The sequence below is a fragment of the Camelus ferus genome, chromosome 2 (genome assembly GCF_009834535.1).
Source record: "Camelus ferus isolate YT-003-E chromosome 2, BCGSAC_Cfer_1.0, whole genome shotgun sequence".
Lineage (NCBI taxonomy): Eukaryota > Metazoa > Chordata > Mammalia > Artiodactyla > Camelidae > Camelus > Camelus ferus.
The window spans coordinates 98,969,294-99,041,382 of record NC_045697.1 but is presented as its reverse complement, the minus strand read 5'-3'; the positions used below and the strand labels follow the sequence as shown (position 1 = coordinate 99,041,382).

Sequence of the window (72,089 nt, the reverse complement as noted above, 5' to 3'; positions counted from 1 at the left end):
TTTTTATATGCAGTGGCTAACATACTCCTCCACTGTCTCTGCATCCCCTCCTTTCCCAGATTAGCAACTGTTTGAATCTGCCCTTTGGAACTCAGGGAGAGTCAAGGAGGCTGAATGAAGCCTATAAGCTACTAACAAGAAACAGGGAACACAGAATGATTTGTACCAGGGAGGACCCCACAGGATCTTGCTTAGTATCAAAGGGTCTCAGCGTATCCCTTGAGGGAAACAGTCAAGACTTTCACAGCTGTTCTCAGTCTATTACTTGTTGAATCAGTTTATAAGGGAGGCCTTTGGTTTTGTCCATCTTAGAGATAAAAAGGCTGGGACAGAGCATCCTGTCCCAGTGAACGGATCACAATTAGGGAAGGGATTCAAAGCTTAAAACGAAGTCCACCCAGCCAGGTGAGCCTGGGTGGAATTCTAAGATGCAGAAGACTGTCCGGTCTTTGCCGGCTCCCCTTCCTCTGCTCCTACTTTCTTTGTAGACGTTGCCTCCTCAACCTCATGCCTGCCCGACACCCCAGTATCTGAGTCTTACCCTCTCTGGTCTGGCACCAGGTCCTCTCCAGAGCCAACTCCACCTTTCTACTCTAGGCCTCCCCCTTGACCTCCCCTCCCAAACATACCTTTCTTCTCCTGCACTAACTCATGTTTGCAAAGTAAAAGGTTGCTAGTTCAGAGCCACCAGTGGTAGACCAGAAAGGGGGACAGGCGGCCGAGACAGCACCTCCCTCCTCTGATAGCAAAGTGGGGCCACATTCATGCGATACCACACGCTCTGCTGAAGTGGGGCACAGGCCCACTGTCTACCTTGGGAAGATATCAGCAGAAGGCTTCAAACAGATGACAGAAGGCCCCCACAAGTCCCTGAAACAATTCTTCCATGATAATAGCACCACCACTGTGCACTCCAAGCCTCACCCCCACCCTATGAGGTTACTACCCCCATGTTACAGGTGTGAAAACCGAGGCTCAGAGACATTAGTAAGTGGCTCACTGGTGAGAGAGCTTGAATCTGAACCCAGGTCTGATGGACTTCAACATGAGGGCTCCTAACTTCTACTTTCTTCCACATTCAGCTTAACTGAGACGGCTGACTCATTCCAAGCTGCACTGATAGCCAGACAGTGTCTTAACGTGCAGAGCGGGATCATGGTCCTTGCCCTCCTCCTCTTGCACCCCAAACTCTCGTCTCTGTGGGAAACTGACTTCCTGCAGCCTTTCTCTCTGCTCTGGCCCCACTCCCTACAACCTCTCTACCTTTCATGGGTGGTTTCTGATGGAAAGGTGTTTATGGCTCTTTATAACTATCCTTTCAGTTCTCCTTTAAAAAAAAAAGTTTATGTTTTAAAAGTGGAAGCATGGTTCAGCGATGTAAAAACTTATGTCAGAACAAAGAACATAAAAGACAGAACCCTTAGAAGGAGACATACCCACCTGCACAACCCGTTGCAAAGCTATTTCACACGCTGAAGAAATCACAAACACCTCCGGCACCTGCTGTGCCCTTGAAAGGCTCTCTGGAACAAGCCTCAGTGAGAGAGTTTTGCGCTCCCCTTGCAAACATCACCAGGATTAAAGCCCTGGCACCGCCGGAGAAGAAAGCTGGAGCAGTGGAACCAGCCCTTAACGGGGAGTCAGTCAGCTACTTAACACTGACCAAGCAAGAGCAGTGAGTCAGCCTCTCTGAGCCTCAGCTCCTCACCTACCAGGGACTTCCGATGCTGGTGCTACAATGACCGTAACCAAATTATGGGGAGAGCTTTTTAAAAGTCCAGATCTACCTTGCCACTCTGCTTGAGTCTCTCAGATAAAGCCTAGGAATCACTATGTTTAAAAGTTCCCTGAGTGATCCCACCCACATCCAGATTTGGGAATCACTGAACGAGATGATATCTAAGAGACTTTCCAACTCTAAGAACCTATGATATTTTCCCTTAGTCCATCAAGGGTAACTTGACAGCATCCCCACATTCCTAGCATTGCCAAGTACATCCCAAATACTACATAAAACACAGACACTGGTCTTTACTACAGACTAGAGACCACAAGGATGGGTTTGGATGACCATTTGAAATCAAGACCCAGGGAGGAGGTTGGCCGCCACCCAAGAGAAAATGGGGTTTGGCTCTTGCTTGTCTGGATGAAAGGCAGTGAATAGGGTCCCGTAAAGCATACTTGACAGAATCTTGCTGGAAAGAATGCCTCCCACTTTAAACAGAGTGCATTCCTTGCTTTCAAAATTATTGACAAACAGAACAAACTTGAGTTTATGTTTTTATATCCAAACATCCTTGATGAGCAAAATCTCAGTGATAATAACATCTTGTAGGGAAGAGATTTTATTTTCATTTTGAGGGGGGAGAGGTAATTGGGTTTATTCATTTATTTATTTATTTTTAATGGCGGTACGGAGGATTGAACCCAGGACCTGGTGCATGCTAAGCACGTGCTCTACCACAGAGCTACAACCCTCCCCACCAGGGAAGAGATTTTAGATTGCAAAATGTGAGACGCTAGTTCTTACTTTGGAGAATTTTTGAAAGAACTTCTATTACTGTCATAGGTCGAACTGTATCTCCCCTGCCAAAAAAAGATATGTTGAAGTGCAAATTCCAGGACATAAGAATGTGACGCTAGAAACAGGATGTTTGCAGAAGTCAGGTTAAAATAAGGTCATGAGTGGGGGCCCTAATCTAGTATTGACTGGGTCCTTATAAGAGGGGAAATTTACACATGGAGACAGACATGCACACAGGAAAGACCATGGGAAGACACAGGTGGAGAAAATGCCATGTGGCTGGAGGGGTATACCTACAAGCGAAGGATTGCTGGCAAACACTGGAAGCTAGGAAGGGACAAAGAGGGATTCCCCTACACGTTTCAGAGGGAGCGTGGGCCCTGTTGACACCTGATTTGGGACTTCTAGTTTCTAGACCAGCGAGACAATATATTCATGTTACTTTAAGCCGCTCATTTTATGGTACTTTGTTACGGCGACTCTAGGAAACTAATGCAATTACCAAGCTAGATTTTAAAATAATCACAACAATAATAACGGCCACGATCTGCTGCTGGATTTTAAATGCATGATCATTTTTAATCCTCTCAATAACCAATGAAGTGGGTTTATCATCCCCACATTTATTTTATTGTCATCCCCATTTTAGAAAAGAGACAGGTGTGACCAAGTACGATTAAGAAATTTGCAAAGATCAGACAGCTGAAAACGAGTGGAACTTGGACTGGATCTGGGGCTATCTGACCCCACAGCCTCCCACGTCCCATACTATAGCCTCCATGGCAGAACTAAACCTAGAAAAGGAAACCGAAGCAATTCCTCAACTATTGATGCCAATATTAATGGCCTAGTCTCATTATGTTGTTTAAAGTAAAATTGTATGCCGGATACCTACACTTCGGTAAATATCAAAATACATTAAGTAAAATGCAAAGTGGTTTTAAAATTGCCATCTGAGATTTAAATCAAGTAAGCAGGGATAAGCCCCTGCTTCTATTAGTATAAATTCATCAATAATTGAGTCTATATATTCATAACAGAGGTGATAAAAACAGTGATGTAAGAAGTGTGACTATTTTCACTTCACAGCTGATGAACTGGAGCCACTTCAGAGCGAGAAGGTTTGGTCTTGGAGATGCTCCCTAACAAACTTCCAGAATCAGTGTTGACTGGAGTTGTTTCAGGTTAATGGGCCTTCCCCAAATGGAACACCTTCTTTTTTCTTTAAACTTTTTTGGGGGGAGGTGGGGGCAGAGAGATAATTAGATTTATTTATTTATTTTAAATAGAGGTACTGGGGATTGAACCCAGGACCTTGTGCATGCTAAGCATGCACTCTACCACTGACCTATACCCACCCCTCACCAAATGGAACCCTTTCTTATATAAAGTAACACAAGAAATTTTAGAAGAACGCCCATCAGCGCTCCCCCTGCTTTCAGAGGTCTAACTTTAAGGCAGTGAAAGCTTTGGCCTCAAGGAGGCAGTACGAAGATCAGATACAGAGAGGACATGCCTGAAATTGCCTTGTGGTAATTTCAATGATAAAATGAAGATTTTCAATGACGAACCTATTTCAAAACTGAACCTATTATTTTTTTAAGCTGTATTGTCATGTTTATACTTAGATAACTCAAATGGAAATTTCCTAAGAAAGCTCATAAGCCACCAGTATTACACCTGGATCTTGGTTTTATGAAAGAATTCTCACATGTTGATTCTAGCCTCTAGAGTTCAGCAGGTAGAAGAGTTGGTGACAGCCCCACCCGCGCTGTTGCATGCAGACCTGCAAGAATGCTTCCTCAGACAGACTCAGACCTGCTGGTGCCTAGGAGACCTGGCTTTTGTCGAAGGCCTTGACCTATCAGACACAGTGGGCCAGGCCATGACAGCTGGGCTTCCCCCCTGCTCTCCGAATCCTCCACAGCCCTGACCCTACTGCCTCCTCCTCCTCCTTCGTCTGAAACTGCTATTCCTCAAGCACTAGTATTCAAGATAAATGTTTACATTGTATTTCTTTGCAAATCAAACTGTATCAGTCAGAATGGCCATCATCAAAAAGCTTACAAATAAATGCTGGAGAGGGTGTGGAGAAAAGGAAAAGCTCCTTCACTGTTGGTGGAGATGCAAATTGGTGCAACCACTATGGAAAACAGTATGGAGATTCCTTAAAAAACTAACAATAGACTTACCATATGAACCAGAAATTATACTCCTGGGCACATATCTGGAAAAGACAAAAACTCTAATTGGAAAACATACATGCTCCCCAGTGTTCATAGCAGCTCTATTTATGATAGTCAAGACATGAAAGCAACCTAAAGGTCTATTAGCAGATGAATGGATGAAGAAGATGTGGGGTGTGTGTGTGTGTGTGTGTGTGTGCGTGCGTGTGTGTATGTATAATCTCCAATCTATGGAATATTACTCAGCCATAGAATAGAATGAAAAAATGCCATTTGCAGCCACAGGGATGGACCTAGAGATTATCATACTAAGTGAAGTAAATCAGAGAAAGACAAATGTATAATATCACTTATATGTGGAATCTTAAAAAATAATACAAATGAATTTATTTACAAAACAGAAACAGACTCACAGACATAGAAAATAAGCTTGCAGTTACCAAAGGGGAGGGGAAAGGGGAGGCGTATAAATTAGGAGTCTGGGACTAACGGATACACACTGTTTGTTATATATGAAATAAATAAACAAAGTTTAACTGTAGAACTACATTCAATATCTTGTAATAACGTATAATGGAAAAGAATCTGAAAAAGAATATATATATATATATTGAATCACTTTGCTGTATACCTGAAACTAACACAATACTTCAATAAAAAGAAGAAAAAAAATTGTATCTCTTGTACCTTTTCCCTGTTTTGTTTCCTAGATTTTCAACACATTTTTTTTTCCTACTGAGAATGGTAGGTTAAATAGGCTTTTGTGGGCTAGTCTGGGAACATTGTTCCCAGTGAAAAATGCATTCTGTGTTGGAAACAAACAACATACACAGAGAAAACTTGGGGACACGACCTCTTTGTAGAGTAGGGGACTGCTTGTCCAGCCTCCTGTATCAGAGTTAAATCTTTGCAAATCTGGACAGCCCCCCCCCCCTTTTTTAATGTCTCAGTCTAGATTGGAAAGCTATGACTCTGGCCACATGTCGAAATTCCTAAGAAATAAGTGGCTTTTCTAACTGGGAGAAGGGGTTGGAAATAAAGTGATGTGACTACCTTCTTCCTCTTTAGGAAAACACCAGCCCTCTGAGGAGAACGTGGTGGGAGGTGATTAAACTGTTCCTTCACTTGACAGAGATAATTGACCTGATTAATTAAATCATCTGACAACTATATATTGAGCATTTATGATGTGCTGGACACCATTCTTGGTGTTCCAGGGGAAACTCTGACAAAACAAACAAGGTCTATGGGAGACTGACGCTAGGTAACAGAATAATACAAATAAACAAGAACATGTAGCGGCAAATGCTATGATGAAAACAGAACAGAGGAAGTATTAAACAGGAGAGGTGTGCCCAGGCAGCTCCTTTTGGTTGGATGGCTGGGAAGGCCTCCCTGAGGAAGGACTTTTATACTAAGACCAAAACCCAGCTATGTGAAGATTTAGGGGAGAGAATTCCTGGTAAAGGAAACAGGGAATGCAAAGGCCCTGTGGTAGGACAGACCTTGATTTTATTCCAGGAACAAAAGGGTCAGTGTGGCTGGAGCGTAGCAACGAATGTGACAGTTGCTTGCAGAGCTGGTGAGGGACCAGATCCTGCATGGCCTTGCAACCAGGGTGAGCTGTTTCAATCTGATCTTAAGTACACAGACAACACTGGGAGGCTCTAAGCAGGGCAATGGCTTATGTGAACTGACTTGAAAGGCCACTCTCTTACTCCATGAGAAAGCAAGAGCAGAAGTCGTTGGGATGGTGGCAGCCAATAGGTGCTGTGCACTCACCATGTGCCTGGGATTCTTTAAAGTGTTTTACCTGCATTACTTTGATGAATCCTCATGACCACTCTATGGAGTGGAAATTACTAGATTTTCCATATGACACATAAAGAAAATAAAGCTTAGAAAAGTAAAGAAACTTGCCCCCAGTTGGTAGGGTTTCTTTTTAAATAACTGCATTTTATAAGTATGTAAGTTAAGAATAGCCGTAAGAAAACTTTTTTAAATGAGCAAAAAGAAAATATTAAATACTTGAGATCACATCACCTCAAGATACCTACTGTTAACATTTTAGTTTATGTTTTTCCAGCTGTTTTGATAGGCAAATACATTATCTACTGCTCTCAGAAAGCAGAGGACTGCTTACTTCTATACATGAAAAATTCCCAGATTACAGATTTTTTTATATTTTTATTATTAATTTTAAGAATACTGCCCACAGATCCATTTTGAATGACAGTATAAAAAATGTTAAATCATAATACACAGAACAGAGAATACTATTGGTTAGTTAACTAACATGAAATACTGCTTAAGAATAGAGTTAACTGAAAAAAACACAGAATATTATGTATCCTATAAGCCCATTTTGTCTGTGCTTATCTATTTTTAGAAAGTGTCTGAAAGGATATATACCATATTGTTTACAGAGGTTACTATTGGTTATTAGGGTTTCAAGTCAGTTTTACTTTCTTCTTTTTGATATTCTACCTTTCTAATATCTCTAAAATGAGTGTTTTTCTTCTAAAAGTAATAACGAAAATGGTTATTTAAAATTACAGATTAAGACTGGATTGTTTTTAATTTAATGAAGTTCTCCAAAAAGCATTTTTCTGTCCTCTTCTATGTCCACAGCTCAAAAGTCATCTGTCAGACGTAAATTGCTCCCAAGATGGCCGTTCTCAGCAACCTGCTCTGGGTAGGCTTGGTTGGATTGGTCCCTCAATGGCAGAGAACACTCCCTGGCAACAAGCCCGCACACATCTCCTGGACACCTACGTGTCCAGACTGTACCAGGCACCATGAAGCCTAGTGCAGCAGCAGCAGACATAATTTCTGCCCTCCTCTTCAGCCACCATCACCAGAAAAACAAACTGAGCAACTTGAACCCAAGCAGCACGTCACCTCAAATAAGGGAAGGTCACCTGGGACACCTCTAAAAAGCATACCTCCAGAGGTGGTCGAAAGGTACAAACTTCCAGTTATAAGGTATACAAGTACTAGGGGTGCCTGTGTACAATGGGATGACTATAGTTAACACTGCTGTGTAATATACAGGAACATTGTTAAGAGAGTTAATCCTAAGGGTTCTCATCACAAGAAAAAAAAATTTTTTTGCTTTTTCTTTTTGTTGTATCTGTATGAGATGATGTGTGCTAACTAACCACATTTTGGTAATCATTTCACATCTATGTAAGTCAAACTGCTAATGCTGTACACCTTAAACTTATACAGTGATGTGTGTTAATTATACCTCAACAAAACTTGGCAGTGGGGAGCATACCTTCAGAGATAAAGTCAAAGCTCTCCTCTGCCATCCAGGGCCAGCCTTGTGTATGCTCTTGTGTTCCATCCTCCATGGTTCCATCTTGCATGGAAGGCTTCCTCAATACTTTTTCTTTTCTCAGCCAACTTCTAGAATTGCTTTTCCACCACTTTCCTGTCATTTTCCTTTCCTCTGCATGTGGTTCTTCATAGTTTGAACAGCTATGGCTCCAATCCCAATATCACTGCTGATGTGACCTCAGACAAGTCATTTAAACATAGACTCTCAGGCTGCCTCACCTATAAATGGAGATAATACTCCATAAGGTCATTTTCAGGATTAAATGAAATCACATAGGTCAAGGTAGACAGTAGACCATCTCTAAGCACCATTCTCTTCTCACTGATCTCCTGCCCTCCTATGGCCACCCTCTAAAGGATCTCATCCCTCTGCATGAGTTGTGTGGTATGGTCAAAGGCCCAATGAGCCTTGATTTGAGCCCCATTTGGCCACGTTTTTGTTGTGGGATCCTGGGCAAGTCTTTAAACCATGGTCTAGAGGATTACTTTAAGATACTAATGAGGTCATAGATACCAAATTGCTTTCTATTCAAGACAGAAACTCTCCAAATGCTAGAAGAGTATGGTAATGAGAGAAATAGGCCCTTGGAGAAAAATTAATCTATAAACTAGATAAATTCACTGTATAACCCCAAATTTTTCAATAAGCATTTTCAGAGGGATGATTTGGAAACAGGAACGTTATTGCAAAATACCCAAATCTTACACAGGATTGGTGAGAGGGAAAAGGAAATTGACTTGCCCTCTCTCTTATCCCATATATAACTGAGAAATGACCCTAGTCTGCTTCAAATCACAATCTTTTGCCTGCACCTGAATGGGCAGAGAATCACAGGGGAGGTCAGAGAGAGGGAGCACAGCCAAGGTGGAGGAGGCGCCCTGCCTTCCCAGCTGAGCAATTCCTAGGCTGCCCACTTCAATGGGGAACCCATGCTCAGCCAAGGCTTGAGACGCTGCCCAGGTGCCAGTTTGGGGAAAGATGCTCAGGGATCATAGAAGACCTGCCCCCATAACAGAGCTGCTCAACTAGCATGGTTCTCCAAGGAGACAGTGCAGAGCCTGCCACAGGGCTGCTGCTTTGTGTTCCTCTATCTAGAGGAGAGCACAGGAGCATTTGAGTTGGGCTCTTTAAATTGAGCTGAAATATATTCCAAAAGTTGGCCACAGCATCTTTTCCTGGGAATTGATCTCTGGACTCAGCAAAGAGGAATAGGACCTTAAATGACCTGAAAGGACATTCTGCATTCAAAAAGACTGCAAGGCAAGTCCCCAACAAAGGCCATCTCAAGAAGGGATGGCTTAGCATCAAGCCCCTCTGGGTGGAGGCTGTCTATGGGTCAAGGGTGTCATTTCAATGCCAGGGGTTCCAGAAATACTGTCAACCTCTCCTTGTTTATAACTTAACAGGGTCATGTCAGTATTTTCTTTTCTGGATATTGAATTCAAAATCAGAGTCCTGTTTGCTTTCCATCTATGTTAGAGTTAATGGTACCTGCCCCCTTAAGGTAAATTTTCATAGCCTAAGTCATCATAGCAAAAGGCCAGCTTCACTACTCCTGCAAAGAAGAGGAAAATATCCTTGAGCTGGGTGTCCAGGAAAAGATGGACAACACGGTCACATTACAGGACCTGTGTACCTTTATAAACCTGATCTTTTTATTCAAAATGCAAGGTGGCCTAAGGAAGATTATGTCACTGTTAGAAGCCCAGAAAGCAAAAAAGAAGTTCTTCTCCAAGAACCTGGAAACCAAGACACCCTCAGAAAGTTAGACTAGCAAAATCCTCACATGCAATGGATTTGACTAGAATTCAGTGGGAGTAAACCAAGACAGTGACTGAATTTGTAATTGAAGAATTTGGAAATACCCCAAATTCCCATCAAAGTGACTTGACTGTAATATCAGGAAGGTTGCAATGGAATGCGATTAGGACTTTAAAAGTGTAAATCTGCCTGATTGGCTGTATAGGATGCTATGTGCAGAAATGGGTTTGAAGAGACTAGAGCGTACAGAAAAGAAGCTCAAACTCCCAGAAGCTGGCATAGGTGGGGTGGATGGACTGCTTCATTCTTTCGGGGCATTGTGTCAGGACTATTTCTCTTTCAGACCACACAACTAACTTCATTTATTTTAACTCTAGGCTAAGCAAACATCTGGATGGAATTTGCCTTCTCAGGTACATTTATCTACAAAAAGAGACTGTACTTGCCATGAGTATTCTGGTCTGTTGGTCATAAATCAGGTATGTACATCAGTCTCTAGGGTCCGGTTAATGTAAGTTTATTTGAGGAAGGTCAGGGTCTGAGCCTTGATGCATGTTGTGACATTTGTGGTAAATAAGTCAGCTGGAAATGCCGTTCCATTCACTCTGCATACAGTAATGTCAAAAGATATACAATGTACCCTCCCCCTCACAATGTTAGCATTGGCACGTGACTGATTACAGGACCTAATAACCTGAATTACAGCCCAGTTAAAAAAATCTTTTTTAAGCAATAAAATAAAATGATACTTAAGAAAACAGTTTCGTTTTGATGGTCGTTGTATTTTTCAAATTTCTGCAAACTATTGATTTTTCTGAAGTACTTTCTAAAGTAGTCATTTCTTGGACATTGTTTCCAATTTTTTCTTTTTTTCTTTCTTCCCAAATTATGTCACTCAGCAGCTTCACCAGACCCAAGCCTGAAAAGAATTTTCATATCCCACAATGCAAAGACCAAAAGAACCAGGCACACTGCGGAGGAAGAATATTTGCCCAGAGTAGACCCAAACAGGGAAGACCTGGGCTGCGTCTTCACTTCCTCCATGCCCCAAAAAGGTCTAAATTTAGTTTACCAGATATACTGCAATGACATTAACATGTTGCAAGAACAAGAATCAAGCAAGAGAGAGAAAAACCAAGCTTAATGTGGTGCAAGATACTTAAATGCCATGGCAACTATGATGTCTTCTCTATTATTTAATTCACTTCCTCAGGTCAGGTTATTCTGCCCTCTCTCTCCTGCACTTCCTGTTGCTGTAATCAAATCAGGTCACCCTGAATTCATGAGTTCTCTTCACGACTGCAGTCGTGTCTTTTTCCAGCAGAATGAATTTTCTCCATCTCTTCCTTTGCTCCCGGACCTTTATTTGGTGCCCTTGATGTTCCCAGTTGCTCTCTGCAGTGCTCCACATGCTGTAAATGCTTCCCTTTCATCCACATCTCCTCCCCCACACCCTGCTCCTTCTCGGTGCTCCTGTCCCTGCCCCTCCCTCCGGCTTCTGCAGTTGTCACTAACACAGTTAGCCACTTGATTAGCATCTCAGTGATTCAAGAATCCAAGAAACTTGGTTCTCCTGAAAGGCTCCTGCTTCTCTTCCTAGAGTAAGATAAAGTCCCTCCCTCAGTGCCGTCAAGCTGAGATGACTTGGGGCGTGAATACTCCCGTTCACTGGGGTAGCCCCTGCTTCTTCCCCTTTCTTTTTCTGTGTGTGTCCCTGGAGCTCTTCATCGTCTAGTTAGCTTTTTCCCAGGAAAGGTGGACAGAGAAGGTTTAAGCTTAGAATTTTGGTAGCCCAAGCTCCTAGTTCACAGATGGGAAAACTAAGGTCCAGAGAGCTTAACTGACAAGTTGCATGGCTAGTCGCTGGAGGAACCAAAACAAATAGGGTGAAAACTCAATCAGATTGGCAGATAATGGTGGGAAAAAATCTTTTCAAGGGTTGAGCTGGGCCAAAATGAGACTTGATGATTATTTAAGAGTTCCTTCACTCATTCTGCCCCATCTCCCTGCCAGCAGTGTAAACAAAAGATCAAAGCAGAGCCGGCAAACCAGCCATAGATCCACTGGGACCCCTGGAAAGGCTCTGCCTCCCAGGATCATGGAAACCCTACAACTCCTCCAGCCCCTACCAGCTTGGACCCCTCCAGCCCCCTACCAGCAGGACAGGATGAGGCCTCAGCGACAGTCAGACGAGTAAATTCCACACAAGTTCCACATCCACTAGACTTTTCGCTATTTGCCAGCATGTGCAGTGGTGAATTGACAGAATTCTTTCTTCTAAATGTAGGAAGATGCATAAAATACAAGCAGCCTATGAAAATATATTTACTGCAAAAGTTATATCAGTCTTGTGTAAGTAAGCACCAGCCTTCTCTGGGGAAAGACATGGGTGGTAAAATGAATAAAATAACTCAGTATTTTGACTGCTTGCTGCAGTGTAAGAGGGACTTCTGTTCCCCAAGCTGAGTGTGAAGAGAGGGATTTATCTTTGGATGCAAAGGAAGCAAAGCAAAGCAGCCTAGAAGAGCCACTCCTTGGTGTGAGTGAGCATGGAAACAAGTCCCACCCTAGGGCCCGGCTGCTGGATGTCCCCAGCCATCCCTGTCCTCCCTGGGAGGGCTTGTGCTGGTGCACTGGGATCTGCTGAGTTAGAAGCTGAGCCCTGCTGCTGCCACGGCGGCACACTGTGATTAAGAGCTCGACTGATTTTCTAGCCCATGACCACACTGGTGGGGACAGAGTACGACAGAGGAGAATGGCCGGAAGCCAAGTGGAAAGAGGGTTTATGAGATGAGCTCTCAATGAAGAAAACTGTGGGAAAGAATGCAATGGAAGCAGATTCGGGGCCAATAGATGTGGGAAAGCAGCACAACTCAAAAACGCTCTTCAGCCGCGAACTAAAACAAAGCGTTTTGCCAAACACAGGAAGAGGATTCAGTCTGAGAAAGGCTCAGCACTGTTTATACAAAACAGAATATTTCTCTCTGCACAATCATCACTGACAAGGCTTAACCTTCCTCCTTCTGTACCAGGCCCTTGTGCTGGGTTCTGGGGCTCTAAAGAAGCAGCAGTCCATCAGTCTAGAGGAGACTGAAAACACACACAAAATGACTTGTAAAATGCAAATGGATCTTAAGGGAATCATCAAAACATTCTGCCTAAACTTTGGGCCAAGAGCCAGCAGGCATGAGTGATGGGGAAAAGGCCCTGGGACTGTATCCCAGCTGCTGCCTGCCTCATGTGCAAATCTGAACAAAGTTCTGGCAAGAAGACCCTGGCTACTTCTCACCCCAGCCCTTACAGGTCCAGAGGAGGCCTGCTGCAGTGACCGGGGCTGCGTGCATGGTTCCAGGTATTCCTAAGGCAGCAGGTGGAAAATGAGCACTTGACCGTTTTGGTGTGCAGTTAAGGCTGGAAAACATCCCAGCACCAAAGAGAGAGTTGGACATCCTCCTCTGAACCTAAAGTTAGGGCAGGACAGGACACTTGTGACTTGATTCCTCCCTTTCCTCCTCCCCCTCCACAACCATCTACCATGAACCTGTGTCTCTGTGACTCCACCTGAGTGTTTTGAGGGGAGATTTCATCCAACCTACCCTTGCCCTGCCTCAGCCCTCTTTGAGTAAAGAAATAATTTGTTTCCTTTAGCTTTTAGCCTTTTTTTTTTTTTTTGCCCCAGAAGATAAGCTGGAAACTGGAGATGATGATGATTATCTGGTGTGTTTTTGTGCATTAGCGTAACATGTAAGAGGGGAGATGGTATGTTTAAAAAGGGGGAAAGAATCATATAATTCAAAACCAGTGAGTGACTAAGGTCAGTACATGATGAGGTTTTTTTAAAATCAGAAATAAAATCCTGTTTCTGTGGTTCATGTTTGAAAATGATGTAACCTGAAGTGGCCCTTTCATCTTCCACTGTAGGAATCCCTGCTCTGTGTAGCTTTGGAGCCCAGGTCTCTGTGCTGGAGGACTTTAAGGAGGTTAAATTTAAGCCAGAAGGCTTTAGAAACGTATAGACTAAGCTGGACGACCTCTGAGGGCTCTAGACTAAGCCAGAGGGTCTTTATGTCAGTATAATCTAAGCCTCTTATCTCCTAGGGGAGGAATTCAGGCTGGCAGGGGTGGCCTCCCAGAGCCCCTCTGCAGGTGAGTAGCACCAGTACCCAAGTTTCCTAATTCCTGATCCAGGGCCCTTCCTTCTCTTTCAAAAGGGGATGAAATTCCTGGCAGTGTATGGGACAAATAACCCTGACATTGTTCTGTTTTTCACAGAGGAAAAACTGAATTTAAGAAGAAACTCACAATAGTCGATTTTTTTTTTTTAATCTGGCATTTAAGCACAAAGTCAAAAGCAAGGCGTGGTCTCCCGGGTACTGGAAGTACTTTGAAATCCCCAGTCTCACTCGTCGTTCAGAAAACAAAATGGAACAACTTTCTCTGCTGCCTCCTATTTCCCCCGCCCGCTCCGTGCAGTAGCTGTTCTTGGCAGATGCCCAGAGCGGCACCCGGTAATTCCACGGTACATTGTGTACATTTGCATCCATTTAACCAGCTATTTACAGCCGCCCTTTACCACCACCTGTAAGAGGCAACGCCATAATGACACTAAGTGGCTGGGCCGGGAAGCGGGTGCCCCGTGATGTTCTCCACTTGAAAAGCCCAAATCAGTGGAGGGTTGACACTCGGAGAATCAGGGAGACGGCTGGGGACATCACACGTACAGGGCGGGAGGCGCGAGAAGGAGGCGCGCCAGACGGAGGGTCTTTCCTCGGTAGCTCCACTCGGTGGCTCCTTTTCCGTTACCACAACCGCGAGGAGGGACCTGCCGGGCCTTCCGCGCGGCTTGTTTCCTGCCTGAGATAGAGCCTGCTGCCATTTGGATTTGGGGAATTTCTGAATCACCCAAGACGCCTGACGGTCCCGAGGAGGGTGGGGACGGCGCGCTAGGGTGGAAGCCGCAGTCCGGACTGGATGTCACCACCCTGAGTCTGGAAAACCTGCTCACGGATGTGATGCGGCAACGCGGGGACACCTGCGCTCCCGTGCGTGCCGCACTCGTGCAGCTCCGGGTGGCAAATGGGGTGAAGTAGGGGGCGAGGATGAGAGGAAGTTGAGGCGCTGGAGCGTCAGAAACGCTGCCTTAGCTTCCCCTGCTCTTTGGAGGCTATCCCGGGGCGGGGGGTGGGGCGCGCTGGCGGGCATTGCACGCGGACTTCCAAGTGGCCCCTGGCACAGCTGGAAGTCAGGAGTTCTGAGCCCCCAGAGAGCTGGTACCCGGGGGTCCCAAGTGCCCGTGAGGAGCCCGCGGCGCCCAGGACCGCGTGGCGCGTTGGACCGCACCAAGCGGCGCAGAAGCAAAAGATAAACCCTGATGGGCCTGGGAGCTGGTGGGCTGGGGTGCAGAGTCAGCGCGGACCCGGAGCGCCTTTCGTTTTAAGGAGCCTTACTTCTGGGAAGGGACAGGGAACTGTCAATCAGCGAGGGAGGGAGCGCACCGGCGCTGGGTGATGTCAGCGGATCAGCTGCTCGATAACAAAGACGGGGTATTACAGTAGAAAGTTGCAGCGGCGGCGGCGGCCACGGCGGCACCCCGGAGCCTCGGAGGCGAGGGGCAAGTGGGCGAAGGGAGGAGGGACGGCTGCTGCCGGAGCAGCTTAAGACCAAGGAATTGAAAGGGCTGTAGGGGGAGGCAGTGCGAGCCAGGCCCAACTGCTCCTCCTCTTCCTCCTCCTCCAAACTCGCAGGGTTCAGCCCCAGCGCTCGCTCAGCCGCCTGGAGCACCCGGAGGGACAGGAGGCAGCCGCGCGGCCCCGAGCTGGGCAGGGTCCCCAGCCGCCATGGATAGCGACGACGAAATGGTGGAGGAGGCGGTAGAAGGTACAAGCATTTCTCTGGGGCCGGGGGAGGAGTCGCGGAGGGCAGGGAACGCGGGAGGAGTGGCGGGCTGCGACCCGCGCGGCGCCGGGCCCCGCGGCCGCCACTGTCCCCTACGCGAGTGGCCCGCTGCCGGGCTCGGACAGGGGCCGGACAGCCACGGCCATGCCGCCGGGAGCTCGCACTGCGCGGCGGGGCGCAGGCCGGGAATCGGGCTCCACTGGGCCGAAGCCCCCAGGAGGACACGGCTGCTCCATTCCGCCGGGCCACCGCCTGCATCCGCCCTCGGAGTTGCGAAACCTGCCCCGCACTCCGGCCTTCCCCGTTTCGGGGGTGGAAGGTAGGGATGCGCAGGAGGATAGCCCCCTGCGGCCGACGGTCTCCGTGGAGCAATACCCCCGCCCGGTTTTGGCAAGCTCGACCCCCTCTCGGGCTGCCAGCCCTTTCCTTCCCCACGCCGCTGCGACCCGCGGTGACCGCGGCCGTGTCCCGGTCCGTCCCCCAGCGCAGCGCACGGGGTCGGACCAGGCACGTGGCAGCGGCGGCCAGGGCGGTCGCTCCTCCGAAACGATGAAATCATTGCAGGGCTGTGGACAACGCTCCCGACCCGGGGCTTGAACACACGCCCACCCGGAGGCGGTGGCCCCAGGCCTCTGCTGCCCCCAGGCGAACTCAGTCAAACCGCCCCTCCCCCTTCTGCCTCCGATCCCGATGCCGCCGCCGCCACGCTGTGCAGGCGCGCCGCAAGCCGGGACCGAAATTGCTGGGTGACACTTAACTTTCTGAATTCCATGCAGTTGGCTGTGGGTGATATCACCGCTTTGGTGTCGTGTTTCTCCGCCCCTTCGCTTCTAGCGCCCCTCCCCCGACTTTTCTCGCCACTTTGTTTTGCTGAGTTTCTCCACCTCTTTTTTATTTTTTTTTTAAATCCCTGCTAGTTCTAAAAAGCGAGGTGGGGACGTTATACAATCTAGTTGTTTGTATCATGAGATGTTATGTTTTTGTAACAGTGAATACTGGAAATTACTCTTTAGCGTATCTATTTATTTGATTCTACCCAAGACAGTACTTCGTGATGTTTTGCAACGTTGTGTGGTTATTATTCCGGAATATTTTAAACCAAGCATCTAAGTAAACATTTTTTAGCTTTTGGTTGAATCTGGTTTCTGTCTAATTTGTATAAACAAGTTCTCATAAGTGGTAAAGAGAAACAAAGTGGCAACGCTTACAGATGCATAAGGATGCATAGTTATTGCTACTTTGGAAGAAGAAACTGAATTTTTATGTCAGCATAACTGTGCTCCCGAGGTCTCAGGGAGAGATTAAGTAGAATAATATTCCTGAATTCTCTAAAAGGTAACTATCCTACTGTAACTATTAAACTTCCTATTTCTTTATCCAGCTTCAAGGAGTGTTGGTGTTGTTTTAATTTAACAATGTCCTGAACTCACAAACTCTTTATCTCTAATAAGTAAAGCCAACATTGGGACTTACTGGAGCCCAAAGACATTGATTGAGTCGATCCATTGGATGTCTTCTTTAAATTTAAATTATTGACTTCTTGTGCCTTATATTATGAAAGATAATTGGAAAATGCTTGTCTCAAATTGTTAGGGCTTGCTCTCATTCTTCAAAGTTTACTTTTACCCATAAAAACATAATGCACACTTTTGATCACAGGCAGTGCTCCCCAGCTTAAACCTCCCCTCCCTTTTGAAGCTGTTTAGAAACACAAGGCCCAGTTAGCCATAATCCCCAGCTCCTTGCTGAAGGTGAACAAGCAGTTTCAGAAATGTACTAATGCTGTTTTTGAGACTGTCCAATGGACAGAAGCAGAGAAATGTCTTTATATAAGCAAGAAAGTTTCTGTTAAGTACGGTGTTATGTACGGTGACCACATACATCGTCTGAGATCTGAATACGCTTGAGAAGGGTCACTTAAGTTGGGACAACTGGCTCAATGGCTTGAATGTCTGAAGCAATCTGGGACACATGGTTACTCAGTTGTACCTAACAGTTAGCGATCAGAGTAACCTGGACTCTTTAAAAGTCTTTAAATGCATCCCTGGCTCAAACTCACACAGTGTCCAGAGCATGCATATGTAAAAATGGGCTTTTCTGCAGGCTTTCCTGGGCTTTTAGGTCCTGTCTATAATCATCTTTACTTAATATCTAGCACATGCGTGGGGGACTGGTAAAAGGCTAGTCTGAATATCTTGGTGTTGAAGTACCAGCTAACCCACTTCTCTCCATAAACAGAGCCTGGGTTCTCTGCAGTTCCATTGTCTTCGCTGTACTTATCGCTGTCATTGTTTAGTTCTCACTACGTGGAGGCTCTGTGCTAAGTGTTTCACATACACATTCTCCATTCAGTCTTACGAGGTGGGCACCAATATTATTCCAATTTTATGGAGGAGGCAACTGAGGCTTAGAGAAGTTAAGAACAAATCCAAGGACACTCAGCAAGGTAGGAAAAAGGCTTGGACTTCCAGAACCCCACTCTCCCATACCAAACTGTCTTCCAACATTTTTCTTATTTATTTTTTTAATTTTTAACGAGTCAGTCAAATATATGAAATACTTAGGGACTGAGTTTGGAAGCAACAGTTAAATGTTCTGTCAGTGTCACTCTTTATCAGTGTCACTCTTAAGAGGTTGGTTCTGAGAGTTCAGTGACTTTCTGAAAAATGTATGTGGGAAAAGAGAATTTAATTTGTAGCCTCTGCAAGAGATACTCTTTTTCTTCCTCCTTAGAAATTTACCTTGGGGAAGAAATTGGTCTCTTCAGGTCTTGAGTGTAAACATCTTTTGTCACATCATATGCACTTTGGTTCTCTGTCGGGGTGGAACTGTAGCTTGGGTGAAGTTCTGAGCTCAGAGTAGATGACTCCCCAAGGACAGGTGGGTGGTAGAGGGGTTGTCTGTGTACAGGTGATGGCTCTGCTCCTTTGGGAAGGCAGCCCTGGGCCTCAGCGGGCCTGCAAACTCCACCTGAGCTCCTGCTGTGGCCTTTTAAAAACTTTGAGGCTCCTTGGTTCAGTGGGGAATGATGTTTAGCTTTGCAACAGAAATCTTTATTATAATATCTTATTTTTCGGTCTACCCATAGATACCAAGAGTGGTCCCTCATATAATTAGAAATAAATACATCATATCTAAGCAGACGAATGATGGTGGAGAGGAAGTAAAAATGGTGGCCAGTTTGGGGCAGTAGCTGGATTTTCTGGAAGAGGTGGGGTGGAGTTGAGTCCAGTAGAGAAGGGACATTAGGGAGTCAAGACAGAAGTGTGGAACTCTGCAGGCACGGGCAGAGAGGAATTGCTCTGCTGTAACAGGGCTCCTAGAAGGAGAAAAGTGGAGAGGAAGACAGGGAAAGGAGGCTTGTCAAGGGCCAAGAATGCGGACTGCGCGCCAGGAGCCACGGGGGCTTTGGAGCTGGGATGGAGGAATGGGAGCTCTGCTGGGGAGGATGAGCGGCCTGTGGGGAGCAGGTGAGGTGATCACCCTGAAGGCTCTTTGCCGCAGTCCAGATAGGCGGTTATGAGGGCAGGAGAAAACGGAAAGGCTGGGACCTAGCAAGGAGACACTGAGGAGGAATACTAAAAGGAGGGGAAATAGCAGAATCTCCACAACCAAGGAGCCGGAATGAAAACAAGTGTCTCCATGTTTCACTGCCCCAACACCCTCCAAATATTAAGAATATTTTTAACAGTCCCCCTCATATCTTATCCTGTCTCTAAGGCTGTTCATGCTCTGTTCTGAGGAAAAAATGCCTCCTAAGTATACTGGTAGCACCCTCTCTGTGTGGGCCTCATTAAAATTAGGACCCTCACAACTAATAATTGAGCTCTTGCAAAGAGTTACTCTCAAAAATCAAATTCTGTTTTTAACAACCAGCATTAAGTGCATCATCTTGAGGGTACATTCTTTGCACCAAAAAGAAAAAGTTGGCCTTTTATTATTACTCCTTTTTTTTTTAAGTAGTTTTAAACTACAAAACCAACCATGCATGTCAGGGTCTCTTGTTCTGAGGGAAACACACACATGCACATGAACAAACACACACACACATGCTCAGATCTCCTGTGAGCACGCCTGAGGCAGTAAGCAGCCGCTGTCTGATCCAGAGGGAGTTTCCTTTGCTGAGATGTACCCTCACTTCACAGGAGGCAGGCCTGGCTCTCATCAGGTTATGAAAAAGCTCAGAGGGAACTCGAGGGGAAAAAATCAAACTTTCTATCTTGTCAGTAGATAATGATCTTTAGAACAAAGTGAAAAAGGAGACTTGTGTGGCTGTTACATTTTCCCCTTTTTCCAACTTGTGTAAATATTTAAAGCCGTGCGGCAGACAGACAGACTGCACACGAGCTGGGACAGCATTCCCCACACAGAGAAGTCAGTCAAGTGGATTTTCCTTGCTGTTCGGGGCTTGCGTTCAACTTCTGTTTAGTGGGAACTGGCCTGGAGGGCTGTTGGCTGACTTGGTGCGTTTTACACATCGACCTCAATCACAGCAAGGAGGACTCGAGTTTCTCTGAGTTGGGTAACACTTGGGAGGGACAGGAATTTGCAGCCAGGATGTGCTGTTGACTGTCCTGGTGGTTCTGTGAGAACTGTCTTAACTACAAAGCCTTCTTCCACTTCTCTGCCTGGGGCCTGAGAGCACTGACCTCTTTAGAGGTCCCTCCTTCCACCATCCGTGGGAAAGAGGGGTGTTCTGCTAGTTTACTCTTATCTAGAGAGAAAAGAGATGGAAAGAGTGGGGGAAAGGGCTGTTGGCATCCGTTAGCACATTCAGAGTGGTGGTTAATGTCTTTCTTGGGCACACAGCAGTGGCTTCCTCATCTGTAAGATTAGAGTTGGGATTATTGTGAGGCTTAATTTAGATAACAGGAAAGTGCATAACCTGGTTTCAGGTGCCTAGTAGGGACACAGACTTTTTCCTTCTCTGTATGTCAATATCCCCCTCCATTAAATTGACTATTACTGGCAAGACAAATATTCCGTGATCTTACTGACCCAGTGGCGTTCGAGCAGGCGTGGTACCAGAAGCTCCTCTAGCTCTGCTGTCAGTGGGAGATGTGAGTCCACAGCAACCCAGTCTCCACTCCTCCCTGCATTTCTTTCTTTGGAAAGCCTCTTCGTTGCTGTTATTGTTTTGGATGGGGCTGTCGTTCTGGAGATAAAGTTCTGCTGCTTCTAGGAAGACCACTCCAGGCTATTAAATATTCCGGGTAGAAGTCTTGAATGATCACAACCCTTCATTTTTTAGCTCCTTTTAATTGCTCCCGGTAACTGATCACAACCTGTTAATGGATCACACCGCCCTCCTTGTGGAAGGAGGAGAAGAAAACAAAACAGACAAGCCAACAAGCGGGCTCTACTGTGATCTCACGGGGCGCCTGCAGAACTTTCTCACAACAAGCTGCCGAAACCTGCCTTTTGAAGGTCAGGGGAGCGTTGCGCATCCAAGACCTTCTTTCTAAAGACATGATGTCACCAGAGTAACAGCCATCATTCACCAGCTTTTTTCTTCCTCTCTCTCAAGACTCAGAAGATGTTGGGACTCCTCTTTGCTGGCCCGCGGAAGGAGGCGTGGGCACACGTGTCCCTCACGGAGCGTGTTGACGTTTTTGCTTTCATCCCAGTTGGATTCGGCTCTGTCCCTCAAGTGCTTTCAGTGTGTTACAGGATGCTTCCAGCTTTCTTAAAGATCTCGATTTCACTGCTGACGGTGCACCTGCAGTGTTTTATTCAGAAATAGGACAGGACGGTTGCGACTGAGGGAAGGTGGAAATGAATTTACGTTGGATTTTTTTCCCCTCAGTGTTCAAGTTTATCTTAATATTTCTCTTTATCTAAAGGATAATCAGGAATTTTATCAAACATTAACTTTTTAAAGTCTGGAATATGTGAACCGTTTTCTGGGGGAGCGAAGCATTTTCAACAAATTAGTAAATACCTCACTATAAGGCTAAAATTATTATTCTGATAGTTATAGCTAAACCAAAAGTAGAACGCTAAATTGGTAGGAATGTTAATAGCTGAATTTAATTTGATCCAAGCAACATTTCATTAAGGAAAGCTTTTAGCTATACACTGAGTGGGTTTTTTTTTTTTTTTTTTGAATGAAAAGAAAAAAGGTAGATTTAATTTATTTCAATGAGAGAAATGTCATCCGTCGATATTTAGAAAATAATTGTCCAAATTATTTCATATGACTCATATGTCATTGAATTATGTCATGTATAGTTTTTGGTTTTTGAGCAAGAAGATAGCAATTGTGGCCTAGTTCCCTCCTAACCATTAATTTCCTGCCCTTGGTGGAAAAAATTTGTGTTAAAAGGAAGGGGAACTCATTGATTGTGATTTACTTAACTAGCCATGTTTTATTATATTTCAGGTAATTCATTCTATACAGAGTCAGATGTAGCAATAAAGCTGTACATTGGTTCATTGTTACTTGGCATTTATGTAATCAGTAATGCAAATAAAGAGCTTTCCTGTTCTTTTTGAGAGTGCTTGCTTACTATCTCTTCTAAAGGATGATATTCTTTTATCACTTTAGAAGAAATTATTTTAGGAGACTAAAGCATTCATTGTGGTGTTATGGTTTGTGTTTTCTTTTATGTCTGTGAGCCATCTGGAAGCCACATTTAAGTGTTTAATGTACCTGCACTGTACGCAGTATTTAATGCTTTTATACCTTTTTCATCCATGACTCAGGTCATTAACCCAGGAAAAAGCCAGTAGATTAACTGCTGCCTTCATTTCTACCCACCTCTGCAAAATTAGCTCACCAGAATGCCTGGGGAGACACGAGTGAGTGACTCCTGGGTTTTTTGAAATATGTAGGTAATAATAAAAACCTAAACATTGACTATAAACATAAATATTAGAATATACCAATCTGGGACCCAAGAAAAACCAGCAATTTAAAGATCACAGTATAATAACTGCGGTTGATATTCAGAATCACTGCTTAAATGGCCGTGTGGATACTTCTAGCTACACTGAAAGCACAAACCCTCTGACCACAGTTGTAGAGGCTCTATGACAGGTTATTACTGAACATTCAAAAGCTGAAAGATTTTGTAAAGTTAAGCAATAAGTTCAAGGTGAAGCTTAAGTTCAAGCTTAGAAGGACTCTGAGTTGATGTGTTAGTAAAATGAGGTGTACAAATATTAGGGCAGTTTTAGAGACTTGGCTACCTACATCCCTTGTTGTCTGAGTATAACAAAGAGCAGTGGGGTTTTAGAGGGCACCTGGCTAGCAGTGCTCCACCGCATACTATATAATGATACATAAAATCGGATTGTGTACTTAGTTCTAGAACCACATAACTTACTGCCAAGACAGGGTGCTACCTCAACCACGTTTTGGTGAAGCATGAAAGTTCAGGTGCATGAATTCCAAACAGGAGTACTGTGTGAGGAAGTAGTGGGTGCGTGGCACCATGCACTGCAGATGTTATCATTAACAATAACTGCCAGTCCCCGGTAAAACGCAAGCTTGTTTTTGGTTCATGTTCTCACATATGTCCGTTCACAAAGTGGACCTCCCAGTCGAGTTGGCAGTGCTGATGCAGGCAGAGAAACCTTGATGTTCACTATCCAGCAAGTGCCCTGAGCAGCCAGGCCCAGGAGCCCTTCCCTGCTGGCAGCGTCTGAGTGCGGACGTGATGGTGGGGGAGCTGGGGAGCGTTGAAGATGTGAAGGTTTGCCTTGTGGTCCCCTTTCTCCAGGGCACCTGGATGATGACGGATTACCACACGGCTTCTGCACCGTCACCTACTCCTCCACTGACAGATTTGAGGGCAACTTTGTTCATGGAGAAAAGAATGGACGGGGGAAGTTCTTCTTCTTCGATGGCAGGTACCCCTCACAGTTTTGTTTTGGTTTTTTTTGGGGAGGGGGTAGGTACCAAATTACTTTCTTTGGAGGAATGATACAAATGAGAGAATTTAAGTGGATGTTTTAGTACAACTTAGAGAAAAGGTCCAAGTATCCTCAACATACATGTACTGCTTTGGGGGCCAGGAAAGTCACTCCCAGTTACCAAACCAAATTTGGGTCCACTCACCCCCACAGTAAAGCCAATATACTGACACCGGGTTGTGGTAAAGGAAAGTACAATGTTTATTGCAGGGCGCCAGACAAGGAGTCTGGGACAGCTAATGCTCAAAACACCCGAACTCCCCAATGGGTTTCAAGGAAGCATTTTTAAAGGCCAGGTGAGGGAGGGGAGTCACAGGGAGTGTGATCAGCTGGTGCACAATTTTCTGATTGGCTGACGGTGAGGTAACAGGGCGGAGTCTCGGGTTAACACTATCAATCCTTAGGTGCCAGAAGGTCTGGGGGCTACATGCTCATGGTCATCAGGTAGTTAATTTCTTCCATCAGTAAAACAACTCAGGAAATCTGCACCAGATACTATTATCTGGGTCCTTCAGAGAGGAGCTACAGCAGAGGATATGGGGGAGGGGTCTGTCCCAGGATGGCCCCAAAGGGTCCTGCTCGGTTCCACCCCCATGGCTGTGGCCTGAGACTCAGCTCTGCCGTCACTGCCTCTTGTCAGAGAGAGCCCCCACCGTGCCAGATTCAGGGGCCCCCACCTGGCACAAGTTGGTTAGGTGGTCATCCAGCTCTTTGATGGATTTCACCTGCTCGTTCAGATAGTAAGTCTCACAAAGTCACCCAAGCGGGGATCTTTTTTGTCAGCGTCAGTTTGTAGAGTCCCAGTAATGACAGATGAATGCTTTGTTTCCAAGCACAACGCACACTCACTCCATTGCGTTCAGCCGCTCTCAGACATCGTGGTCTGGTTTCTTGATCTCCTGAAAGAAGATTCAGCCCCTTCTGAATGAATTGGTTCTGCAGCTTCGTAATTTTCTCAGAATATTCTCTCTCCTCATGAGATTGGTCAAGAGAATATTTAGCAAAGTCCTTCAAAGCCACATCATCACAGTCCAAGCAGGAAGACACGGAGAGGTAGACCTAGATGGTGAACAGCTCCAGACTCACAGGGTTTTAAGTGCTTGTCGTGGGGGTGACTGGACGTCATGTGTGATACCTTACTGCCGACGTCATAACTGGTATTTCCTGTGTGCTACCTCTAGTTAGAATATTTTTCACAGCAGGGTTCTTTTTACCTTGCTTTCACCTCCTGTATGAGAATGTTGGAGGCAGAAGCTCCTCACCGCCTTGGGATAGGTGGGAAGATCTAGGACTTTCCTCTTTCGAGAAGAGATGTGGTTGCCCAGCTTTCCAACAGTGACTTTGAAACCGTGTCAGCTTCGGAGATGAAGAGTGGCCGTATGAATTTCTCTAGCACTTAGAGGAATTCAGAGCCGCGGAAGGACCAGCTCTTTTCATACCACTTGATTGGGTAATACAAATGGATTTAGCCACGGCAGGCTCTCGGATTCTGTGGGACACAGCAGGACTTACTAAATCCCTGACGTTGGTGATGAGCTGAAGCTTCCTAAACCTTGGGATTCCTTCAGGAAAGGACATGTCTAAGCTGATGGTTGAAGGGTGAGCTCAGGGATTGGCTTGTGACCTGGAATCCCTTTTCTGTAGGTGGAGTGAGCTGCTTTAAAAAATATTAACAGATCCTCAGGCTCTCAATTATCTGAATTATCTGATATAAGGAGGCATGAGGAGGGCAATAAAAACCTATCAGAGAGCTTCTATACATTTTTATTTTAATTCTCTTTCCCATTGTCCCCAACTCCACGTCCTACCTCTTTTTAGCAGAACTTGACTTATAAACTGTACATTTTATTTTATTTTAAAAAGTTTTTTAATGGAGGTTTTAGGGGATTAATTATATTTTTATTTATTTTATTTAAAAAAAATTTTTTAACAGAGGTGCTGGGGATTAAACCCAGGGTCTCGTGCATGCTGAGCACACACTTTACCACTGAGCTATACCCTCCCTGCTTCCCAAACTGTACAATTTAAATGGTCAAATACTCTATTTCCTTTCTTCTGCCCTGGTGGATGCCTGAGTCCCGTAGAGCCTTCTTACTGGATGGGTATCAGTGCTTGCTTTTCTCACGATCCCCATAACCTGTCCAGAGGGAAACTTTTCCTGCCTCATTTCCACAGAAGTTTATTTATAGCTCGTTTTTCTAGAAAGTGTCACTATTTACCTCATGCTGCAGTTATTCCTTTATTCACTCAACAAGTATATATTTATATAAAAGTCTTATTTCCCCTACAGGGGAGAGGTTTCCTTGGGGGTAGAATCTGTGTCTGTTTCATCTTCTACGCTTCACAGCACTTTCCCTTAATTTGGTACTAAAAAAAAAAGTCTTGCTGAATGAGTATGGGGGTGAAAAAGAGGGTAGAATTCACACACACGCGGGCACATGCACACACACACAGGCTCATGCTTTAAGTCTGGTAGTTTGATGAGGAATGAGCCCTTAGGTGGCAGAGTGGGGTCCTGAGATTTTCCAAGCACCTCCCTCCCTCTGTCAAGCCAGTCACTCTGGCCCCGACCAGTTTCATCCAGTCCCCTCAGTGTGCCATGCAGATGCAGGGATTTGCATGTGGGTCATGACCAGGGAAAGCACTAGGTCAGGCTGAAGCACTAGGCCAGTAGCTACCTATGGAACAGAAAGAAATTCATTGACTCTCTTTTCTTTCTGAGGCACTAATTCGCTAATTTTTAAACCTACCCCTCTAACACCATGGCTTAGGTCCAATGACAGACTCAGAGAGTAATGGTATCAGCAAGGACCTGAAAAGGTCACTCTTGTTAGCTTCTCCAGATGGATGAGGGCTGATATCTTGAGGGGAGAAGGTCAGCATCACTGCTTTTATGACACGTGATGAAGCCATTTGGTGACAGATTCTCAAAGGTCATCGTCACCTTCTTCCTTAAGCCCAGGAATGATCATGTTATGAAACATATGCTGAAAGGATTTGCGGAAAAATTAGTGAAAGTCTCATGACTGAAATAAAAGCTGGGGTATCTATTAGGTCTTTCTAAGAGGGGTGCGGGACTTGGCCATGGAGAAGTCACTGTCTCTCCTTGACGCGGCAGCTTAGTTTACATTGCTGTGTTAATTTTTCTCCCTATTACTCTCCCCGTTTTTAGTGTCTGATGTATTGGGTAAAATAAAGTGGGCACTCAGTGCTTTTACTGCCAGACCGAAGGCTTTAGTCTGGAAAACTTCCTCCAAAAAGACCGAAATCAAGGTTTTGAAATAATAATTGAGGAAACAAAATTTCTGTTAGAGGGTTGTGTTTTTTTGGTTTTTGGTTTTTTTTTTTTTTTTTTTTGGTGTGGGGAGGTAGTTAGGTTTATTTATATATTTATTTCTTAAGTGGTTGTACTGGGGATTGAACCCAGCACCTTGTGCATGCTAAGCATGCATTGTACCACTGAGCTATACCCTCCACCTCGAGTTTTTTAAAAGTTGTTCGAGCCTGTAGTACTGACTTACATGCTGATCAGGGGGTTTGTTTGCAAAATCAAAAAGTGTAAGTGACACTTTTTGTCACTTAGAAGACCTGAGGCCTGAGGCATTCTAATCTTATATAAAACCTGAACCTGGATGTGTGATTTTTTTTTTTAACCCACTTTATGGAGGCCTCATGATTCACATCTAAAAAAGCTGTATATATTTAACAACTTGATGTATTTGGAGTTAAGTACATGTTCATGAAACTATCACCACAATCTGGTGCCATAAACTGGGTGTGTGATTTATGAGATTTTAAAACAAATACCAATTTAGGTTAAGAAAACTCTCGAATCAACTTTCCCCCTTACATAGAACATGATAAATCTGAATAAGAATTTTAATTATTCAGATGACCAGGAAAAATGGGCTGGCAAAACAGAAGTAGAATATTTCATTTTCTTTTTAAATTATATGTATAGCAAATACTTGGTAGAATAAAGAACTTTAAGAAATACAGAAATGTAAAAAGTGAACCTGCTCCCTTATTTTTTGACCCCACCCTCATGTCACAGAGGTGAACCGCTGTTGGCAGAGAATTCAAGCATCTTAATTAAATACATTCAAGGTAAAATAAAGAACTATCTAATTTCTAAATCAGTTCAAATAGCCAAAATGTAAATTTTTACCTTTTACTCCCATCTCAGCTTCAGAAGCTTCAGAATGTTTGCTAGTTTTGAGATCTTAACCAATAGTTGGCTCGTCTTCCCTTAAGTTACAACCAGCTTATTATGTTGGAAACCTCAAGTCAGACCACTCATCTTTTACCATATAGTTTATCCCACAAATGAGGAATGAATGAGAAAATTGACCTGATTTTTAAAAAATTATCTTTTCAAGCAGTTACTGTCTCCCACCCCCTTTTTTTTAAAGAAAGAAGATTGCCCCAAGATTAGGTAATTGAGACTTACTCACATCTACTCTGGTCCTGAGATAAAAGCATTTGTGCCATGAGGAGAAAACTTTGGAGACTTGGCTGGTGTGGCTCTGCAGCCTCTCTGGCACCAGTGGTGGAGTACTGTGGGGTATGACAGCATGTTTAGTGTGCAGAATACTTCAGTATACACATCTCTAATTTTTACACTCATCCCAGGTTCTGGATTTTCATGTTAATGTATTTTTTTCCCTTAATTGTTCTTATTTCAACCAAAATTTGTGGATGTAAAGACAATTTAGCAGGACTTCTTGAAATCTTAGAATGGTAAGGAGAGGTATTTCATTGCTGATTTCTTTGGGCTGTGTAATATTAGGGCGTCGTGTGGTTTTTAGCCTGATTATGAGATAGAGATAAGTGAATTCATTTTTTTCTTTAATATTATTGATACTTCCTCTTACCATGCCAGTTAAATTTCAAAGTATTATTTGCTACCCCACAACTCCATTCTCCTCTGCCCACGTCATTTCTGACATTGATTTGTTACACTAATGAGTCTGGCTAAGAGGGCTGCTTGTAGTGGATGGTTGACCAGATAACCTTAGTGAAGCTGCCCATCTGATGAGCTACTGGGAGGGCTGATTTTTTTTCAGGTGATGGGTCTGTGCAGGAGTCCTTGTGTTTGGTTTTTAGAAAGTGCTTGCTCTCATTTCAGAGAAGTTGAAGTTGGAATGGATTTCTGAAGTCATGTATTCCAACCTCCCACACAAGGCAAAAGTGCCTTCTAGGTTGCTGATAGTCATTCAGCTTTTGTTGGAAGCAGGTTCAACACGTATATTCAACTGTATTCTAAGGAACAGTTCTGAGTGAGGCAAACATTTTTGTGATGTGTGAGAAGAAAAGGAGTAGGGACGAGATGGATAGCTTTGAATACCTACCATTTGCTCTACACTGGACACGAAGCCTTCATAACCATCTGTGAAGTAGGTTTTATAATCCTTTCTTTACTAATGAAGAAACTAAGGCACAAGGAGATTAAATAACTTGCCCCGGGTCACCTCGCTGGTAAGAGCCGGAGCTGCGAGTCACGCCCAGGTAAGTTCAGTTCCAGAGCCACCTGACTTCTCACCACATCTGCCACCTTCCTCTAATAGGTAGCAAGGAGATCGCTCTGATCCTGACTGCCTTTCTTCCATGCTTTCATTTCACCTGAGGTCACTCATTAGCTATAATTGCAAAAAGTTGAAAGGAGTCCTGGGCTGAAGTCAGTTACTCTCCTGTGGGAGTGTGAACAACTTGGTGGAAGCTTGGCAGATTGATGGGAGGTTTTTCCTGAGGAATCAGCTCAGAAGAGCCCTAATCTAGCAGGCCTCCCTGAACTTATTTCCTCATTTGAAAATTGAGGATAATTGTATCTACTTCTCCAAGTTGATGTGAAGATTGAATGAGAAAACCTGTTAAGGCCTCGAAGTGGAGGATACCTCACAGGAAAGCCTACTTTTTTTTTCTATTACTCTGTATCTGCATTTTTTACAGCTTTATTAAGATATCATCGACATATAACATATGTAGGTTTAAGGTGTACAGCGTGATTTGATACAGGTATATATTGTGAAATGATTACCACAATTACACCTTCATTCCCTCACGTCATTGCCTTTGTGTGTGCAGTGATGAGATTTAAGATCTCCTGTCTTAACAACTTTCAAATATAAAAAGTATTGTTATTTATACTCACTATGCTATACATTCTCAGAACTTACTCATCTTATAACTGGAAGTTTGTACCTGTGACCAACATCTCGTTTCCCCCACCCTCCAGCCCCTGGCAACCACCACTCTACTCTCTGATTCCAGGAATTAGACGTTTTTAGATTCCACATGTAAGTGGGCACATACAGTATTTATCTTTGTTTGACTTCTTTCACTTAGCGTAATGCCCTCAAAGTCAAGGATGGAATATTATTATTATCACTATTATATTTTATTACTGCTGTTTCTAGTATTACCAGTTGGTAACAGTGGCCATCAGGGTTTTCTCAGGGTTTACTTTTAGAGGGCAAAACTGAATTTCACTAATTGCTCTTCAAATATTTTACTATTATCCTGGGCCTTTATAACAATCAGATCCTACAGACTCATACATCTTTTATTAAAGGATAAACTGCTGTGACGACACTGCACTATATGACACGGAAGCATGACAGTGCTCCAGTCAGTGTGCACATCACACCTTGGAAGAAGTCAAAGTTTCTGGTTGCAGGGAGCCCTAGCAGGTAGTTTGGGTTTGTTATCGATGTCCTTCTTCAGTTAGTTTTCCCTATTTTAAGAGATAATGTATAATGTTCTATATAATATATAATGTTCTATGTTAATTATATCTCAATTTTTTTTTAAAAAGAGATATATTGTCATACAAGTAGTTCCTAAAACAATGTTTTAATGCTAAGAGTCACAATTTAATTTGGTTAGAGATGGAAATTTAAAGTAGAATTATCTTTCATTTAAAATTTCCCTTCTGAGTCTACATCTGACAAAAGGAAGGGAACACAGTGAGGGGAAGGAGTAGAGTTTATGCTTCATGAGGCAGAAAGCTCAAAACCTTCTAGAGCCTAAAATATAAAGGAAAGCAGGGGCTGTTTCATTTCCTAAGAACACTTTTGTGTATTCAGGTATTAAAGGGAATTTTTAAATGAAAATATTTGCATAGAATGCAGATGTTATCAGTCTAGGTAAACAATTATAAAATTTTTTCATTTCTTTGTCAGTCAGATTTTCTAATTAAATTTAATACTGGAAATTTAAGTACAAGAGCTTTGGTAGAACAGATGAAAATGGTCTGTGTGTATATGGGAAGAAAGAACTTTAATTAAAATTGATCTTTAAATTTTCTCCATGTTTTTGAGTTACTTGATTCAGATGCTGGTACTGGAAAAATCAAACCATTTTTGTAGCTTCTTAACATACTAAAGAATCTGCCAAGATGTTGAAAGGGACTTTAAGAAAATACAAATCAAGAACATTGTGTATAGCATGATCCCATTTTTGTTAAAATAACCACCATAAGAGGTGGGAAGAATGCCTGATACACAAATAAGAACAAGTCTTAAATGGTATATGCCAAGTTGGGCAAGAGTACTGGGAATTTCCACTTTCTACATCTTTGTAGTGTTTGACTTGTGTTTTGTGTTTTTGTTTGTTCCTTTTACATATTACTTTTTTTTTTACTTAAAAAAGCATTTAGTCCATCCTTCACCCAGACAGAGAGAATTGTTCCTGCTTGTTTTATTTTTTTAAGCAGATGTAGAGCAGTGTTGTAAATTTCTGTCTATTCCAGTGTCTCATAACTATTTCCCTGATGCTGCTGTTTGAAGCCCAGTTTCTCAGTAGAAAACTCACCACCATATACATGAATGTACATGCTTAATATTAATAGCTGTTGTTTATTCGAGCAATCACCATGTCCCAGATCATCTTCTAAGCCCCTGATATATATTAACCCATGTAATCCTTAATAACTGTATTAGTAGCTGCAGTTTACAAATGGAGAAATACAGCATCGAGTTTATGACACTTCCCCAACTTGCAGGCTGCATGCGCACATACTTCATATAGAGAATCCTCCCTGCACTTGAGGAAATTGTTAAATCTTTGTGTTCCCTCTAAATCTTCTCTTAAAGCAAGATTATCCCAGTTCCCAGTTCCACTCTTTCATTTAGGAAATGCCACTTGCAGATATGCTATGTTTATTACGTGTTAGGGGAGGAATACAGAATGCCTGATTTGTTCCTATGAAAGGGCTTAACAATTGAGTTAGAGAAAAAGGACGTGTAAGCTCACCGTGGATAAAGACATGGCACATACTCGCCCATGACTAGGCTCCAGTGATGCTAGTTGCAGAAGTCAAGGGAGACTCTGGGAAGTCGGGCTCCGTGCAGGGGATGGGTAGGCTCTGAGGAGGCCTGCCATGAACCCACTTCCTCCAGAACACAAGTCCCCACCCAATATCAGCAAGAAAGATCAGAAACCTATTTTCTACATAGTTATTTCTCAGATATGACCAGATAGTAACAGTTGAGTGGCTACAAAATAGTGCCATTTTCTCATAGTTGATTTCTTTTTTGAATAGAAAAAGGCCAGAGGTTGGAGAATATTCATTGTTTTCCAAAAGTTGTTTTGTTTTATATGAAAAAAAAAAGGAAAAAAGAAAATGTGATCCGTAACTTTTTTTTCTCCTGAGTGTGTCCTCAGGAGCTTAAGTTTGGTCAAATATGTTTTAAGAGAAGAGGCAGGGAGACCGTGGTTTGGAAGCTACGATTCGTAGAGGTGTGCTCTGAGCCAGTGAGTAAACCAGTGTGAACAGAGGGTTCCAGAGCAGGAGTCAGCAAACTTTCTGCAGAGGGTGAGGCAGTAAATATTTTAGGCTTTGGGGGCCACATACGGCCTCTGTTGCAACTCTTCAACTCTGCTGTTGTCATGTGAAAGCCGCCACAGAGGATACGGAAAGGAATGTTCGTGGCTGTGTTCCAGTAAAACTGTATTTACAAAAACAGGCAGCAGGCCCTGGTTTGCCAACCTCCTTTGGAGGAAAAAGAAAGGTAGTGCCTTTAACACCCGGCTAAGAAGCTTTTAATTTCCTCAGTGACAAAAAGATTTTAAAGCCTTGTCATTGGTATTGCTCAGGAGACCTCAGTTCATGTGCTAGCATGACCCTTTGCTGTCATCAGATTCCATCCAAGCTCCCAAAAAAATTTTCCAAGGAAGTTAAGCTGTTTCCCCAGGCAGGTGCTGGACAATAATGCAGGAAGTTTTGCTCTCCAAACCCCAAGAATTTGCATTTGTGTACCTTATGTCAGTTGAGCTAAGAGGGGAATAGCAGTTTGTTCTCTGGATTGTGATACTAACAAGGTGGGCTCTGCTGTAGGGGAGGGTGGGACAAGCTACTGGGTACGGTTGCAGGGAAATGTGTGCAAATCCATACGATCGTTTAACTGATTCGCCAGACTCATGCCTTGTAGATTTGATCATAAACCTGAGAAATATTGGCAGACCAGTCTGTTAGGGGATAATTCTGTCCAAACACACACAGTAACATTTTGAGTGCTGCTGAGAATTCAAAGTCAATAAGGTCGCCAGGTTTAGCAAATAAAAATCCAGGGCACCCAGTTAAAATGGTATTTCAGATAAGTAACAAAAAAATCTTAAAAAAAACCATGTCCCATTCAATACTGGGGACACACTCATGCTAAAAGCTTATGTGTTGTTTATCTGAAATTCAAACTTAACTAAGCATCCGGTATTTTATTTGGAGATCCCCAAAATGCAGAGAGGCGATTAAATCGGTTTTCACACTGTATATTGCATCATGTCAGTTGATTAGTTATCCTTCACCAAGGTTGTCCTTCCTTTTTTTTTTCATTGAGGAGTCTAATGACATCGAATCTCATTAATTCCGACCTCCTAGATTTAGAATTTTGATTATTGATGCAAAGGCTACGCTAAAGTGCACTTTATTCTCTTCATGAATTTACTAGGCCGATTTATCATGGATCGTACAAACAAAACTGAAAGAGAACTATTTATCTCCTTGGGAGACGACAAATAGTGTAATTACAATGTAATCAGAGGCTACCATTTTTTAGACTGTGCTTTTCATTTAATAATTACAGATATGCTATCATTCATTACAGCAAGACAAGACTTTTCTAGGCAGAGCCAGGTGCGGCCACCTCGGTCCCCACAGCCCCCTTTGGGTCCCACCTGTCCCCAGTACATGTCTCTTGTTTTTCTGTTTGTTTTGTTCGTCATGCTCTCTGGATCCTCACCCGATGCTCGCTACTTGAAGTCATTCTGTAAATGTTTGTTAGTGAGTTAACGAATGAGCGCTATCTGCACATGTTAAAATAATCAGATTGTCTTTGTTGCTAAACATCTTAGGTTTTAAATTTAAGAGTAATTTGAGCTGGTCTTTTATTCCAAATTTCAACTCATGAAGGGAATTTTTTGGTCAAGTTAGTTTCACTGCATAATGGCCTCTGTGAGGTGGACACTGAAAAAAATGTTATCGAAATTCCAAAAGTGTTTTATGAGGGGAGAGAGAGTAGTTCTTATAAAATCACCATGAGCAGTTCTGTGAGCTTTCTTCTGTTCTAGGACCATGGGTATCAAACTTTATCAAGCTGCTAATGATATCAGCAAGCTTTAGCCTGCTGTCTTAAGTACTTGCGCCATTTCCCTTGAGATCACAGACATACTTCAGTAAATCCCCATATATCTTCCAAAGAGATGGAAGGAGATACTTTTGATTGGATACCAAGTATGACTGTCACTGATAAATAATGCGTTAATGGCTTAAGACAAATATGCAGACATCTACACATTCTAAGCCACATTTGTATTTTTAGAGACCACTCTGTGCAAGCCATCTGAAAGACCCTTGAAAACTGCTGGTGAATTCTGGACCACTCTTGGGGGAAACTAAGCATGGGTGGTTTATATGCGGAAAGGGTAACACCAGGATTTCTACTGCCCGGTATTGGTCGGCATCTAGCTTTGGAAACTTCTTTAGATGAGGCTTATTCTCAGTTTCCACCTGTGGCTTCTTTCTTCTCTGTTTCCTCCAGCAGAGAAATAGGGTTCATAGGAACCAGGAGATGAGGAGTTAAATCTCCCTCTCTGTTTCTAAGCCTACCCTTATCTCAGGAGTATTCTTCCTAGCAATCTTGGAGAATTCAGAGGATGCACTGCATACAGGTCAGCACTGAAACAACAGCTGGGCACGCAGTTCCTTGGATGTGATCCTTTTTTTCCGAGGCTTGAGTCACAGTCTGACTATTCCCTTTTGTTCTCCCTTCTCTCACAGCACCCTGGAGGGATATTATGTGGACGATGCCCTGCAGGGCCAAGGAGTTTACACTTACGAGGATGGGGGAGTTCTCCAGGGCACGTATGTAGATGGAGAGCTGAATGGACCGGCCCAGGAGTACGACACAGATGGGAGACTGATCTTCAAGGGGCAATATAAAGATAACATTCGGCATGGAGTGTGCTGGATATATTACCCAGTAAGCCTCGTGACTGTTCGTTTTGCTGGAAAGTAACATGTTTTCAGACAGTGCTTTGAGTCTGCGCAATGAAGAGAAAAATGTATTCTCTATGTTAGAAAATGTGAGGCTGTGAAATTTGAGAGTCACTGTAGCTGAAGCCAGCAGCTTAGGAGGGATGTCCTCTCACTGTTTTCACTATGGACTTAGATTGTTGCCCTTCAATCTGTTACGAATTCCTCTTCACAGTGGTTTTGGAAAGGAATGATTGGTCATGATTAGAACAAACTGGGACACATTGGTTTTACAGTACCACTGATAAAGATAAAAAACGATATTGCTTTTTAAAAATATTCCTTACAGCTGGCAGAAAGTTTCATTGTTGCAGTTAATTTTATTCTTTCTCATATGTAAGAACAAATGCAGCAATTTCTCATCTTTTTGGACTTATTACACTGTTGTTACTTCATTTTACAACCTTATTTCCTACTTTATAAGGTGCTTTCTTGTTAAATTGCTTAAATTAAGGTGATTAAAATTAACTTGCCTTTGAGTATTAAATAACACTTTATGATCTTCCTGGAGATGACTAGAGCAAAAAGATGTGGCAAAACCCCTAGTTGGGAATTAAAGCTCTCAATTTTGTTTGCATTTCAAATACCCTATCTGTTATTAGTGAATTTCTAGAAAATGTTTCAGAAAATAGACCTGAGAAAATATATTATCTAATATTTTATTTTGTCCAGAGCTTAAGTCAGACTACATTTTTTTCTTACTCTGAACCCAAATTGGGTTTTAATTAAAAACAAAATATCTATTACAAGTATAATGAGAAAAGTAGTCCCAGCTAAATCTACTTACACATTATTGTTCCTAAAAAATTATAGTCAAGGCGTACGGAAAAAATACTGTAAAACATTTTTTTAAATAATTACTAAAGAACTTACACGTGCTCTTGGTAGGGTCTGCAATAGATCAGAAGTCCTTTCAGTTTCAGAGGTAGAAGAGGTGGAGGGACTTACCAGTTTAGGAAGCCTGAAACTGTTGTTGCTTCGTGAGTAGGCAGGTTAAAGGTCCTGCTGCCCAGGGCTGGGGAGCTGCCGTTGTGATGGAGAGTCTTAAAGTCAGGGAAGGTGGATCTCTGCACGAGGATGGGTCTAGGAAGGAGATCAAAGATGCACTAAAGTGAATGGATCTGATTCACTCAATGTAGTTGTATTTTGAAACCTAAAATGTGCAGCTGCATGTAGCCTTGATTATTGTTTTTTTAAACATCAAGAGCAGACTCTGCCTCAGGAAGGAAGAGGCACTGGAGAGTTATAAGCTTTAAAAATTAACTTGGTTGATAACAGTTCGTATATAGAGTCTGTTGGCATTTGGAGTGGGGTGGTAATCACACCCCTCTGCTCTGCTTTCTGGAGTGGGAATCAACTAATGGACACAGGTGTCAGGGATCGAGATGTTGGTTTCATTATGGCACCTTCGACTGGAGATGTGGTGCAGTCTTCTACTCTTTCCCCTCTGAACTAAACCGGTGGACCGGTGGTCCGCAGAGCAGCTAGAAAGCTGCAGGTTCCCCTGGGAGAGTACGGCTGCCTGGGGCAGCTTCCCCAAGGAAAGGACAGAAACAGAGGGGGGCAGGTACAGCCTGTGAGCACTGCCAGTCCCCAGGACAGGTGAGCAAAAGTGCAGAACACGTAGGAGCAGCAGGCTTTATCCTGTTAACCCTCTGGTAGAGATGGGCATCAGCGGGAGTCAGATCCTGCCCTCTTACTAATCAAATGCATGATTTCTCCTTCCATGAGGGGAAGCCACTGAGCAGAGGAGACAAAGGGGCAGCTGACAGGGAGGTGTTTGTGACATGAGGTTAAAGCAGGAACAAAAGCAAGCAAAAATCATGATTTCCCCCAAAGGATTTATAAGCCCACTCTAAGGACAATTTATTTCTTTCAAAATTTTACCTTGGAACTGTGATGGAAAGTTTTTAATTAAAAACTCGTAACTCCTTTTGGAAGTAAAAGAAGAATCTCTACTTTATTATTCTAGACAAATAAATTCACTTGCCCCCCCCAAACTGGAAGTTTAAAGCACATAAGGGGGGAGAAAAGTGGGACCCTAGAAAGACAGCATTCTGTTATGAATACATAGAAATGCTGACGGCTTATATCAGTTACGGCGGCATGTAAGAAGCACAAATGCTCCAACATCCTTCAGCTCAGTAATCACCACTGAATGCCTGCAGGCAGATCTTGCAAAAAGTATCATCCCCATTCAGGCTGGGTTATTAAGAATTAACACGGGGAGGAGAAAGAGCATAATACATCCCTAATGCACTTCTCTCCGTGAAAAGTGCTTCCAAGTATTTTTATTTCTATGAAAGTGCTGTGATTCATTTTTAAATTTATAACCTTTTTTCTCCAATCAGACTATGGGGAGCTGTAGAAGTCCTTTACCTGGTGGGACTTCTGCCTGCTGTCTCTCAGTAGCAACATCTGGGATCACTCAGGAGCATCCCTCATCACTGACTTGAACCTTTGAGCTGGGGAATTAGAACCTTTGAGTTGGGCACCTAACCACGCTTTTAGAAGATGTCATTGCATTACTGTTGTTATGTCAAACCCACAAAGGTCTTAGATTTTCAGTTATACCATAAGGGCCTTCTGGATGGGGGAAAAAAAGGAAACATCTCTTGCACCCTAGATTTGATTTTTTTAAGTTAATTATTAGCTTATCTTTAGTATTCCAATTCAATTTCAATAGTAATTATATCACCTGCTGTGTCCCTCAAACTGATACCAGGATACAGAAAGCTATGCTATGATAGTGTGTGCCCTAAAGCATTTAATGACCCTGAGGAATGAAGCGAATGACAGTTAAACAGGAAGCACAGCTGGCTCCTCTCCTGGAAGGAGGCAAAAGGGAGCAGTAATCAAGAAGAGTGGGAAGAAAGAAGTGATGGGGAGGGAGTAGAACTGAGCTGATCTTTCCTCACTTTTCCTTCTGACTCCCTCCAAAAAATGACGGTATAGGAGACTCAGAAAGGCCGTGTGCAGAAGTCCGTTTGATCATCTCTTAGAAAGTGCAGACAGCTCTCTTTCCTCATGTACACTGAATTGATTCTTAAGTACCTTTAGACTAAAGATGTTCTTAATAGACCAGAAATCCAGAATTCAACATAGGATCATAGGAATGGCAAGCCAGCCTGTCTTGCTACAGACTCCTGTCTCATTTGATCTTGGCCCAAAGTGATCACTTAGTTATGTTTCCTTTAAATGGTTGTAACTAATGCTACAGATACAACATTTTTTCCTTAGATAGCAAACCAAGATAGAGTATCAGCAACTTGTCCGGGATTATAAAGTATAACCCCATCTCTGACTCTCAATCAGGCTTACACGCCCCCTGTGCATATAACTTAGAGGGGACGGGATGGGGAGGGGAGATACGCACCGTGCTTTTCACACTCATGTGCAAAGCTCCAAGTTCTTAAACTATTATGATCCGTATTAACCGTGGGGGTGCACGAGAGAAATTTCTTGAACTCGTGTCATACAGATAAATACTATATATAATATTTTCTGATTTTGGGTTTCTCCCATCAGGATGGAGGCAGCCTTGTAGGAGAAGTAAATGAAGATGGGGAGATGACGGGAGAGAAGATCGCCTATGTGTACCCCGATGAGAGGACTGCCCTGTATGGAAAATTCATTGACGGAGAGATGATAGAAGGGAAACTGGCTACTCTCACGTCCACTGAAGAAGGAAGACCTCACTTTGAACTGATGCCTGGAAGTAAGTTCAATCTGCCCCCGAAGGGTTGCTCTCATTCCCTAAAGCCAGTTGTTAGGGCTTATCTGAGAGAAGTGACTGTCTTTGCCTAGGCCACTTTAATGGTGTACTAGTCAACTGTGCTGCTTCACAGGCACCTCACACCTCAGCGGTTTACAACAGCAAACGCAGATCTGCTGACCGGCAGCACTCGGGCCAGGCTGGACTTCAGGCTTCTAGTCAGGTTTGAGTCTGCTCTATGTCTTCATTCTGGGGCCCAGTCTGAAGGGACAGTGGTGACCTGGGTCCACATTTTCTCAGGTGGTCACAGGAAGCCAGACCATGAGCAGACACCTATGACGCCTCTTAAAGCCTCAGCTTGGAGCTGATACGATGTCCCTTTCACCCACTTTCATTGGTCAGAGCAAGTCACATGGCCAAACCAAACATCAGTGAGACAGGGAAATATACACCATGCACTTTAGTGTCAGATGCTGAAAAGTCACTTGTCAGGGCACAGCTATGTAATTCCAATACAGAGAAGGAATGAAAAAATGACGCCAGTAAATTTAACCAATTGTGAATAGTGTATCTCAGGGGGGAAAAAAAACTACAGTTTAATGATTTAATTAATAAAGAATCAAGTTAGGTAGATCTCCAGGTGGGTACAGATTGTAAAGCTGATCCAGCTTGAGCTCTGATTGGAAAAGATAAATGCACATTCAGAGCCTAGCATCTTCTTGGAGGACCTAACTGACACATGAGTGAGTCTGTTGGAATCTATCTTAGAAAAAAATCCTATTTCCTTTTAGAAGCACAGTACGGCACACTAAACTTTTTTTCTGATTATAAAATTATTTATTGTAGGTTTTGGCACCAAAAAAATATAAATATATAAAATAATTTATTGTAGAAAATCTGGAAAATATACACATAAAATAATCGAGATTTTGTATTTTTGGGTGACACAACATAAGAAAGCCAATTGAATCGTTCTGATTCCTTGAAAACAATGTATGCATGTCTGTGTTTCCAATCCAAGTTGAGGCATAAGGAGAAGTAGAAAAAGTAATACATCTAGGCATTGATAGGCCGAAATAATATTTAGCTATTTGGTTCGGAAGGAGACTCTCCAAATAGCGGTTGTCCAAAAATAAGAAATCTAGTACTTTACATTTAGGTCCAACTTGGGTTGTTATAAATGTCTCAGTTTTTGTTTTTTTAAGTTAAAAACTGAGGCATTTTAAATGCAATGTGGGATTCTGGATTGGATCCTGGAACAGAAAAAAAGGATATTTGTGGGAAAACTGGTGAAATCTGAATAAAGTCTAGAGTTCAGTCAATAGTAGTGCAGCTATGTTGGTTTCTTAATTTGGACAAACGTACCATGTAACTTAAGAAATTAACATTAGGAGGAGCAGTGAGGGCTACTGGGGACTCTCTGTACTATCTCTGCAGCTTTTCTGTAAATATAAAATCATTCCAGAATGAAAAATTGGTTTTACTTAAGGGAAACAGTAATCTTTGAACTTCAAACTCTAATATCTGTGCTCTTCCCATATGTTCTCAAAGGAGACAGTGTTACAATGTTTAGAAATGAGGAGACTCCAATCAGGGCAAGATCCCAGTTGGTGATACAGATTTTAAAACCTCAGAAGTGGCATTATTTTTAGTGGCAAGAGTCTTGAACTTAAGAGTCCCCTCCTTTGAGTCTCAGCCCCAATATTTACTGTATTATGGTCTTAGGCAGGTTATTTATCCTTCCAGAACCTATTTCTTTATCATAAAATACTTAATAAGTCACTTCCCTGTCCCAAAATGTGTTTCATACTTATACCAAGGAGAATGTAATAACCACAGTAACTTTCATGATGGGGATTCATGGGAGGTGCCCACTTCCTCGTCAATTAAGAAGATATGATTAATAATTACATACCCCCAACTTGATTCATAAAAAGAATTGAGCCAGATCTAATACATAAGGGTTGAATTTTACTGAATTATATGTCTTTTAAAAGTTCATACCACTTTATCAAAATCCCCTAGGACAGTTGTTAAAAAGAAAAAACAAACCAAAAAGCCACGACTCTGAATCTCAGGGGGTGGGCTGGGTGCCTAAGAATCTGCAACTTAGTGTGGAAGCAACCTAAATGTCCACCAACAGATGACTGGGTAAAAAAGTTGTGGTATATTTATACAATGGAATACTACTCAATCATAAAAAAGAAGGAAATCATGCCATTTGCAGCAACGTGGATGGACCCAGAGATTGTCATTCTAAGTGAAGTAAGCCAGAAAGAGAAAGAAAAATACCATATGATATACCATAAAAAAAGAAGAAAAGAAAAAAGACACTAGGAACTCATCTATAAAACAGAAACAGACTCACAGAAATAGTAAACAGTCTTATGGTTACTGGGGGAAGTGGGTGGGAAGGGATAAATTTGGGAGTTCGAGATTTGCAAATGATAACCACTATATATAAAAGTAGATTTAAAGAATAACAAGTTTCTTCTATATAGCACAGGGAACTATATTCAATATCTTGTAGTAACCTATAATGAAAAAGAATATGAAGACGAATATATGTACATATATGCATAACTAGGACATTGTGCTGTACACTAGAAATTGATACATTGTAACTGGCTATACTTCAATTTTATATATATACAGTAAAAAAGAATCTACAATTTAGTAAATACCCAGGTAGACAGTTCTGAGTTTGAAGATCATTGCTTTAGGTTGTCAGAATTCATTAAAAAAAAAATAGACAAGATATTGGCACTTCCCATAAAACCCCATCAGGAAAGTTGTTATGGTTATTACCTTCTCCTTGGTATAAGTACAGAATACATTTTGGGAAATGCGGGTGATCATTCTCAGGGGAAATATTTTTCTTAGGACTCCTGGTTGCAAATAACAAACACCCTCTTCAAACTAACTTAAGGCCAAAAAAAAAAGAGGGGTTGCATTTATTGGCAAGACTCTAGCAGGCCTCAGTTATTTTAAGGATATGTGAACAATGTGGGTCTCAAAAGAGTCAGGAACCATAGCCGCTTTGGGGACTCGGAAGAACCAGATCCTTACTCTGTGTTCTGTCCCCTCTGTGTCTCCCCCTCCTCTAACCAGTTACAATGATAGAACCACTGACCAGCTGACAGATGAGGGCTTTCGGGGTCCTGTGGCCTCGGGTCCAGTGGCTGGGGGAGGAGGAGGAAAATAGATTACAAATATCTGAAGTCCTCCTCGCGGACTTCCCCCTCCACACCCTTCCTCTTCATGCTTCCGGAACCACAAACTGCTTCGGCCTCTCTACTTTCTCTGTGCTGATTTTCTCCTTGTGCCTCTGGCCGGAATTTCTTCTCTCCGCACAGGAATCCCATTCCCTGGCTAATTCCTATTCCATCTTTATGGCTTGGCTAACCTCTTAGAATTAATGTTTGTCAAGTGAATGGATGAATTCTAGTCTAAAGGTCATAGTATAAACGATAGGCCAAAGGAGGAGAAGTCAAGGATGCCGTCTGTCTGTCCGGAGCACAGGCCTGGCTGTCTAAGGGAGCAGAGGGAGGGACAGTGTGCGCTGGAGGAGATGCACCAACTCCTTGAGGGCAGGAAGAGACGTGCTCTCGTCTGTGTCTGCACAGCCCCAAACACGGTGCTTTCCCAGTAGCTGGCACTTAGTACATTTGTGAAGAAAGTTTTAGCCTCAGGAAAGGAGATGGGAGTTCATAGGAGAAATTCTGCATACTAGAACATGTATTCCACAGAAATATTTGGCTTTAAAGTGTAGTTTTTTGTTCCTCTTTTGAACTAACTTCCTTTCCTGGGTTGCGGGCTAGTCCAGATGCGTGCCTCAACCTTTCCCTGCCCAGCGGTTACTGCAGGGCCTTCTGCCCTTTGCGGGCTGCATTTCCCAGCCTCTTGTGCATCTGCCTTCTGTCTGGGTTTGGCCACAGGGAGGCGCTGGCCGGGGACACAGAGAGGGAAGGGAGCAGGGAGAAGCTCTCTGTGTCCAGCCAAGTCCCCCTGATTCCATCTCCCACCAGGACCGATCCCCATGGGGCCAGCTTCCCTGGGCTCCCCGGGGCTCTAGAGCTCTGGGAACACCTCTGCCTTTGTCCCTGTGGTTCAGACTTTCAGTCCTGCTCTTGCCAGTCTGCAGGCTCCTCGTTGCCCTGTTCGGCTTCTCAGCATTTCTGTGCTCTGTATAACCAATTCTCAGAATTAAGTTCTCTCTCTTTGAGATGCTCAAATGGTCTGTTTCCTGGTTAGACACTGACAGATCTGGATTGTTCTGACTTTTAGTTTGAGACATTAATTTGGGTTTTGATTGTATTAAAAAAACAGAACCAAGACCTGGTAACCATTGGTAACCACTAAGGAATTGTTTAATGGAATAATTTATGATGCCTTAGTGCCTAAAATAATTGACTTTGCAGGATTGAGCCCTCCAGTTCCAAAACTTGTTTCTTTACTTATTAGCCTTTGGAACACCGGATGTCTTTCCTGTACTCTGGGAGCATTCTCTGCAGCTAATTCTTTGCAGAGGACTGATGTTAATTCTAGGACGGTTGTCTGCCTTCGTTTCTGGAATAAATCACTAATTGGCTTTTGAACCACTTTAATAGAAATAAGATGACTTTGTTAATGCTTTATCAAAAGCAGTCTGTTCTCCTTAATTCTGGTGAGGCTGACTGTTTATTTTTAGTGAAGGAGACAATTGCCAAGGGTGGGTGGTTGGATTCTACAGACTGTGTCTAGGATGAAGAAGACCACAGGAAAAATTTAAAATTATTACCCAGTCTGATCTGCCAGAGAGATCTCAAATTTTCGTGACAGAGCATTTTCTTGATTAAAAAATATTAATGACACAAGCAGCTCTTAAACTATTTGAATAAAGAAAATGCAAAAGCAAAAATAGGATTTTAAGAGATACTTCTAATGGCTCTTCATTATGACCTGAAAATAAAACTCTAGAGCAAATCTAAATACTATCCATTTATATCGAAGAATTTCATTCTAGTTGGTGTAACTTGAATAACATCTTTCATTATTTACCTCTTTCTGGTCCCTTGAATGGAGAGAAATGTTTTAAATGTCCTTCCCTGACTCTGGGCCTGGGCTGAGCTTTTTGTTTGCTTTCCAGGTTCGGTGTACCATTTTGATAAGTCAACTTCATCTTGCATTTCTGCCAATGCTCTTCTTCCAGATCCGTATGAAGCAGAGAGGTAATTTTTTCCTTGTGGTTTTGATGGCACTGTTTCTGTGAGATTAAATTACCCCTGTGGTAGGAATTAATGCTCCTCTGTGGCTCTGCTCAGGCCGAGTTCCTGAGCAGAAAAACATACTCAGATATTCTGGGGAAGAGTTCTTTTATTCTCATACAGAATCTGTCCCTGTAAGAGAGTTTCTCCACCCATCAAGCACAGAACATGTGTCAGTCCCAGAATGAAACTTCTGCGAAGAGAGAGCGGTTGGGCCAGGCAGCCAGTTGTGCCCTGCCCAAGTGTCCCCTTTCTTGGGGCTCTAGTGCCACAATTTGTGTCTCAGCCCCTGCTTGCCCCTAGGGAGCATTTCACGCTCTGCATAGCTCTAGCCGAGGCAGAGACCGGATGCCTCCTTTTCTACCTCGCCCAGCCGATGGGGTCTGGAACACAAGATAATTTCTTCGGTCACAAAGGGAAGACAGGCATGAAATAAAGAAAATATAAGAAGCATAAAGAACATGCCAGCTTGTAAATGACAAGTTTCTTATTTTATGAGTTCCCTCCCAGAGGGTCAAGCCCTGTTCCATTTCATAACTTATCTAAACTCCACTCTTGACTCCTTATGTGGCTTTCTCTGGTCCCCTGCCTGGAATTCTTACTCCCCAGCCACTGGCCTGTTTGTGGGTAAGAGCGCCACCTGCAGTTGGCTTTCTCGTTGCCTTGCTCTGTAAGCACGACCTCCGTTCCATTTCTGTTCCATCTGTCTGAGAAAAGGCCTCTTCCCTGGTTTGACAGGGCTGACACCACAATGTCACAGTGAATGAATGGCCTCTTTCTTGCCACGAGGCTCTGGCCCGTTGACAAAGGGAAGAGTCTGGTCTCTTGTTAGCCACCCAAACACAACAGCACCGTAACCCAGTCTTTTTTTGTTACTGTCATTGTGGTGATGCCCCATAACAACACCTTTAAACTATCAGTGATTTAAGAAAGCAGACATTTTATTTTAGGCTCGTGATTCTGTAGATGGGCAGAGGCTCAGCCGCTTTGGACGGCGATCCTCTTGGCTCAGCCGGACTAGGCTGCCGTCCAGGTTTCACGTTGGGCTCCGGTCTGTCTCACATGCCTTCCTTCGAAGACTCAGGCTAAAGGAACAACAGCCCCCTGGGGCATCTTCTTCTTGTGGAGATGAATGGAAGCCAAGGAGGCTGGTAGAAACTTGCCGTGCTTCTTAACCCCCAAGACCCAGCCTGGCAGTCACTTCTGCCCACCTTCTAGTAGCAAAGCAGATCACACCAAGCCCGGAGCCCATCAGGCAGGGAGGTGTTCTCTGCCTGAGCTGAAGGAAGCGAGGGAGGTCACACAGCCAAGTGGCAGGGTGTAGAATTCTGTCCCAGGGAGGGTGTCAGGAGGTGGAGGCACTAATTCAGCCTTCTAGTCTGAATGAAGATGACCCGCTCCACCAGTCACTGCATCCCCAGGGCTCGAAGAACTGAAACTGTGGATGGGGCATGTCCTGGCTCACTAAATCCAGCTCCGGAGTTGTGAGAGCTGTTTTCTTATTAACCAGTGGTTGGCAAACTTGTTCTGTAAAGGGCTGCTTAGTATTTTAGGCTTTTGCAACTACTCAAGTCTGCCTTTGTAATGCTAAAGCAGTCATAGATAACACTGAGCAAGTGGGTGCGGCTGTGTCTCCAAAAAAACTTCACAAAAATGGACAACAGCCAGATTTGGTCCTTGGGCCGTAGCTGGCTGTTCTGTTATAAATTCCTTTGCTGATAACTGATAGATTGTGCTCTATGCTGGAATTTGACACAACACTGTAAAATGACTATAACCCAATTTAAAAAATGTTTAAATAAATAAATTCCTTTGCTGGGAAATGCTCATTGGATATATTTTATTAACTGTTTGTCACTCTGTCATGTAAAGGGTCCATCTTGAGGCTTCATTACAACAGCCTTTCCCTGCTACATGGCATAGAGAAACTTGGGTATAGCTTTAATTAGTTTGGGGAAATGTTTGCCTTGTCCTGGAAGATGGTGGAAATTGTCATTAACTAAAAACATAAAAATTTTTAAAAGCCTTCCATCAAGCAATGGGTGACTTTGTGAATATACACTAATAACCCCTGTATTAGGGAGCAGTAAGAGACATAAGTATCGGTTCTCCAATTTCCAATGCCAAAATCTGTGGCTTAATTTTTCCTTACTTCCTCGTGGAATTATTATGAACTGACATGTTGGATTCCATAGCCATAATGGCATTTTTGTGGTTAATGTAAGGAATGACATATCAAACCAAAAAAAAAAAAAAAGAGTCATTATTTGCCCTTTTTTTCTATTTAGGGTTTATGTTGCTGACTCTCTCATTTCTAGTGCTGGAGAAGGACTGTTTTCAAAGGTAGCCATGGGACCTAATACTGTTATGTCTTTTTATAATGGAGTCCGAATTACACACCAAGAGGTGAGTGGGGTAGAAGTGGAAAATTGGCTTGATTGGTTAAAGGGCTTTGTTTCAAACACCCTTAATTTTCTCATTATTTCCTTTATTTTAATATTCACTAGAAATATGGAGGGACAAAAAGCTAGGCTCTTTTGTAAATGCTTGGATATTGTGTTATAGCAGGGCCTCAGACTGCTGTAGCAAAAACACCACAGAGTCAGTAGCTTATACACAACAAAATGTCTTCCTGTGGAATGATAAAGGGCAAAATGCTGTGAAATGATCAAGTCCCTGTACATTCAAAGCAGTCGCACAGGCTGTCAGTGCACTCAAACCAAGCTGTGGTCAGCCACACAGTGTCCCCTGTGACAGTCAGTCCCGAGAGTCCAAGACATTCAGCCTATGGAAGGTGGCTCAGGATACTGATATGTAATTTATGTATTCAAAGATTCCACAGCTAAGGAAACTGCAGCCCACAGAGGTTAAGCAATTTGCCCAAGGTTACCAGCAGAGTTCAGGCAGGGTTTCAAATAGCAGACCCTGGCTCTGTGCTGAAACTCACTATGTAAATCAATGAGGTGCCCTCCCTGCCCTCACAAAATTTAGATTCTGCTGGGGAGATGAGAAAAATAACACAACTAGTGACAACCTAAGGTAAATGGTACCAAGTGCCACATATCGTATCTCATGACAGTTCTGAAATATCAAGAGCCATGACAATTTTTTTCACTTTCATCACTGCTGTGTCTCCTGAACCTGGAACAGTGCCTGGCCTATGGTAGGCGTTCTGTCAATATCTGTTGATTGAATATCAGATACAAATAAAAGTAATGGTAGTTTAGAGCCGGGAGAGAGGCTATACCTCTGAGAGTCAACAGCTTTGAATGGAAGTGCAATCCTATTTATTCCAAAAGGCTGTCATCCACAGATCCTGGGACATGTTGGTCGGGAGTGGTTGGGGAAGGGAAGCAAAAGGCTGTCATCCACAGATCCTGGGGCATGTTGGTCGGGAGTGGTTGGGGAAGGGAAGCAAAAGGCTGTCATCCACAGATCCTGGGGCATGTTGGTCGGGAGTGGTTGGGGAAGGGAAGCCTGTTGCTTGCACTGCAGATGGTGAGTCCTGTTGTGGATGAGAAAGGGCCCTGGTTGTCCGTGACTGTCTGCTGGTCACATTGACTGCCCACCTGCAACAAAGGTGTAGAAATTTCCTGAAATGCAGCTTTGCCTTCCTTCCGTTTCTGGTTCCATTTGATGTTCTTACTTTCATGTTTCTTTTGCCTCATCTTTCTCACTGTAGGGGTTCAAGGGATTGGGGGGCTGATCTGAGAAAAGACCACAAGAGGCGACCACGCACAGCCAGCTTTGTAGATGCTGGGTGGTGACTGGACAGGTTGCAATGAGAGGGGACATCCTCCCAGCATGAGACCGTTCAGAGGCTTATCACCGTCCAGAGGAGTGAAGGGCAAGGGAACTTGTGGGAAAGAGAGGGATCAGAAAGGGGCGGACAGGTCTAGGTGATGTGTAGTGTGGGAGGAGTCTCTGGGCCAAAGAGCTCCCAAGGACAGCTACATCTGGTGTCTTTATGGTCCTGGGTTTATCCATCTATTCCTAGCAGATGTGGTGAGGTTTCATGGGTTACGCAGCAGACTCGGAATGGCTAAAACTCTGCTCTATTTGGGCTATTTAAAAAACAGTGGGATGTGTAAAATTTTTTTATTTTTATAGTTCTTTTTAATTTTTTAATTATTATTATTTTATTAATGGTGGTACTAGGGATTGAACGCAGGACCTCCTGCATGCTAAGCACGTGCTCTACCACTGAGCTATACCCTCCCCATCTACAATTTTGAGTTTGGTGCGGGTGAGCTTTTGAGGTAACAGGTCTCAGCCCACAGTGAAGAGATAAACAACCCAGGGGCCAATACACAGAGGCCCTCTTTGACTCACTTATATAACACTCACCTGTTTTTAATTCAAGACATCTGGCTATATTTGTGTGTCTTTATAAGGGACTTTAAATCCTTTTTTTCATCTAAGATAAAGGAAAAATCAATAAAGAGTGTACCTGCCTGGTGCTGCCCACAACTGCCTCTTGCACCATTGGTGTTCAGTGTTTGCCCCCATCCAGGTGCCAGGGGTGCCTTAGGCTGTTTTCATGTATGTGGCACTCAAATCATGAATTTTAAGGATAAATGAGTTAACATCTCCAGTGTCGTTTGAGCTCTTGGGAGGAAGGTCCTTTCTGTTTTTATTTTATTATTTTTAAATTTTTATTATTATTTATTTTACGGGAGATACTGGAGATTGAACCCAGGACTTCATGCATGCTAAGCACGTGCTCTACCACCTGAGCTATATCCTCCCTGCCAACAAGATCCTTTCCAATGTTCGCTTTCTTGTTTTCTGCAGGTTGACAGCAGGGACTGGGCGCTCAACGGGAACACCCTCTCCCTCGATGAAGAGACGGTCATTGACGTGCCTGAGCCCTACAACCACGTATCCAAGTACCGTGCCTCCTTGGGACACAAGGCGAATCACTCCTTCACTCCAAACTGCATCTACGACCTGTGAGTACGACACCGGGCTGCCAGTGGCCGGGGCGGGTCTGTGCCATGGGGCCGCGGGAATGAGCAGGGCACCGAAAAGGTGTCATCCTGCCCCGGTGCAGACCGCTCCCTCAGAATATCTGAGCATCCTCTGCCCGGGGCCTCGTGCTTATGACTGGAAACTCAGAGTCTAAACAGCCCCACCCTTGGGCCTTGGCAGGCAGGCTAAGAAATGGAAACATGGTAGAAATGTTATGGAAACACTAGATTTAATGATCACTGTTTTATTGTGGCTTTTTTGTTTTTCGGTTGTCTCATTCTGGAAATTTAAGGATCCTGTTATTTGAAGTCATGGTACAAATTGAAATTACTCTGCACAGTGGAAATTAGGGGATCCCTCTATGATATAAAAGGAAGGAAGACAATAAAATCTCAAGCCTAGAGCATGAGGTCTTGGTGTTGGGGAAAAACTGTAAAATCAGAGTCCTTATCATCTGGCAATCAAGAGGAATGAAATAGTGACACGCTACAGCATGGATGAGCCTTGAAAACGTGCTCAGTGCAAGAAGCCAGTCACAAGAGACCATGCAGTATATGATTCCATTGATATCAATGGTCCACTCGAGCCATAGAGACAGAAGGCAGATCAGCAGTTGCCAGAGCTGAGGGTGGGATGGGGGGATGGAGGTTGATGGCTAATGAGTATGGAGGGTCCCATTAAGGGTGATAAAAGCTTCTAAAATTAGTGCTGATGGTTGCACAACTGAAAACCACTGAATCATACACTTGAAAAGAATGAATTTTATGAGATATGAATTATATCTCCATAAAGCTGTTATTTTTAAAAAATCAAATAATTCAACCTCCCTTTTGGTTTGAGCCTCCCCTTCCAACTGCTCAGTGAACCTCTTCTTGGAAACCTCCATGATGAGGGGCTTAGCGTTATGCACAAAGGCGGCTGGCTGTCTGAACAAACAGATATTATGGAATTAGCTGTTGGGCACTGATGATTATAAAGTTCTTTCTGTTGAGCCCAAATGGTTTTCCCTGTAACATCCAGCCTTTGGCCCTAATTATCTCCCTTTCTTTCTTGTGTACAGTGTCAGTCTGTCTTCTGCTTAGCAGCCCTACAAATATTTTGGTAGTTTTCACATGCCCCCTGAAGGCTCTCTTCCCAGTCAGGCGTCTCTGACTAGTCCTTAAAGGACACAGCTGGGATTCTCTGGAAGCTCATCGCTGCTGTCCTTAGCTCAGCCTGAGAATGCCAGTTCCTCCTGGGAGCCAGGCAGCCGTGTGCAGCCTTTTCTGCTCAGCTGTGGTTTGCATTCCAGCGTCCTCTAGCTTGTTAACATAAGCAGGATCAGATCATGTGCATTTAATCTGAAAATTGCCATGATTTGAATGTCCCTTCTTGTATCCCTGAGATGGCTTTAAAATTGCTCTGGCAGTGACTTGCTCTCCTTGGCAGCCACTAACAAGTACTGAAGCTACAACTTCTGTTTAAAGGGCGAGTAGAAATGGCAAAGGACATGTGTCATGTGAAATGAAACTGACACTGTTATTAACTCCAAGGCTTTCATGGCCAGCGTGAATTAGGCCAAATCATCGTTCCAGGCTGCACACAGCTTAACAACAACCCTTTAAAGCAGTGGTAACTAACGATAACAAATGCTACTTAGCTCCTTAAAACAAATGAGTCCTGTGATTTCATTGCAAGGACATGATTTTTCTCATCAAAAAGAAGAGAGCACAGGAGACAAGAGAAGGAACCGTTTGTGCAAAGCCACGTCCCTGTTTCGAGTTTTTTTCCAAGCTTCATGTGAATGATTAGTTATCTCGGGTCATGGGGAGACTACCTGAAAAATAATCAGATCTAACTCATGGCATTCATTTGTTTCTAAAATCACCAGTATTGTTATGCACACTTTAACATAAACAGAACAACACTTCTGGAAGCTGTTTTAACTGTAGTCTGGTACAACGTGCCAAGGGGACAGATAGACAGGATCTACTTTCCTTGTTGTAAATATAGGTAACTTATCAACAAGAGGCCGAACTACGTGGCCCAGAGGTTTGGTCTGAGGGCTAATCATGCGGCCAGTGTTTCTTGAGCACTTCCTCTGGGTGGGCGCTGTGCTCAAGGCTTCTGTGCATGATCTCATTCAATCCTCCCAGTCACTCCATGGGGCAACTAGTATTACTGCTGATCCCAGATCACCAACAAGAAACGCAGGGCTCAGGGGGAGGGTATAGCTCGGTGGTTGAGTGTGTGCTTAGCATGCACAAGGTCCTGGGTTCAATCCCCAGTACCTCCATTAATAAAAAATTAATAAATAAATAAACCTAATTACCTCCCCCCCCCCAAAAAAGGAAGAAAAACTTAGGGCTCTTGGTCAAAGTGGAGAAGCACTCTTAACTGTTGTGCCTTAGGGCTGCCTTGAAGAATCAACACCTGAGACTGAGTTCTTTCTTTTCAGTCTGTCCATTTTCTACTGCCTGAAAAGAAGGATAATGAGCAAGAAAATGACCAGAGAACAATACTTCTTAGGCTTCTCATGGGATTTTTTCAGTGAATCAGAAGGTTAACTAGAATTCCCATTTCAAGGGTATTATTTGTTCATTTGAAGTGTAGTTTGCTTACAGTGTTGTGTTAGTTTCAGGTATACAGCAAAGTGATTCATTTCTATATATTCATATATACACATGTGTATTCTTTTTCATATGCTTTTCCATTATAGGCTTTTACAAGATATTGAACATAGTTCCCTGTGCTATACAACAGGACCTTGTTTATTTTATATATGGTAGTGTGTTATCTGTTAATCTCAAACTCCTAATTTATCCCTCCCCCGACCTTTCCCCTTTGGTAACCATAAATGTTTTCTATGTCTGTGAATCTGTTTCTGTTTTGTAAATAAGTTCATGTGTAATTTTTTTAAGATTCCACATATAAGTGATATATGATTATTTGTCTTTCTCTGATTTACTTCACTTAGTATGATACTCTCTAGGTCCACCCATGTTTCTGCAAATGACATTATTTTATTCTTTTTTATGGCTGAGTAGTACTCCACTGTGTGGAATATTATTTTTTAACAAAATATTTAATATAGAGACAGGGAGTTGTGATTTTCATAAGGAATTCCCACATCCCTGGCTCAGTGATGTCCTCGGTGATGGAGCAGGTCTGAGAGCTGTGCGTGGCTGAGTTCTCCCCAACTCCCGTGCGTGCTGACCCACATGGAAACTGATGCAAGTTGCCTCCTCGATTTGTGCCAGGCACTGTGTGAGGTGTTTTATTTATGTGACCCTATTTTGTCACCACAAAGACTCTTGGAGGCTAAGGATCACTGGTGTTATCATGATTTTGCAGATGAGGAAAGTGAAATTCAGAGACACAGAGGTGAGCTTTCCAGAAGGAGGCAGTAATAATGGATAGAACCAGGACTCACACCAGAGTCTTCGGACCCAAATCAAATGTGCTTTGGACACAGAGGCTCCCTCGGAGTGAGGGTGAGATTGTCCCCACACCGCAGACATACTCCTCTCCCACCCAGTGCGTGCCATCCAAAGCAGCACCTGGAACCTTCTCCTTTGGTGTCTCAGTGCCCTTTGTTCAAAATGGAACTGTAAATGAGAGAGACTGATTTGACCAGATGCATACAGAAGTAAGGTTAGTATTCTTCTGGTCGTGCCTTCCATGTGTCCGTTTTGGGTTTCGGCAGCTGCTAGCAGAGACCAGTCTATTAATACTTCCTTGGCTCCTGTTCTTCAGCAGGGAGCTGTGCAGGTGAGCCAGGCCGGGAGCCTCCGGCAGAGGAACAGAATCACAGCGTTAGCCTGGCTTCTGAGAGGTTCTGAGAGGCCTCGTTATGGGATGAGATGCCGCTCCTTTTACAGGATGCTTCACAGGAAATAGGAAAGCAGCGGGATGGCAGAGCAGTCTCCGCTCTCCTCTGGGAAAGACATCGTCATCTACTTTTATGCTAGAAAATAACTTTCTCTCTAGTACAGAACGGAATACAGAGTCTTTTGCTTTTGAAAAGGGCTCTTTCTTACAACTCCAGGAGTGCCCTGGTAAAGCCTTGCCCCGAGGCACAGCCAGGTAGTCTGATGCCACAGGCCAGACGAGCTGAGGTGCTGACAGTCTGCACTGTCATTAAAGACACACTTTCAAGACATGGAAGCAACTTAAATGTCCATCGACAGATGACTGCTTAAAGAAGATGTGGCATCTATGTATACACAATGGAACACTACTCAGCCATAAAAAGAGTGAAATAATGCCATTTGCAGCAACATGAATGGACCTAGCGATTGTTATACTAAGTGACGTAAGTCAAAGACAAATACCATACGATATCACTTATATGTGGAATCTAAAAAATGATACAAATGAACTTATTTACAAAACAGAAACAGACTCACAGACATAGAAAACAAAATTACAGTTACCAAAAGGGAAAGTGAGGGGCAGATAAATTAGGAGTCTGAGATTAGCAGATACAAACTACTATATACAGAATCAATAAACAACAAGGTCCTCCTGTATAGCACAGGGAACTATATTCAATAGCTTATAATAATCTATAATGAAAAAGAATGTGAAAAATAATATATGTGTATAAAAATCACTGTGCTGTACACCAGAAACTAACACCACATTGTAAATCAACTATATTTCAATTTTAAAAAAATGAATTTTTGTTCTGGATCCTGATTGTTAGTTTAGAAATAGAGTGCCAAATATGCTCAAAAAGGAAGATAGAGCCATGCTTTTTAAACTTTCGTGTACATAGGAATCACCTAGAGATGCTGTTAAAATGCAGGTTCTGATTCAGCAGGTCAGGGTGGAGGAGCCGAGCGTGTCCAAGCTGGGAGTGTCCAGCCACACTGATGCTGGCTCCTCTGTGGCCCACATGCTGAGGTCCTACCAGTGGTGTCCAGGGCAGAGCACGTGGGTGAGTCCTGCACCTGCCCTCTGGTGCTGCATCGCACCTCCTAGCCTGGCCCGGGAATGACCATGTGCATCTTGATGTCTAGGTTTGTCCACCCCCGCTTCGGGCCCATCAAATGCATCCGCACCCTGCGAGCTGTGGAGGCCGACGAGGAACTCACCGTTGCCTACGGCTACGACCACAGCCCCCCGGGAAAGAGTGGGCCTGAGGCCCCCGAGTGGTACCAGGTGGAGCTGAAGGCCTTCCAGGCCACCCAGCAGAAGTGAAAGGCCTGGCTCTGGGCTTCAGAGACCTGGAATGGAAACTTGGATCTATGCACTACGTTCATCCGACAACGGGACAACCAGGGACTGCTCATGCTGTGACATCACATCCTCTCACTCTGCGTTCGCAACGACTTTCTCGAATACTAACTAGGTTTGACTGTATTACTCATACCAGATTTAAAATTAGCTAGCCTCGCAACGACGCCCTACTGAGAGGTATTGCCGAGCGCTTGACATCAGACAGCGTGATGTTCTTGGGTGGTTCAAGTCTAAATCTGTACCACATTCAGAGATGCCAAATGATTAGACTGAAAAAGGGAAAAGGGGGTTTTTCAGTCATTTTTAGTCAGTGGTTTTTCCATGAGGTTTATTTCTATGGCCATTGCAAACCGTGTTATCACGCTTGCATACGCGCCATCTGGAGGAGAGAGAATTACTACATTTTTATTCTCTAAATGTAGTATAATTTGCCTTTTAACCTTTGATCTGTATCTTGCAATAGAATGGCTTTGTTTTTTCCCTAGCAAACAGAACCCCACTTTTTTGAGTCACTTCACCCCTTAGTCCTCTATCTTAGATATCTTTCACAAGAGAAAGCTTCCAAACAGACCTCGTGTCAGTGCCAGTGTGTAGGTCTCTCTGGCTCTCTCTATATCACTGTTTCATTATTATGTCCTGATATAAAGGCCTGGCTCATAGGGCCGGGCTATTATTATAGAATTATTATTCTCGCATGTAAACAAAGATATCTTTGCTTTAAGATGTGAGAAGAAATGAATTTACTTTGTTTGCATTAAGTTATGGAAGAGTTGTAATATATACTTTAAGAAAGAAGAGAGGGAAATTAGTATTTCTAAGCAGTAACTGTGGCAATTTTGCAATATCTTTAATAGTGCTAGTTTTTTTTTCTCCTTGAGTACACATTAAATGTACATAACCTAGAGCAGTCTGGCTGGTAGCACAGTGAATTGAATTCAAAAGTCAAATAGCGAACTTGAATTCTCAAACAGAATTCAAATGTTCGTTGTTTTTTATTTTAATCGCTACTGTTAAGAGAGACATACTGATCACTAGGTACAAAGCAAACCTTAACGCTAAAACTCTTCATCATTGTAATTTCAAAGCACCTCCCTGCTTCAAAGCCTCGTGAATTAAAAATAACACCTGTATAGTTTAAAAGCAGCGGTATCAATAGCATTTCAGCCATTTTGCTAGCCATGTGTAATCACAACCGCAGAAATAAGGAGAAAATCCCTGTTTTTTAGTTTAGCTAACTAGGTATGTAACATGACTGGGATTGCTCTGAATGAATTCTGAGAATTTGGGGGTTTTGTCAGCGCCCTCACCACAAGCCATAGCTGTGTCTTCTTGAGATGCCTCTTGGAGGAGCGGGGGGCTCTGGAAAGCAGCACTTACTCTGACCTGCAGCTGTCCGCAGGGGCATCTGTCACCAAGTCAGTTTGGTCTTGAAAGCTGAAGCCTTCCACACTGTGGTGATAATGGCTGAGTAGGGAAGGCCTGCTGGAAGCAGGAGAGAAAAGAAAAGGGCAAGAGGAAGTTTGCATTTCATGTCAGTTACACGTCACTCTGAGGAAGAACTTAACAAAAGTACTTGACCCGGGGCTGCTCACAACTTTCAGTTCTGACAGCTTCCAGGCACAGGATTCAGCCCTCAAGACAGTGACAGAAGTGGCCCTTTCCCTCTGTGAGCTCCCCAGTCCCCAGCAGTGCAGGCAGCTAGGGGGCAATGATTTCAGGGAGATGAGAAGTTACGAGGGCTGCCTGAAAGATCTTCCATGAAGAGAACTGATCAGAGCTTGCAGATGAAAGGGCACCAGGATAGGATGGCTTCTATTCTGTAGGAAGAGACCGTTACAGAAACTGTGACAGACGGGCAGTCTTGGGACTTGTGTTCTGATAGGTGCTTTACTTTAAACAAGTCCCACAGTGAGTGACCGTCTTTGGGATGGAACGATGGCTTTGATTCACCCCAGTCAGTTGGGTCATGGAGCCAGGTCAGGGAGTCGGGGGTTGGGGGGCACAGGTCACACCTCAGATGCAGCTAAACTCCCAAGGATTTTCTGCCTGAGGCGATACTGTGCCATGGAGGCTGAGGCTGCCATGGGGTGTAATATCTATCCCAAGGGGCTACTCACTCACCCCATTCAAGTGGAATTCTTCCTTCCTTCCTTCCTCCCTTCCTTCCTCCCTTCCTCTTTCTTTTCTTTCTTTCATAAAAGTGATTGAAGAGTTGTCAATGAATCCATTTTACAAAGGAGATAGTGAACGGTAACTCTCTGGGTTTAAAACCGGGCAGTGTGTGTCTGTGAGGTTCAGACAAATCAGAGGAAGCAATACACCCAAGATGACCCACCCCCATCCTTCCTCCACTCTTCCTTGTCCTTCTGGCTCCTGTGTCTTCCACCGACCCTTCCTCTTTCTCTTCTGTCTGTGAGGATGCCTGGTGTTCCTGTATAACCACCTGCCAGCTGGCCCCTCCCTCTCTCCCTCCCCTCCTGCTGGTCTCTCCGGCTCTGTGTGTGCCCCTTGGACCCTCTCTCCTGCACCCTCTGCAGGTACCTCTCTCCATCACTCTGCGTCCATACCTGGCTCTGCTGTTCCCGTCCCCTTGTCTCTCTCTCACACACACACACACTCCCAGATGTAAGGCTTTGTCACAGGTTGGGCTCAGAAGGGGGCCTTGAGATTCACTGTGCTCTGTCGATAGGTAGGTAAAACAGTCGAGGGGGTTGGGGTCCCAAAAGGAATTAACTGGTGAGGAAATAAGGCTCTGTTCCCTGTGTGAGCCAAAGTCTGACTGGGGGAAACCTGGGGATGTGTTTTTCTACTGAATCTGGACATCTGCTGTGGAAGGAATTATGTCAGGAAGCAGGTAGTTTCATCAGCATCGTAACAGAAATGTGGACGATTCCATGTGGTGGGGAATAAAGAAGGAACTGTATGCTCGCCCCCAAAATGGCTGGCGCCGAGGAGGGCATACGATGCCATGGTCTCAGGAGATTCACTCAGAGCCGTCTCAGTCCAGCTCCTGCATGACTAGCTCTTTCCTTAGCTGCTTTTCTATGACAAAATATTATCTTGTGTTAGAGTTAGGAATAGGAACTAATCTGTAGGAGTATGTCCACAAATGGGCATCTGAATGGACTCACAAATAAACAACTGTAAGGACTGAATTTCCAACACAAAGGATGATGAGATTAAAAAAGCAACAGGCAAGGAAGACTTGAGTTTCGCAGGACCTGTTCTTATTTTAACCTGCTTCATCCCTGGTCTACCCGAGAAACTGAGAAGGAAACTGGTTGTTCAAGACCTCTTTGAACTTGACTGGGGCTGCAGTTAAACTGATTTGCCCTCTGGGGGATCTTCACACTTGAAAAATAATTTCCTTGTCACCAACAACCTGAAAAGGCCAAAGTGGAGGCCAAGTATAACCATTTACAACATTTAATTATAACAAGTGAAACTGCAGTGACTGTGAACAGTGAATTCAAGGCTTGTCTTCTCAGTGAGTCAGTATGTGGCACTTGAGTAAATTTCCTTTAATATATGAAATTTTAAATCACTCACTGCAAAATGCATTTAAGATCTTCCAGGAAAGGTATCGTTTTCTGTTTTGCTTTGTTTGAAAACAGTTGCCTCAAGTTTCTGTCTTAAGAGTAGTGATTTAGAATCCAGACATCTTTTGTTTTAGAAAAACAAGCAAAAACCATGTTGCAAGACTGATAGTTGTCATGTTTAGTTGCCACAGATCAAAGGTTTACAAAATATATTAAATTTACATCTACTTGAGATAACTTGATAGATTGTTTTTTTTTTTTCCCCTTTGATCTTTCCCTTCAGGAATTTGAAGCTTCAGTGTCCATTTTGATTTTAAAAATACTAAATTGTAATGGTTTTATTTTGCCAAGTGTGTGCAGACATATTCAAAGCAATGACACTATTTCAAGCCATACAACTACAGGGATGGAAACCCTTTTCACAAATTTTAATGTGTTTGTATGTAAATAGATGTTTGTATGAAATATTTTCATGGTAGAATGAATATATTTAAATGCAGTTGAATTATTCCAGTGCTATTTAAACAAATTACAAAATTTTTTTGGTGAGAATTATCTGAGTCTATTGAGATAGAACGCAGATCAACTTTGATTTTTACAAAATCAAAAGCCTACAGATAACTCTGACTCGTGGCAACTTCCCCGCGTTGTTGCACCTGACGTGGAGAGAGCTTGTAGGCTTCCCCAGTGCCTCAGCCGCTTCCTGGTGGAAGTTAGGTGCTCGTGGAGGTGTGTCACCACCTTTAGTGACATCACTCCAGGCCTCTGGGGGCCTGTGAGTGACTCAGAGGCATTAGAGACACCGGTGCAGTTATCCGGAGCACAATTTCTTTGCAGGGCAGCAGAATCAGAAGCCAGACGTGGCCGTGTGAACCTCAGAACTGGGTTTCCTGGCCACCATCCACCGCCACCCTTACTGCCTAGTCTCACACGGCAGGGAGGCTGCCCTCAGTGGAGTTGGGGTTCAGACCCCCGGGTGGGACTTCACGGTTTTGCCAGCAGTCCCTGCCTCCTGGCCTCCACCTCGCAGAGAGTACGGAGGAGGGTGCTGCTGGCCAGGGGCCCATTTCTCAGCACAGTACACTTCCTGTCTCAGCTCTGGGAGACTATGCACCCAAGCACCCAACTTCCAACCAGAGAGAGACATCCTTGGATAATGCAGATCCCTGCTTCCTCTGTCTGTGACTTTACACATCATTGTTAGAAGTCGTTTTAACATCAAGACCAATCACATCCCTAGGACATACCTCCCAACTCCCCTGACTCTTACTGGAACACTCCCTTACAATGATATTCAACTTGAGTGGGTTGTTTTTTTTTTTCCACTTCGGTCCTGGATATAGTGAAATGATAAATATGATGACAGATTTTCACTGTGTATACTAGCAATATGTACACACATGCCGATGTATCTTAACATACAATTTGGTTACATTTTGGATGACTGTCGTTAATCTCAATTCATGTATTGGGAAACTACAGGGACTACGTCATGTCTGCTTTTCATAGAAGAAAGTTGGGTTCATGGTTCTGAGTGCCCTACTTTAAATGTTTTTCCTCCTCGGTTTTCTGTATTCTCTTTTTATCCTGAAATGCATTGATTAGGTTGTGAGGTATGTTTAAGGATTGGAAGCCAGGGGAATGCTTTCGGCATTTATTACAACCAAAAGTTAACCTCATCACAGTTAACGAGCATCTTTGATTGGTCTTTTGTGGAATCTGAACTAAATCTATGAGCCTTATTCAATATCTATAATTCTATGATTTTTTTAAATTATGGGAAATTAATGAAAGATGTTTACATGAATAATGTTTGCCCTTACTGTGTTATGAATGAGTTTTTTGTAGTGTGTCTGGGTGCATGTGCAAGAGAGTAGGAAAAATGTTTCTGAAACAAAACTTGACAAATATTTGTAATGAAAAGTAAATTTAAAGATTGCTATAATTGCGCTATAGAAACAATGCAAGTATTAAACAAAATATACAATCACCTGTCATTGTCTTCCTTTGGGCAGAAAGGCAGTAACAATTCTCATATCATGTCTACCCGTATATTTAAATTACTAAGCAAACTTTACATTTGAAGTTGTTTTAAAATATTGTTAACCTTTACCATTTTCAAAGCATGATAGGAAGACCCAAGGGAGGGGTACAGAAAGGTTAGGAACTTACTGTGTACTTGGCATGATGCCACATACACCCATGAATCCAGAAAAATCAGCAACATCAGCCAAAGGTACCTGACTGACTACATAAATGTTAAGGGTGTTAAACATAAATGAGATATGTGATCAGGGGGAATATCTGAAGAATGGTCACCTTCAACTCGTGGTTGAAGATACAGGAATGTTGTTAGGTGGTGTGGCACCTCTTGATCTTAGGACAGCTTTGAACCAAGGAAGCCAGGAATCCCTTACTTCTGCCCAATCACAGTCAACATTCCCAGACTCTCGCCTACAACGTTCACAAAGCCAATGACAAAGTGGGTAGAAAAGTGCTTTGCTATCAGCTGGGCCATCTGCCCAGGACCCCAAAGCAGTGAGTTCTAGTAGGCTGTGCCAGGCCACAGGAGGCAGTGAGGGGTCAAACTGAAGTAGTGTGCGAGCCCTCCTGCTTTATTTTACCTCCCTCAGTTGCCCGTTCCTTGATCCTATCACACTTTCTTCCACTGAAGCAAGTGAGATGACTCAACCTAAACCGGTGCTGGGTTGGCTCCACCACCTGGACCAAGACACACCTACATTCTGGAGCTTCAAGGCAGAGTTTCACCTACTAACACACACTATTAATATTCTCCCCCCTTGTGGGGGAGAGGGGTGAGATGAAAATTTTGATATAACTAAGGTAAGTCTAAGAAGCTAAACTGGGCCGGGGGAGGGTATAGCTCAGCGGTAGAAGATACACTTAGCATGCACGAGGTCCTGGGTTCAATCCCCAGTGCCTCTGCTTTAAACAAACAAACAAACAAACAAACAACAAAACCTAAACTCTCAAAAGTAAAGGATTTGGAAACTGTTGTGGGTTAAGATGGGTATGGACTCAAGGGTGGTAGAATAAGGCAATGGGAGGGACATTGAGACGCAACTATTTTAGTTTCAGTGATGGTCCCACATAAACTTCTTACAGAATATCTGCCTTTGGATTTTAACATTCCAGACCATTTGGGCTGCTAATTCATACTAGACTTGAAATTATTTTAGTGGTCAGCTCTAGAATTAGAATTAGAGAACAATCATTCAGAAGGATTTTATGCATCTGACTGGTTGGGGGTTGTTCACTTAGAAAGTTCTGCCCCAAAAGTATTTTATAAAGCAAATGTTGCCTTTCTTATAAAAAGATGATGCAAATTCCCCTACAACATATTGGTCTGTGTTTTTCTTAAAGTTTTGTTTCTTTGTGAAAACCCAAAGCCACAGTTTTGAATTTAGAGCTTCACTTCTCATAATGTACATAAAGACAAATGGCTCCATCTAGACTGCTACCAAATTTTCACTTTTGCAAGTATCAGAATGCTTCCAAGCTTCAAGAAACAAAAACCCACCTCAGTACAGCTGAAGCAATTTAATGCAATCCCTATCAAATTATTCATGTCATTTTTCACAGAACTAGAGCAAATAATCCTAAAATTTATATGGAATCACAAACGACCGAGAATTCCCAAAGCAATACTGAAGAAAAAGAATAAAGCTGGAGGAAAAACCCTCCTAGACTTCAGACAATACTACAGAGCTACAGTAATCAAAACAGCATGGTATTGGCATAAAAATGGACATATGGATCAATGGAACAGAATAGAGAGCCCAGAAATAAACCCACACAACTATGGTCAATCTTCGACAAAGGAAGCAAGAATATATGATCGAGAAAAGACAGTCTCTTCAGCAAATGATGTTGGGAAAACTGGACAGCAGCATATAAATCAATGAAGATAGAACACTCCCTCACACCATACACAAAAATAAACTCAAAATGGCTTAAAGACTTAAATATAAGACAAGATACAGTAAACTTCCTAGAAGAAAACATAGGCAAACATTACCTCACATAAATCTTAGCAATGTTCTCCTAGGGCAGTCTACCCAGGCAATAGAAATAAAAGCAAAAATTAACAAACAGGACCTAATTAAACTTATAAGCATTTGCACAGCAAAGGAAACCATAAGTAAAACAAAACAAAAACCTACGGAATGGGAGAAAATATTTGCAAATGATGTTACTGACAAAGGCTTAATTTCCAGAATATACAAACATCTCATACAACTTAACAACAACAACAAAAAATCCAATCCAAAAATGGCAGAAGATCTAAACAAGCAATTCTCCAATAAAGACATACAAATGGCCAATAGGTACATGAAAAATGCTCAATATCACTAATTATCAGAGAAATGCAAATCAAAACTACAATGAGGTATCACCCCACACCAGTCAGAATGGCCATCATTCAGAAGTTCACAAATGATAAATGCTGGAGAGGGTCTAGAGAAAAGGAAACTCTCCTACACTGCTGGTGGGCATGTAGTTTGGTGCAGCCATTATGGAAAACAGTATGGACTCCTCAAAAAACTAAAAATAGACTTACCATGTGAGCCAGCAATCTCACTCCTTGGCATATATCCAAAGGGAACTCTAATTCAAAAAGATACATGCACCCCAGTGTTCACAGCAGCACCATTTACAATAGCGAAGACATGAAAGCAACCTAAATGTCCATCAACAGATGACTGGATAAAGAAGAAGTGGTATATTTATACAATGGAATACTACTCAGTGATTAAAAAAGAATAAAATAATGCCATTTGCAGCAACATGGATGGACCAGGAGATCATCATTGTAAGTGAAGTAAGCCAGAAAGAGAAAGAAAAATATCATATAGTATCACTCATATGTGGAATCTAAAAAAAGAAAAGAAAAGAAAAAAAGAGGACACTAATGAACTCATCTACAAAACAGAAACAGACTCACAGACATAGTAAACAATCTATGGTTACTGGGGGAAGAGGAGTGGGAAGGGATAAATTTAGGAGTTTGAGATTTGCAAAGGTTAACCACTATATATAAAAACAGATGAAAAACAAATTTCTTCTGTATAGCACAGGGAACTATATTCAATATCTTATAGTAACATTTAATGAAAAATAATATGAAAATGAATATATGTATACATATGCATGACTAGGACACTATGCTGTACACCAGAAATTGACACAATGTAAGTGACTATATGTCAATTTAAAAAAATATATATAGATAGATAGATAGATAGATAGATAGATAGATAGATAGATAGCTGAAGCAATAAAGATTTACTATCTCACATAACAAGAAGTGTTGAGTAACTCTTGAGGTGGTTAATTCTAACCAACTTGCTTTCTATCTTTCTGCTTTGCAATTCTTAGAATGCCAGGTTTGCCCCAGGGGGCTAACTCACCTCACAGTAACAATATAGCTGTCACAGCTCCAAACATCACAGCCAGATTAAGCAGCATAAGTGGGTGAAAAAGAAAGTCTCTGGTGTGGTCTCTACCATGGAGGAAACCTAGACCAATCACTTGCAAGGGCCACGGGGGCACCACGATTATCTGAGGGAAGCATACGGCTGGGTGGAGAAGGTGGGGCGGCCTAAACAAAGCTGGGATTCTCCCAGCAAGGAAAAAAGGAGAAACAAGAGTTGGGCTGACCACCCACAGTGTCTGCCTTTTCTGCATCACAGGTTTTGTTTTATTTTCTTTAGAGAAGAAAGGAGATTAGTTTTTTCAAATAAACAAAAGGATTTTCTAATTAAAAAAATCAACTCGTGAATATATGTATGTTTATGTATAACTGAAAAATTGTGCTCTACGCTGGAATTTGACACAACATTGTAAAATGACTATAACTCAATAAAAAAATGTTAAAAAAAGAATCAACTCAGAGAATTCTCCAGCGGCTGGGGAGAGAGGTTTTACACAAATACATTTGGATTTTAATGTTTTAAATGTTTTAGGTTATTCCTTTCTTTCTTATAGCCATGTGACATAGATACTGCTATCACCCCATTTTAGAGAAGGGAAAACAGAGACATAGAGATGTTCAGTAACTTGACTTGCAGTTAAGGAACCTGGTTCCAGAAACGAGAAAGTGGCAGAGGCAAAACATGAAGCCAGGAGGCTGGGTTCCAGACTGCTCTCCTAACCACAGCTCTGAGAGTCCCTCTCTCCCGCCCTTCACTTCTTCATGCTCTCTACAGAGTAAAGTGACTATTAATATCCTTAGTCTTCCTTTCCCTTGAACATTTGCTTAACCAACCAGTTAACTGATCTCCCAGACCCCAGTCTCTCGTTAGTCCAATCCATGCGATACCCAGACCAACTTCCTATAATTTTACAAACATCACCGTCCGCCCTAGTCCAGAACTTCCACACCCTCTGCCTGGATTCCAGCCGTAGCTTCTCCACACCGTCTTTTTTTCTCACCCATGACCACTGCCACCTGAAGCTCCCTCAGTGATGAGTTTTCACCATTCCTGCCTCTCCGTGGCCGCACTGGGGAGGGTCACGTGGTAGGAAGGACCAGGACTCTGGAGTCAGACTGGTTTTTATCAGCTCTGCCACTGTCTCCAGGATGGTGGGCTTAAGACTGCTCTCTAGCAAATGTGGATACTGGGATGTAAAGCTTGAGAGTTTGCAAGCCCTCCCCCCTCCCTCTTCCTTCATCTCTAGCTGCTCTCTCTTCTTCCTGTCTTTAGAAATGCCAGGCTCGCTCCCTCCTGCTCCCCTCTCAGACTTGGGCCTTTCTCCCTGGCTCCCTCCCTCACCTCCTTCAAGTCTTCACTGAACTGCCTTTTGTTGGGCTATACCTCACAGGCCTACAAGGCCTGTACTCGCACAGCTTCAAGACTGAAGAAAGAGCCCCGGTCAGCGACAGAGAGATCCATGGTTTCATGGAGGGGAACTCACACATCTGAAGCAAGGTCCCGGAGCGACTCCCCACATTGTGCAGAGTGGACGACAGGCAGGACATGGCAGCCGGCTTCACTCTGATCCCGGGGACAAGGGGAGGTCAGCAGTTAAAAGGGAATGGACTGCAGGTGGGTTTGTTTGCTACTAAGGAAACCAGCAGAGGGCACGCCCTGCACCGCCCCTTTGATAAGAACAATCACCAGCTGGGAACTTCGGCAAGTATGTCATGTGTGAAGGGCACAGGTGGAGCAGGCACTGGTCGAGCAGGGGATGGACCGAGAGCAGAGAGCAGCCACCTTGAGTGGCCCGACCATACACCTTCCTTGACTATCCACTTAAATTGCAACACTTTACCCTCCTTTCTTTTTCTCCAGACCACTTGTCACCTTCTAACTTTCTATGTAATTTCATTATCCGTGATATTGTTCATTGACTTTCTCCTCCCTCTAGACTGTGAGTTCCAGGTAGGCATGGATTTCGGTCTGTCCCATTCACTGATGGAACCTTAACATCTGACACACAAGAAGAAGCCCTCAACAAATGGAATGGATGGATGGATTAATGGGAGTCGGCAGACTGTAATGGTGAAGAGAGCTTTGGTAATCATCTTGGATTGACATCTCAGCTCTGCCATTTCCCAACTACGTGACATCACTTCTTTATGCTTCAGTTCCCGTATTTGTAAATTGAAACTGATAATGATACCTAAAAAAAAAAAAAAAAAAACGAGAGAGAGACAGATGGAGTGCTTGACCCATGGAGCAGGCTCTTTAACTGGGTCCCTTCTGCTTTGGAATGCCACCTTTCTAGGTGTAGCCAAAGCCAGTCTCCTTGCAAGAAGTCCCCAGTGAAGATACCTTGCCCCAGGGCTCACTGGCCCTTCTCTGCACCCATGGGCGTCCACAGGCCATGCTAGGCTCTATACTGTATTCTCAAATGTTTAATGAGTGAAACATCTTGCTGGCCTCCCCCTTAGATGACCGGCTTTGGGGGGCAGCAAATTTCTGGATGCAATGCAAAGCATTTGCCAAGTATCTGATGTAAGAATGACTGAGCTAGAGTGTCTTTTTCAAAAAATCACCTTCTCAGTTTGCTCATTCATTCAACACGCATCTCTTACCATCTATCAGTCACTATTGTAGGCCATCAACAAATCAGCAGTGAACACAAAGTTCCCTGCCTTTTGGAGCTTACATTTTCATGAGAACACTGACCATAAACCAGGGAAAGGCTCTAAGTGACATGGAACAAGGAGGGGGTGGGGGAGGAGTATCAGGAGTGGAGTGAGGGGAGGCAAGATTGGGGTCTGGGCAAAGTGTCCAGGCCAGGAGGGCGGCAAGAGCGCACTCCGAGTGGGAGGTCTGTGGAGGGTGTGAGAGCAGGGGGCAGCCAGGGCGGCAGCCAGCAGAAAGAACCAGGGGCTGTGCTCAGAGGGCGAGCCGGGACCCAGTTCTACAGGGGCCCCCAAAGCCGTTTTAAAGACTTGATTTTTAACTCTGTGTGCGATGGGAAATCAGCCGATGATGTAAAATACTTTGGTGTGTTTTTAAAAACGAACCAGCTTTATTCAACTTCGTTTCCTGAAGGTTCCAAAATATGATTTTGAAACTGTCATTGCTGTTGGCCCTTCCATTGGAGGGCTCTGAAGAGAAGAGTGAAAAAAACCTGCCTTACTTGTGTAACAGGCTTACTCTGACTGTTCACAGAGTGGAGAATGGACGGGAGTGAGGGGGCCAGGGACCCAGGGAGAAGCAGGAGGAACCAGATGATGGGGCAGTGAGGTGGGGACAGAAGGTGGGAGGAGTGGTTGAATTTTGGATCTGCCATAAAGGCAGAGAAAATAGAATTTGCTGAGATGTGGGGTTAGGGATTGTAAGATGTCGGTTTTATCATTACTTAGGTATGGTAAGGCCAACAAATCAGTGCCATTGAGAAGACAGCTCATCACTCACAGTTCCCCAGTTCCCCAGGGCGTGGAGGGTGGGGCACCAAGCCACAGGGGCTGCACAGGGATGTGCCAGGGTCAGTCTGGAGGCAGAGGAAGCAGGGGAAAACATGGGCCAGAGTCTTACTGTGTGGTTTCCAGGGGAAAGAACAGGCAAGGCAGGTTTAGGATTGGCTAGTTTGACAATTTCAAGAGGCTCTGGGGTGTAGGGGCTGCCTCTGTTGTCTGGCCCCTGACCCTCGGGTGACAGAGGCCTGGAGCATCAGGCCGCTAAAAGAAGCTGGTTGGGGAGGGCTCTGGATGGGTTGCTTTGCATATGAAAGGCCCGAGTTGTTTCTTTCTGTAGGAATTGAGGACCCAGGGCCACTGCGGCCCCAGATACCGAAGTAGCAGAAGAGAAAGACATGTTAATTCATTGGAAGTAAGGAGTCAAGGATGACTCTGATTTTTGGTCTAAACAACTAGGAGAATAGAATAATCACTCGTGAAACAAACTCTGTCGCTGCTGCCGATAGTGACGGTCTCACCCTGAATCACCTGCACTCTCCCCGTTTCACTTCTGTTTCCAAACCAACCCATTAATTTCTGCGTGTTCCAGCTCCCTCTTGTGGTGAAGATTTACTCTCATACCATTTCTGATATGAAGCTATAGAACAAAAAGAACTTTAGCAAAAGGATGGTTTAATATATTTTTAAAACAAACATGAGAACTGGGCTCATGTTTACTCCTATCGTCAGGTTGAACTTTGGGTAAGAAAATAAAGACAGAATTTCCAGGACTTTTTTATTTTTCAAATAAGCCCAAATTTCAAAAGGGCTAATAGTGATTTTGGAGCCTGCAATAAACTAAGTTGAACAAAGCTTGTTTTTCTCTTAAAAACAAACAAAAAGAGCATTTTTAAAGGCCATGTAGCTCTTTAAAAGCATCATTTTCTGTAAAATGTGGGTTATGAGTTCATTTGTCCTAAATCAATCTTAATCTTGTACTTCCCTTACTTTTTTTATTATTATTTTAAAATGAGTCATCCATAGTGTGATGAAAGGGTCACGGGTCACCAGGGAAATCATCTTCTAGTTAACCACGTACACAAACTATACAGGGGTAAATGGAAGTGCGTAGATATCTTTGTTGACAGCCAGCTTCCTGAGTTTCTTCTAGAAGATTCTAGAATCTGGCTCCTAGCTGGGGCAGAGGAATATAGTTTCTCCGAAACAAGGAAATCTTAAGTAACTAGAAGTAAAAGAATCATATTCAAGCTTGCCATATGAGGAGATATACACTGCGGGGAGTATGAGTGTTCATCCTGTAACTACTGAAATTGGTCCCTAAAAGGAAAATAATTTATCCCAACAGAACTGAGATATTAGAGAAATTTCTCAAAATTTTGTTATATAATAGAGCCACTCAAAATTTAGCACTCTATTACCATGTGATCCAGCAATCCCACCCAGGCATATATCCAGAGGAAACTCTAATTAGAAAAGACACATGCACCCCAATGTTCACAGCAGCACCATTTACAATAGCCAAGACATGGAAGTAACCTAAGTGTCCATCGACAGATGACTGGATAAAGAAGATGTGGTGTGTGTGTGTGTTTATATATATATATATATATATAATCACTTTGCTATACACCAGAAACTACCACAAGGTTACAAATCAACTACACTTCAATTTAAGGGAAAAAAAGGAAGCAAATATAGCACTCTGCCTGTGTGTTTGTGTGCTTATGTATGTGTGTGTGTCTGTGTGTATAGGAGTACCACTTACCTAGGTAAGACTTACAGCACCCATAGCTATGTGGGACACAGCCAGAAACCTGAAAGCAAGTGACTTCTGAGCAGCCAACAGCTATTTCAAAGTTCATGCACTTTGCTCTGCAGAATTACCTTGATACAGACACTGTGGAACACCAGATTCCAGCCTCAGAGCCTCTGACCTGAGAGCCAGCGAGAGAGGGAAGGAGGAAGTAGCAGAAAAATGAAACTGGTTTTCTAAAAATCTCTCTTCCAGTTTTTAAGCACTATGGCTTAAAGTCTAGGCGTTTGACACAACCACACAAAATCTATGGGACACAGCAAAGGCAGTGCTAAGAGGGAAGTTTATAGCGATACAGTCCTTCCTCAAAAAAGAAGAACAATCTCAAATAAACAATCTAACCCACTAGCTAAAAGAATTAGAAAAAGAAGAGCAAAAACACCCAAAAGTCAGCAGAAGGAAGGAAATAATAAAGATCAGGGAGGGAATAAATAAAATAGAGATTAAAAAAAAAAACAATAGAAAAATCAATCAAACCAAAAGCTGGATTTTTGAAAGAGTAAATAAAATCGACAAACCTCTGGCCAAACTCACAAAGAAGAAAAAAGAGAGAGCACAAATAAGTAAAATAAGAAAGGAAAACGGAGAAATTACAACCAATAACATAGAAATACAGAATATTATACGAGAATATTATGAAAAACTACACGGAACCAAAATGGATAACCTAGAGGAGATGGACAAGTTTCTGGAAACATACAGTCCACCAAGACTGAATCAAGAAGAAACTGACCACTTGAACAAACCAATCACTAGAAATGAAATCGAAATAGCAATAAAAAACCTCCCCACAAATAAAAGTCCGGGACTGGATGGCTTCCCCAGGGAATTCTACCAACCATACAAAGAAGAACTCATGCCAGTCCTTCTCAAACTCTTCCAGAAGATTGAAAAAGAGGGAATACTCCCAAACTCATTCTATGAAGCCACCATCACCCTGATAACAAAACCAGGCAAAGATACCACCAAAAAAAGAGAATTACAGACCAGTATCACTGATGAACATAGATGCAAAAATCCTTACCAAAATATTAGCAAATAGAATCCAACAGCACATAAAAAAGATTATACATCATGATCAAGTGGGGTTCATCCCAGGGACACAAGGATGTTTCAACATATGCAAATCAATCAATGTAATACATCACATCAACAAGAGAAAGGACAAAAACCACGTGATCATCTCAGTAGATGCAGAAAAAGCTTTTGATAAAATTCAACACCCATTTATGATAAAAACTCTCACCAAAGTGGGTATAAAGGGAACGTATCTCAACATCATAAAAGCTATATATGGCAAACCTACAGCCAGCATAGTACTCAACAGTGAAAAACTCAAAAGCTTCCCACTAAAATCTGGGACAAAACAAGGCTGCCCACTATCACCACTCCTATTCAACATAGTTTTGGAAGTCCTAGTCACAGCAATCAGGCAAGAGAGAGAAATAAAAGGAATCCAAACTGGAAAAGAAGAGGTAAAAGTGTCACTATATGCCAATGACATGTTACTATATATAGAAAACCCTGAAAGGTCCACACAAAAACTACTAGAGCTGATTGAAGAATTCAGCAAGGTAGCAGGTTACAAGATTAACATTCAAAAATCAGTTGCATTTCTTTACACTAACAATGAATCAACAGAAAAAGAAAGTAAAGAAACAATCCCCCTTAAAACTAGCACCCAAAGTAATAAAATATCTAGAAATAAATCTAACCAAGGAGGTGAAAGAATTATACACAGAAAACTATAAACTATTGATGAAGGAAATTAAAGAAGACTTTAAAAAATGGAAAGATATCCCATGCTCCTGGATTGGAAGAATCAATAGTGTTAAAATGGTCACACTGCCCAAGGCACTCTACAGATTTAATGCAATCCCTATCAAATTACCCAGGACATACTTCACAGAACTAGAACAAATCATAATAAAATTTATATGGAACCACAAAAGACCTAGAATTGCCAAAGCATTACTGAAGAAAAAGAAAGAGGCTGGAGAAATAACTCTCCCAGACTTCAGACAATACTACAGAGCTACAGTCATCAAGACAGCATGGTACTGGTACAAAAACAGACATATAGACCAATGGAACAGAATAGAGAGCCCAGAAATGAACCCACAAACTTTTGGTCAACTAATCTTCGACAAAGGAGGCAAGAATATACAGTGGAATAAAGACAGTCTCTTCAGCAAATGGTGTTGCGAAAACTGGAGAGCAGCATGTAAATCAATGAAGCTAGAACACTCCCTTACACCATACACAAAAATAAACTCAAAATGGATCAAACACTTGAACATGAGACAAGGTACAATAAACCTTCTAGAAGAAAATATAGGCAAAACATTATCTGACATACATCTCAAAAATGTTCTCCTAGGGCAGTCTACCCAACCAATAGAAATAAAAGCAAGAATAAATAAATGGGACCTAATTAAACTTACAAGCTTCTGCGCAGCAAAGGAAACCATAAGTAAAACAAAAAGACAACCTACGGAATGGGAGAAAATTTTTGCAAATGAAACTGACAAAGGCTTGATCTCCAGAATATATAAGCAGCTCATATGACTTATTAAGAAAGAAACAAACAACCCAATCCAAAAATGGGCAGAAGACCTAAACAAGAAATTCTCCAAGGAAGAAATACAAAAGATCAATACGCACATGAAAAAATGCACAGTATCACTAATTATCAGAGAAATGCAAATCAAAACTACCATGAGGTATCACCTCACACCAGTCAGAATGGCCATCATTCAAAAGTCCACAAATGACAAATGCTGGAGAGGCTGTGGAGAAAAGGGAACCCTCCTACACTGCTAGTGGGAATGCAGTTTGGTGCAGCCACTGTGGAAAATAGTATGGAGATTCCTCAAAAGACTAGGAATAGACTTACCATGTGACCCAGGAATCCCGCTCCTGGGCATATATCTAGAAGGAACCCTACTTCAAAATGACACCTGCACCCCAATGTTCATAGCAGCACTATTTACAATAGCCAAGACACGGAAACAGCCTAAATGTCCATCAACAGATGACTGGATAAAGAAGAGGTGGTATATTTATACAATGGAATACTATTCAGCCATAAAAACAACAACATAATGCCATTTGCAGCAACATGGATGTTCCTGGAGAATGTCATTCTAAGTGAAGTAAGCCAGAAAGAGAAAGAAAAATACCATATGAGATCGCTCATATGTGGAATCTAAAAAAACAAAAAACGAACAAATAGAAACAGAAACACTCATAGACATAGAATACAAACTTGTGGTTGCCAAGGGGGAGGGGGGTGGGAAGGGACAGACTGGGATTTCAAAATGTAGAATAGATAAACAAGATTGTACTGTGTAGCACAGGGAAATATATACAGGATCTTGTGGTGGCTCACAGCGAAAGGGAATGTGACAATGAATGTCTGCATGTCCATGTATAACTGAAAAATTATGCTCTACACTGGAATTTGACACAGCATTGTAAAATTACTATAACTCAATTTTTAAAAAGTTAAAATAATAATAATAAAAGAA

General features: G+C 43.0%; 1 protein-coding gene and 1 long non-coding RNA gene across 3 annotated transcripts in view; one reads left to right on the top strand and one right to left on the bottom strand.

Annotated features, from left to right (window-relative positions):
* Window positions 1-1,614, bottom strand: part of LOC116658668 — a 7,852-nt gene extending 6,238 nt beyond the window's left edge. Inside the window, exon 1 of the long non-coding RNA XR_004313904.1 lies at window positions 1,441-1,614. This is a non-coding gene — a long non-coding RNA (uncharacterized LOC116658668). The remainder of the gene's footprint in view (window positions 1-1,440) is intronic.
* A 12,832-nt stretch (window positions 1,615-14,446) lies between these two features.
* Window positions 14,447-59,840, top strand: SETD7 (SET domain containing 7, histone lysine methyltransferase). 2 transcript variants are annotated; one of them, XM_032463771.1, is made up of 9 exons: window positions 14,447-14,856; window positions 15,559-15,691; window positions 23,434-23,563; window positions 34,902-35,103; window positions 38,685-38,874; window positions 44,000-44,081; window positions 46,406-46,523; window positions 48,912-49,069; window positions 54,092-59,840. In XM_032463771.1, the coding sequence occupies exons 1-9, from the start codon at window positions 14,827-14,829 to the stop codon at window positions 54,270-54,272; spliced, it is 1,224 nt and encodes a 407-aa protein (XP_032319662.1). In that variant the 5' UTR covers window positions 14,447-14,826; the 3' UTR covers window positions 54,273-59,840. The 2 variants fall into 2 exon arrangements, with proteins under 2 accessions (XP_032319662.1, XP_032319666.1); XM_032463775.1 differs by lacking the exon at window positions 14,447-14,856 and adding an exon at window positions 14,995-15,425.
* The last annotated feature ends 12,249 nt before the right edge of the window (window positions 59,841-72,089 follow it).

Coding starts and splice junctions, on each gene's coding strand:
- SETD7 (XM_032463771.1), top strand. CDS start 14,827: ATGCGGCAACGCGGGGACACCTGCGCTCCC. Junction 14,857..15,558: donor GCGGGGACACCTGCGCTCCC/GTGCGTGCCGCA, acceptor CCAAACTCGCAG/GGTTCAGCCCCAGCGCTCGC. Junction 46,524..48,911: donor TCCGAATTACACACCAAGAG/GTGAGTGGGGTA, acceptor TGTTTTCTGCAG/GTTGACAGCAGGGACTGGGC.